The sequence below is a fragment of the Humulus lupulus genome, chromosome 1 (assembly GCF_963169125.1).
Source record: "Humulus lupulus chromosome 1, drHumLupu1.1, whole genome shotgun sequence".
NCBI classification, from domain to species: domain Eukaryota; kingdom Viridiplantae; phylum Streptophyta; class Magnoliopsida; order Rosales; family Cannabaceae; genus Humulus; species Humulus lupulus.
The window spans coordinates 18,342,278-18,414,366 of record NC_084793.1 but is presented as its reverse complement, the minus strand read 5'-3'; the positions used below and the strand labels follow the sequence as shown (position 1 = coordinate 18,414,366).

At 38.6% G+C, this 72,089-nt stretch overlaps 2 protein-coding genes across 2 annotated transcripts; one reads left to right on the top strand and one right to left on the bottom strand.

Moving 5' to 3' along the window:
• Positions 1–30,587: 30,587 nt before the first annotated feature.
• LOC133788253 (probable aquaporin PIP2-8) lies at positions 30,588–32,063 on the top strand. Its single transcript, XM_062225668.1, has 4 exons — positions 30,588–30,976; positions 31,075–31,370; positions 31,483–31,623; positions 31,738–32,063. The coding sequence occupies exons 1-4, from the start codon at positions 30,682–30,684 to the stop codon at positions 31,855–31,857; spliced, it is 852 nt and encodes a 283-aa protein (XP_062081652.1). The 5' UTR covers positions 30,588–30,681; the 3' UTR covers positions 31,858–32,063.
• Positions 32,064–41,098: 9,035 nt separating this feature from the next.
• On the bottom strand, positions 41,099–41,791 carry LOC133790363 (uncharacterized). Its single transcript, XM_062228007.1, has one exon. It carries the CDS (start codon positions 41,789–41,791, stop codon positions 41,099–41,101), a length of 693 nt encoding a protein of 230 aa, XP_062083991.1.
• Between the last annotated feature and the right edge of the window lie 30,298 nt (positions 41,792–72,089).

Below are 72,089 nucleotides of genomic sequence, written 5' to 3'. Positions count from 1 at the left end.
AACTACACAAAATCAAAGAGATTATGTTTAGGCAAAATATGATACTTATGCTCTAAGAATTAGATGTGAACAATTTAATGAAAAACATTTAATCAAAGAATATCATATTTTTGCATAATGAAGAACTAAGTGTAATATGCTTTAACACTCAATAATAGATGAAAAATGCATATCTTTGATAGAAAAATCCATAAACAATGTTACACAAATGGGAAATCAACATACAATAAAAAATACTATCTAGTTACATTTTGCTTCATCATCATCTTAATAACCTTTGAAAAAGATTAGAAGCTCATAACTAGATTGAAATAAAAATTACAAAATAACATACTTGACATGCTCTTCAAAAGATGAAAATGGTAGAGAGAAAATAGTGAAAAGAAGAGAGAGAAATATGTGTAGAAGATGTTGAAAAGATGAAGAAGAGAGCTCCCCAAATGGTCTTACAAGACTCTATTTATAGGCAAAATATGGAGATTAAATTAATCAAATTAAAATAAATAAATTGATTAATTTAATTGTGTTGGGAAGTGGTAGGATAAATAGAGTAAGTGTAAGAGTATTGGAAAGATGAAATGTTTGGTTGGGTAAAAGATTAGTGAAAAGCTAAGGTAAAAAAAATGAATTAGGAATGTTTATTTAGGTAAGAAAAATAGGGAAAAGTGAATTGATATTTGAGTGATAAGAAAAAAAAAACATTGGGAAGGAAAAATATGATTTTTGGCATTTTTGGTGGCTGTTTGGTGCTTGGTTAACTTGGGTCGTTTGGGCTATTGAAGCTGACTTGGGCCAAAGGAGTGGAATAGGCCTGTTGGTGGAGTGATTCGGTTGACTTTGGAGCAGATGGGGAAGCACTTGGCTTCCAGCCTTGGCTGAGGTCTTCAGTTGGAGGCATGATGATATATGCTGAGGAAAGAACCGTAGGCCTGGGACTGCTTTGTTGATGGTCTTGGGACTTCAGGAGGTGATGAAACTGCATGGCCACGGCTGGGGAGAGCTTCAGGTGTACGGAATTGGTGCTTTGGAGCAGCTGGAACTGGATTGGGCCTGACCGTGGGCTTGGTTTGTTGATGAAGAGCCAGGCGGCTGGAGCAATTGGTTCTTGGCGCATGGTCACTTGCTGGAGAGACGTGGAGGAGCTAGCTGGATTGAAGGATTTCAGCATGAAAGAATGTGGACAGGTGGCTGCAGCTGGGAAGAAGTTGCTGGATGTGAGCTGATGCAAGATGTGGAACGAGCCTGATCGTGGGCTTGGTGGTGCAAGTGTTGGGCTTTCTTATGGCTTTTTTAAAAATGTCATTCTTTTCTTCCTTTCTTACCTTAATAATACCACAATTCCTTTATTTTTCTTTCTTTTAAAAAAATATCATAAATTTCCCTACAAAATAAATATAAAATAAATCATAATAAAATATTTTCAACTATAAAATAAATCAATTTAATTCTTTGAAAATATTAATTATAACTTAATTTATATTTTACATTTAAGTTCAATAATACAACATTTTTTTACCACTAACTTAACAATAATAATTCAAATAATTAACTACAACATTTTACAACAAAATACTTATAAAAACACACAAAAGTATATAAAATCATGATAAGACTAATAAATTCAAAATTACTTAAAAACTTAATAAATCAATTAAAAACTCAAGAATTAAGCAACAATTAAGCAACAGAACCTTTCCTCTAGCCAAATTCCAGTTGATTCCCAAATTTCCCAGCTCAATTTCCACCCTAATCAGTAATTGGATAGCATCTCAATAACCAGTTGGTACACAAGATTAAACTTCTGGAAAACACATGGATTAACCCTTACCTTAGTCTTGATTAGCTCATGAGCTAAGCCTCTAGATTAATCCCTCAATCCTCCAAGCTTCAGCTGATTTTCCCTTAGAATTTCAGTGTTTTCCTTCCCTTTGTTTCCCTTGAGAGTGAGAGAGAAATGAGGAAAAGAGTTTTAGTCGGTTTATCTTTTCTTCCAAAAGTTTCCTTAAGTCAATCCCAAGGCTCGGGGTGTCGGAACCGTCCCCGAGGCCAAAACGGTAAAATCCCTCAATATTCTCGCCTAGACATCCTAACCTCAAATATATCTCCATATATTTATTTTCATGACCCGATAGTCCAAATCGCTACCCAAAACCTAAAATACCCCTAACTTATCCAGAGTCATATCTTAAGTCCCGTTGTGACTTTTCCCGCTATCTGACCCTAGGATCGTCTCGAGTTGCACTCCATGAACCTGGCCACATAATAATGTGGTTCTTACATATATCACATAAATATTCATAATATCACATAATATCTTTAATCACATATGCACACATTAAAGTCAATAATATTCACTCTAATCCCAATTATGCCCTCCTGGCACACTAATCAAGGCCCTTAAACCTTATTAGCGAATTTGAGTCGTTACAAGTTGGACCTTCTTGTGGAGGATGTTCTCAAAGCTACGAATTAGAGTATATATATGTCAGGGATTCAAATTCAAACCCAAGTCTTCTAATCAAGTAGCTTATCAGATTGTCAAGCAGGTGCTAAGTAATTGCAATTCGACGTTTTGGGAGGGGATGTTCCCCTAATGGCTCTCTCTGCAGTGTTAGAGGATAAACCTATCCTTTAGTTTTTGTTTTTGTTTCTCTGGTTGCTGTCTTTGTTTGCTATGCTTCTTTCATCTAAGAGAAAAATAGAAGAAAAAAATGTTTCCGAACATAGGCTAACACTACTATACTTTTCTTCACAAAAATGAGCTGCTAAGTTTAAATTCCTATAGGTCTCTTTAGTACTTTCGATATATAGATAAATTGTAACTCTATTTATTTTACTTGATAGCTATATAATATAGTTACAGGATTCAAATAGTTTATTACACGTGCGTATAAATATTGAATGAAGTACGCGTGCAATAAGTTGTTTGAATCTTGAATTTGACGTACTAAATTATTTAAAATTTTCTAAAAATTTGTGGGAGGTCTCCTATAACTACATTATACACCATCATATAAAGATATTTGAGTTGCAACTTATCCATGTACAAAAAATACTGGAAATACCAATAACTGGCGATTAAAAACAATCACTACTATAGTGATACTCATTATAATATATATATATCTTCTATATATAAAGTGTGTAGATAATGTAAATTCTTGGTTTTAATGGTGAAATTCTGTTTTTAGTAATTACCAAATTAATTAAACCATGTGAATTAATTAAAGTGCGGAATGGTAATTAAATGTTGAAACAGATTTCAGTTCTGACAGGACAGAATCCGAACTTGTCACGACAAAAACTAAACACAATAAAAAGACAATGCAAAACAATAAAGAACACAACAAATTTTTACTAGGTTCAGAAACCATTTCGGATAACCTACTCCTTGGGGCTACGCCCAGAGAATAAAACCAAGTACAAAATATTGGCTTAAACAAAATAAGACTCCCTCGTGAGATTTGCCGCAACTTTGTGTAGGAAAAACTCTTTGCAGGATCTTTATTTATTTTGAAGCAATTTACATATTATCAAACAAACATGCAAATTCCTAGAACATGCTCCTATGAAATTGATACAAATACAAAGTAAAGTAAAAACTTACATTACGCAGCGAAACTAGAACAACTCCATCCTTCAATCTCTCTAACCCTTGATTCATTTCTGTAGCAGAGTATTATCAAGAGATTGAACAAGATCAGCAACACAGTCTTCTTCACCAAGCCTTTGATCAACCTAGAACTAGTATGGGCTGGTTCTCAACACATGAGATAGAGATCTTGCACATAAGAAGAAGAGAGAGTGGCCAAGAAAGGTTAGACTGTCTAGGTTTTCACTTACCCAAATCAACTGAGACTGACTTGCTTTCTCATGAAAATCCTAGATATCATATTCCTTATATAGGCAACTTAATGGGATTTATTTAAATTTAAATTAATTAAAAATAATAAACAAAAATAAAAGCATTGGGCTGCCATAAATGGACTTGGGCCCAATCTCTTTGTTTTGAATTCAAATCCCAACTGGGCCTAAATTCTAAACCTTTTATTTTTTATTTTTTTAATTAATTAATTAATTAAATCCTTATTCAAATTAACTAATTATAATTTGAAAGTTGATTTAATATTATTTATTTATATTGATACCAATTTATCAATATTAATAAATTTACCCAAAGATTCTCTTTTATTCTCTAAATCTCATATCTCTGTAAGTTTTCCAAAATTGACCTAGTAAACTTTAAAAATCCTAATTGATAATTAAATCAATTAATTGAGACATTCTAGATGATTTACTCAAAGGTGATGCGGGGACCATGGATCCATGAAATCAAGCTCCAACAAGTTACCGTGAATTTATTTACGAATAATTTCACTACCTTATTAATTCCTCGTGACTCCACTATAGACTCGGAATTGAACTCTTGAATTCATAGAACGTATTTTCAAAACCATAAATACGTTATCCATTGTTATAACCATTACAATAAGTCAATCCTCTATCGATGACTTACTAACGAGCTGGGTGCAAATTACCGTTTTACCCCTCATCAGTATTTTATCCTTAACTCCCACTAAGTTCTTTATAAATGATATTTCCATTAACTTAATCACAGAAAAGAGATCTCAATCATTTAACCTTTTGAACAAAGCAATTATGGAAATTGTTGACGCGGTTCTTCGGCAACAGGTAATTAAGAGAAGAAGAGAAAGAGATTAGTACTTAAAAGTAGAACCGCCGCAGATATGAAATCTTTGTGTAAAGAACTAGGTGACCTTAAACACGTTTTTAAGTGGTTCGAAGGTTAAAAATCCTTCTACTCCACTAGTCAATATTATTGATCTTTTCTGGGTAATTGGTTTACCAAATATATAGTTCTTACAAGACTATTTTTTCCAACCCCTATCAATTCCCAGGGTCTCCATATTTATAGGAGAAGGCACCTGGAAATTGGTAGGGAGGTCATCCTGTGACCTTACCATTTTTCATATCAAGTCTGTGATATTCATGATTACTTCCTAAACCTGACACACAAGTGTGGTCTAATCAGTATGGAAGGAGATAATGGGCCGCACGGCCCAACCCGTCCGTGGGTGTCTGAATACGCACGTTCCTGCGGCGTGTCCGAGAAGTCAGGGGGATATCGGACACGTGATGGCAGGATTATGCACGTTTATCTTGCGTGTTGACTTCCCATAGGGTCAGAGCTTCCTGAGAAGCTCGCTACCGGAGCAATCCATAACCCGAGCTGATCCGTCAGTGGTCGCCGGATGTTGTTCCCAGCTCCTGGAACAACAAGAGGGAGCAGGAAACTCCATCCCCTCGAGCTAGAAAGGGCCCGTCCTGAAGATAAAGCCTCTGGCCTGTGGGAGCCTCGGGCTAAATCATGTTTAGTCCGAGGATCGTCTTGCTAAACAGCCCGTGGGAAATCCAGGGCGTACATCTGCCCCCCAAGCTCCTGCTCGTGGTCCATGACGTCAGACATGGGAGACCACAGTAGGAGCTTTTAGACTTCTCCCACAACCCTTCGCATTCCATGCTTTTCGCATGCGTCTGATACGTGGAACGCTGTGGGTGGCGACGGTACACTCTACGAGAACCACATTAAATGGCCTAGCCTACTGTCCAGCCGTCGTTTCACATTTCGAGTGGAGGGTCTCCCAGGAGCCTTTTACACGTGATCCCCCCTTGTATAAAAAGGGGGTGGTCATCCCATGCACGGACCACCTTACCATTCAGAACCTCTCAAATTTCCTTCTTTTCTCTCTCACCTTCCGAAGAACAAAACCCTCATTTCCATTGCTCTCATCTTCTCCGTTCACGAAGCTTAAGCGTGCGAGTTCCTTCAAGGCCTTGGAGACTACTGTGCCAACGAAGCTCCTACCAGCGCAGCAACCTCGCTCGCCATCCAACCCTATACTGTAAGTCTTCTGTCCCTGTTTATTTTTGAAAGCATGCCACTGTAGCCTAGGTAAAAATTTTTACTGTAGCCACATGCAGAGGTTTTCTGGGTCGCGCGGATATGGAGGATGATGGCCCTTCTTTGATTAGGGCACACTTGCCATGGGACATCGCCTTAGAACATGGGTTCCATGATTCTCTCTTAGGAACAATTTCTGGGTAGGATCCGTAGGAACTTTGGGTGCAAAAACCGGGTAGCTTAGGGAATACGCCTTAAAAGCGGTTTTGCCACGCCTTGCCTGTTGAAACTTTCCCCCCAAGGCAAATTTTTTTTTCTTACTCTGAGCCATCTGACGCACGAATTCCGAGTAATCTGGGATCTGTTGAGGGCATAGGCGCGTGTTCCTTGGAACGCGTGGCACCACTCTCCATGGGCTGGGCTTACCCCAGCTCGTGTACTTAATGCTTGCCTCACTCTCCTGCTTGGGTCGCCTTTTCTAAAGTGTTTTCTTTTGTTCGATAGGCAACCAGATGGCTCCAAAGAGAAATCTGCCACAGAAGAATGTGGGAAGTTCGGCCTCCCAGAAGGATAAAGGAAAGGCGGTGGTGACCAGCTCGCCAATTCCTCACTTTGGACCGGCGGTGGAGAAGCAGGCCGAGGTGGCTCCTGACGCGTTTTTTCGAGGCGGAGAGAATCCTCTCGAAGATAACCAGCCAGGCAAAGATCACCAAAATCTTCCTTAACCACAACATTCCTCTGGGGAAGACCTCCGTGATCGCCCGACCTGCTGCGGATGGGGAGAGGAGTTGCACGCCGCTCGACGAGTCGTTCGCGGCCTGGAGCGGGGAACACTTCAAGGCAGGGGCCTTCCTCCCCCTGGATCAGTATTTTGCTGATTTTCTGAACTATGTGGGGTTGGCCCCATTTCAGCTCCCCCCCAATTCCTACCGTCTGCTGGCGGGACTGAGGTATTTGTTCCAAAAGCATGAGTGGGAGGTCCCCACTCCTGCTGATATCTTATATTTCTTCTGCCTCAAAGCCAGCCCGGACCAGCGGGGGCGAGGCGACGGGTTCTATTACTTAACCCGCTTCCCTAACACAACAGCAGTGATCGAGCTGCCGAGCCATCCAAACGACTTCAAAGACCAGTTTTTTATGTCTACTGGGTTCCGAAACTGCGATCATCATTATTTCAACCGCCCTCGTAAGTAATCCTCCATTTAGCTCGCCTTTTAACGGTTATCTTATTTTAGCTCGTCCCTTATTCCAATTCTGATTTCAACCAACCTTGCAGCCATCTACTCGAGGACCGAAAAGTCCGTGACCCTCGGGGGTCAATACGACACACTGGCGAACCTGCCTCCCAGTGAGAAAGACTACCGCGTGCTCGTGACAGACGAGGCGATGGTATTCTGCAAGCTGATTTTCCCAAATCAGACTTTGAATTTGAAAAGGCCCCGGGGTCCTCCCCCAGCCCGCGACAAAAGGCCGACCGTCGCGGAGGAGGTCGCAGATGACGAAGGCGAGGAAGAAGGTGAGGAAGTTCCTCTGGTGAGGAACAGGAAGAGGAGCTTGGAGGTCGCCCAGGGGATGATCGAGGAGAGGGCCCAATCTGGAGCAGCCGCGGGTCCTTCCGGTCAAGGTAACTTTTACTTATTTAAGAACGTAGATAGGGCCACTGCAGACCCTCGGCTGCTTAGGTTCAACCCTAGGCAGCTCGTCCATCGTCACCCAAGGAATCCGAACCTGGACACGCTTCTGCTCCACTGCGTTGACCAGCTCGTGCTGGAAAACCAAGAGAGTCGGCCCAAGGGTACCGTAGTAGTAGATAATACCCTAGCCTTTAGGTCGGCCATTTTTGAGGAGTACGGGACCAATTTACGCACGTGGCCTGCGCTCCAGAGGGGCGTCTACGCTCCGGGGATTAGGCAGTACGTAGAAGAGTCCAGCCCCGATTCAGAACCGGACCTAGAACCTTCGCCAGTTCGTGAGATAATCGTCCTAGGCTCTTCCAGCTCGGGGGGTAGGGCTCCCTTAGTATTTGCTTTCTTATTGCCTTTATTTCTGTATGATTGCTGATAACCGTGTTTTTTGCTCTTTGGCAGAAGAGATGTCTCAGCCCGGGAATAGTCTGCGGGGCGTTGTGTTTGGTGGGAATCCCCCAGCGGGGCCGAGGTTAAAGAGGCTTCGCGAGTCCAAGAGCTCGACCGGGGTCTCCACCAAATCCCCAGCTACGGAGAAGGAGAGAGACCCGTCATCCCAGGTCGCGGGGGCGAACCTCCCTGTCGCCAGGACAGGACTCATGCATCCGCCACCCCAACGATCTCCACTGGCCGCCCAGGACGGGGTAATAGAGGTCGGGAATCTGGCCGCGGCAGCCCCGGACGTGCGTATCCCGGTCGACCCCCGGGCTCTGGAGAAGATGCCCGAAGCATTCCGGGGTACGGTGTACGAGTCGGCCAGCTACGCCGTCAGCCACTATTACAATATCAGGGAGAAGGAGCTCCGGGCCATCGAAACAACGAGCCCGGTCCGAGTTATAGAGTCTGCTATGGACATGACTTTAACGGTAAAGTGCCCCCTTCTTCTAAGGCTTTGACACTCACACGCCGCCTTTCTCCTTCCAGTTTGCTAATTTATCACTCTTTTCTTGCAGGGCATGGCTGCCGCCTATAGAGGCATCGTTAGGACCAAGGCCCAGCTCGAGGGTTTGGAAGCAGATCGCCAGACTGCCCTCCAGGAGTCTCAGGAGGCGAGAGACGCTTTGGCGGCCTCAAAAGCCGAGTTAGAGAAGGTCCGCTCGGAGAACCAAGAGCTTAAACGCTCCCTGGCCGCATCCGAGCTAGAGAAGCTTCGCTCCGAGAACCTAGAGCTTAAAAACTCCCTGGCCGCATCACGGGCAGACCTTGAGGTGGCGAAGGCCGAAGTCCAGACCTCCCAGGCCGCCCTAAAAGACGAGCGGGTCGTGTCGGAGCAGTCCTTACAGGACCTATTCTATCACTGCTGGTCCCACAATCCGGACGCGGACTTCTCTTTCATGCCGCCGGACCTCTGGGCATTCCTGTTTCCGCGGCTTCAAGCCCGCCTGAATAAGGAGGCTCCTCCATCGGAGACTGGAGAGGCCTCTGCCGCGGCGGAGCAGGGTGAGACCGCGACCTCCAAAGGGCCAGCTGATGGGGCTTAGGATGCTTCTTGTTTTCGTATTTTGAACACTTTTTTTTTTTATTATTGTAATTCTCTTTTTTATGTGAGGCGTTTCCGCCTCGAGACAATTTGCTCAACCAGTTTTACATATATATTTTTATGCATTTGGTCATAATTTATCTCTTTATTTTTATGAACGTAGTTCGAGTTAACTTTATCCGTATCCCGGGTTCTTTAAATAAGATCCGCGTTCAACAAATTTTTAGTTCACTCCTAAGTTTTCTGACCTGGTTACGACCAGGAACTTATTTTGAAAAAACTTAGTTCGCGTCAACTTTTATCCGTATCCCGGGCTCTTTAAAGAAGAACCTCGGTCAACAAATTTTAGCTAACTTCTAAGTTTTATGACCTGGTTAAGACCAGGAGCTTATTTTGAAAAAACTTAGTTCGCGTCAACTTTTATCCATATCCCGGGCTCTTTAAAGAAGAACCTCGGTCAACAAATTTTAGCTAACTTCTAAGTTTTATGACCTGGTTAAGACCAGGAACTTATTTTGAAAAAACTCATATCGCGTCAACTTTTATCCGTATCCCGGGCTCTTTAAAGAAGAACCTCGGTCAACAAATTTTAGCTAACTTCTAAGTTTTATGACCTGGTTAAGACCAGGAGCTTATTTTGAAAAAACTTAGATCGCGTCAACTTTTATCCGTATCCCGGGCTCTTTAGAGAAGAACCTCGGTCAACAAATTTTAGCTAACTTCTAAGTTTTATGACCTGGTTAAGACCAGGAACTTATTTTGAAAAAACTCATATCGCGTCAACTTTTATCCGTATCCCGGGCTCTTTAAAGAAGAACCTCGGTCAACAAATTTTAGCTAACTTCTAAGTTTTATGACCTGGTTAAGACCAGGAGCTTATTTTGAAAAAACTCAGATCGCGTTAACTTTTATCCGTATCCCGGGCTCTTTAAAGAAGAACCTCGGTCAACAAATTTTAGCTAACTTATAAGTTTTATGACCTGGTTAAGACCAGGAGCTTATTTTGAAAAAACTCAGATCGTGTCAACTTTTATCCGTATCCCGGGCTCTTTAAAGAAGAACCTCGGTCAACAAATTTTAGTTAACTTCTAAGTTTTATGACCTGGTTAAGACCAGGATAGGACTTAGTTTGTGATAACTCTTATCCATAGATAAAAATTAACACCTAAGTCGTTAAGGAGACCTGGATATATCCGGGTACCATATGCCCCCCAAGTAACTGGGAAAGGGTCTTTCGTTGTTACTTTAAAATTACCCGAGAAACATTTGATTTTTATTTATACATGGAAGGTGACCTTCTAGGTCTTACAAATGTTTATTGATAATATTTCTTTAGGTGGATTGCATTCCAAGTCCGCGGGACCGCCCCTCCACCAAGTCGAGCTAATTTATACGTCCCTTCTTTGATGACTTCGATGACCTGGTATGGTCCTTCCCAGCTTGGTCCCAAAACCCCATCTTTGGGATCTTTCCCGGCCAGGAAAACTCTCCTCAAGACCAAATCGCCGACGCTAAAGGCACGTCTTTTGACCTTAGTGTTGAAGTAGCGAGTGATTTTCTGTTGATAATGGGCGAGCTGGAGTTGTGAATCCTCTCGCCTCTCATCCATCAAGTGTAAGGAGTGGCATAGGAGCTCGTGGTTCTTGTCTTGTTCGTAGGACCGGACCCTGTGCGACAGGACCTTTACCTCCACAGGGAGGACCGCTTCACTTCCAAAGGTTAGGGAGAAAGGAGTGTGACCCATGGGAGTCCGATGTGAGGTCCTATAGGCCCACAGAACTTGGGGGAGCTGTTCTGGCCAGATCCCCTTTGCCTCACCTAACCTCTTCTTGAGGCTTGCCTTCAGAGTTTTATTGACAGCTTCGACCTGGCCGTTCGCCTGGGGATAGGCCACGGATGAGAAACTTTTCACAATTCCGTTCTTTTCGCAAAATTCGGTGAACAGGTCGCTGTCAAATTGAGTGCCATTGTCGGAAACGATCTTTTTGGGTAGGCCGAATCGACAAACGATGCTTTTAACCACGAAGTCTAGCACCTTTTTCGATGTTATTGTCGCCAACGGCTCTGCTTCGGCCCACTTTGTGAAGTAGTCAATGGCTACCACGGCGTAACGGACCCCGCCCTTTCCGGTGGGCAGGGCGCCTATTAGATCTATGCCCCAAATGGCGAAGGGCCAGGGAGACGATATCATTTTTAGCTCGGCCGGGGGTGCTCGTGCAACCGCGGCGAACCGCTGACATTTGTCGCACTTTTTTACGTATGAGATCGAGTCTTTGGACAGAGTCGGCCAGTAAAAACCCTGCCGAAGGATCTTCAAGGCCAGGCTTTGCCCCCCAGTGTGATCTCCGCAGAATCCGTCATGAACTTCCTGCAGGATGGCCTTCGCCTCACTTGGAAGAACACACCGGAGGAGAGGTAATGAATGCCCACGTCGGTATAACACCCCCTCGACTAGCGTATATCTCGGAGCTTGATAAAGGACTCGCCGTACGTCGTTGCGCCCTTCGGGTAACTTGCCCTCGATGAGGTACTCAACAATGGGAGTCATCCAGGTCGGCCTGATGTCAATCATCTCAATATCCGCTCGATCTCCGTCTATGCTTGGTTTGTCCAAGAACTCAATTGGCACCAACCCCAGGGTTTCTGCCTCCCCCGAGGCGGCGAGCTTGGCGAGAGCATCTGCATTGGCGTTCTGCTCCCGAGGTATCTGCTCGATCGACCCTTGCCCAAACGTAGACAATTCGGATTTTACCTTAGCCAAATAAGAGGCCATCTTGGGACCCCGCGCCTGATACTCGCCTAAGACCTGATTCACCACGAGCTGGGAGTCGCTGAAGCATTGGACAGAGCTTGCCTTTAGCTCGCTAGCTATCCTAAGTCCGGCTAACAAGGCCTCGTACTCTGCCTCGTTGTTGGACGCCTTGAACCCGAACCTCAGCGCCGAATGGAATCTATGTCCTTCTGGGGATATCAGAATGATTCCGGCCCCGGAGCCGTTCTCGTTAGATGAGCCATCAACGAAGATCCTCCACGATGAGCCTGAGGATGTGAGCTGCTGTGAATCTTCCGATGGGATCTCACGGAATCCCGCGCATTCTGCCACGAAGTCGGCCAAGGCTTGACTTTTTATGGTAGTTCGGGGAGTATAGAAAATCTCGAACTGACTGAGTTCGACCGCCCACTTTAGCAAGCGTCCCGAGGCTTCAGGCTTTTGCAAAACCTGCCTTAGAGGCTGATCGGTCATGACGTGTACAGAGTGGGACTGGAAGTATGGCCTGAGTTTTCGCGAGGCCGTGATTAGGCAGAACGCCAGCTTTTCCATCAACGGGTACCTTGACTCAGCTCCGAGGAGTCTCTTGCTGATGTAATAAACCGGTTTCTGAGCCTGGTCCTCTTCTCGCACCAGAACGGCACTAGCTGCGTCCTCAGTCACGGCCATGTAGAGGAAAAGAGGTTCTCCTACCCTGGGCTTTGATAGCACAGGTGGCTCAGCTAGGTGCGTTTTTAGGTCGAGGAATGCGCCCTCGCACTCTACTGTCCATTCGAACTTCTTGTTTCCGCGGAGCAGGTTGTAGAAAGGCAGGCACTTGTCGGTCGATTTGGAAATGAACCGGTTCAGTGCCGCCACCCTTCCTGTGAGGCCTTGGACATCTTTCCGCGACCTGGGGGATGGAAGCTCGAGCAGTGACCTGATCTTGTCGGGATTTGCCTCGATTCCTCGGGTATTGACTATGAAACCCAAGAACTTCCCCGATGCGACACCGAAAGTGCATTTCTGAGGATTGAGCCTCATGCCATATTCTCGCAGTATGTTAAAACATTCTTCCAGGTCGGCAACGTGGTTGGTGGCAGTCTTTGATTTGACAAGCATATCATCGACGTACACTTCCATGTTCTTCCCGATCTGATTCGCGAACATTCTATTTACCAGCCTTTGGTAGGTTGCCCCGGCATTCTTAAGACCGAACGGCATGACCTTATAATAATAGACATTAGTCGGGGTCATAAAGCTGGTATGATCCTGGTCTGCTGGATTCATCGCGATCTGATTGTAGCCCGAGTACGCGTCCATGAAGGACATGAGCTCGTGCCCCGCCGTGGCATCCACCAGTTGATCGATCCTCGGCAACGGAAAGCAATCCTTGGGGCAGGCTTTATTCAGGTCGGAAAAATCAATACAGGTCCGCCACTTGCCATTGGGCTTTGGAACTAACACGGGATTGGCAACCCAAATGGGAAATCTGGCTTCGCGGATAAAGCCAAATTTTTTGAGCCGGGCCACTTCTTCTTCAAGGGCCTCGGCTCGGGTTGTCCCTAAACGCCTCTGCTTTTGAGACTTTGCAGGGACGCTTTTGTCTAGGTGGAGCGTGTGCATGATTACGCTCGGACTGATCCCTATCATGTCCTCGTGCGACCATGCGAATACGTCTAGGTTCTTTTTCAGAAACGCGGTCAGATCCGCCTTTCTTCTATCGCAGAGGTTCTTTCCGAGCTTCACCGTCCGTGAAGGATTTTGTTCATCGATGCCTACCTCCTCGAGATCTTCAATAGCTTGGAGCTCGGACCTGTCCTCGCCTACTCGGGGGTCAATGTCCTCGCTTAAGGTGAGCTTTTCGTCTTCGGAAACCCGAGGTTTTTCAATCTCAGGGGCCGCCTTGGGTCCCTGCGATTCCTCTTCATCCTGAATGGCCATCGCCACCTGCCCGGGTTTAGATTTTCCCTTCATGGAAATGTTGTAGCATTCCCTGGCAGTGAGCTGATCGCCCTTGATAGTGCAGACCCCTGTCGAAGTAGGGAACTTCATGGCGAGGTGCCGGACGGATGTGATAGCTTCGAAAGCAACGAGCGTTGGTCGGCCCAAAATTGCATTGTAGGCAGCGGAGCAGTCAATGACTACGAATTCGAGCAGTTTGGACACTGTTCGGGACTCGTCGCCTAGGGTGATCACCAGCTCGATCGTTCCTATCGCTGCTGACCCTTCGCCTGAAAAACCATATAGCATCATCGAGGTTGCCTTTAGCTCGGAGACGGTCAGACCCATTTTTTCTAAGGTTGAACGGAATAGGAGATTCACCGAGCTCCCATTGTCCACTAACACCCTCCTTACTCTCCGGTTGGCGAGCTGGACTGCTACAACCAAGGGATCGTTATGAGGGAATTGGACATGGCCCGCGTCCTCCTCCGTGAAAGTGACTGGTTGTTTCTCTAATCTTTGTTGTTTTGATTGACGTTGTTCCGGGACGAACTCCCCTCCATTGTGGGCCTTCAACTCATTTATGTACCTCTTCTGGGCGCCTCTGCTCGTGCCAGCCATGTGTGGCCCTCCAGAGATGGTGGAAATCTCTCCCTTGATCACGGGGGGAGGGACGTCCTGATCTACTCGAGGTCCAGGTTGACTGGCTGGGATCTCCGGAGCGGGTCGACCTGTGGGGACCCTGTTCCGCGAGTATTGCGCCAACGGACCTGCTCAGATGAGAGTCTCGATTTCATCTTTGAGGTGCCTGCAGTCGTCGGTATTGTGCCCGACGTCGTTATGAAAACGGCAGAATTTGGAAGCGTCTCTCTTTCCCTTAGGGTGCTTTATTGGCTCCGGTCTTCTCCAGGGGACTCGCGTAGCGTTGGCCAGGAAAATATTCTCTCTGGTTTGGGTGAGCTCGGTATACGCTGTGAACACGGGCTTGAATTTATCCACGGACTTATTCTTCTTTTGACCGTGCTGGACGTTTTCACCATTTCCTTTTCTTTTGCCGCCACCGGGCTGGTTGCTCTGCGTGACGTCGGGAGTCGCTACTACGATCTCTGTTCCCGCCCCAGCGGGCTTCTCGAGGACCTGGCTGGTCCCCGCGGCTGAAGCTTCAGCTTCCTCCAAGTTTATCCATTCTTGGGCTCTGTTAAGGAATTCACTAACTGAGCTGACCCCCCTCCTTTGAATATCCTTCCACAGATCTCCGCCTACTAGGATCCCGGTCCTCATAGCCATGAGTTTGGAGCTGTCGTCGGCGTCTCTGGCTCGAGCAGCGACATTTGCAAATCTGCTCAAGTAGGCTTTTAGCGTTTCTCCAGGTTGCTATCTCACGTTAGCTAGGGAGTCGGCCTGGACCCTGGCGGCCTGAGAGGCGTGGAATGCCCTCTTGAAGTCAGCCGAAAAGGTCTTCCAGGAGCTGATTGACTGCCTTTTACTTTGTTTGAGCCACTGCCTGGCAGGTCCAGTTAGGGTGGAAGGAAAGATCAAGCAACGAAGCTCTGGCCCGATGTTATGAGCCATCATTAGGGTGTTGAACATCCCTAAGTGGTCAGATGGGTCTCCATCCCCGTTGAACTTTGACAAGTGAGGCATACGAAAGCCAGAAGGGTATGCCGTTGCTGCTATGTTGGGGGCGAAGAGCTCCATCTCATCCCCTGAATCATATTCGTCTTTTTCTTTCTCCGACAGGAGCTTCTTCATCAACTCCTCCATTTGAGTTAAGCGCTCTAGGGTTTTGTCCTGAGATCCTGGGTTATTCCGGGGCTGTTCAACAGCTCCAGACCCGTTGTACATATTAGGCGGGTTATTGCCCCTCCTATCTGGAGATAGGTCATTTGGGGCATTCCCGCCATTACGTACTTCGGATCGGACCCCAACTGAGCGGGCCTGGCTACCATCCCTAACTCGATCCCCTCTGTGAGAGTTGAGGCGATCTCGAAGGTCGCCTCCATGGGTATTATGGTGACTTTGTGCTGAACTTAGTCGCTGTCGCAGGTCTCCTCCCGAAAGATCACTCCGTGCACTACCGGTCCAGTGACTCCTGCTGGACAGGCTCGATGTGCGTCTTTGGCGGCTCCGACCTGATCCTTCCCCCGACACCCTGCTGCGCCGGGAAGGCCCGGCCGATGGCGGGTCTCTCCTACTATTTATGTAGGTCGGGATGTCTCGGACGGGCTGAGGAGACGGGTATCTGATGGGAGAAGGAGGATGCCTGACCGGAGAGGCGATCCTAGTGCCGTCTGGACGGACTAAATTTGGTGGGGGCCTCTCGGCCCTGCCAGCTTGATGGTTTCGCGCTGGGCGATCTGGACGAGGAACTGGACGCTCTTCGGGGACGGGCTGACGTCTCCGGATCTCCTCGGCCCTCCTTTGGGAATTTCCCCTATCTCTTCTGGGTGTCCTCGAGGAAGGCTGAGAGCTAGGGGTTGATGTCCTAACCGAACGGCTGTACTGCTGCGGTTCGGCCTGAGGCATTTCCCTGAAGTTCGTCTCTTGATGGCGTGATGAAGGGGTGGAGTTGGCTGCAGGGAGTCTACCCGAACGGCTATACCTGGATCGATTACTCCGGCGAGACTTAGGAGCCTCGCCTTGCCTCTCTCCAACGTTACCGTTGGTTGTGAGAGGGGGTAGTCGACTCAGAATATCCTGGATTTGCTGACCAGCTGTTGCTAGCTGGCTCCTCAGTTGAGCATTCTCCATCTCCACCGCAGTATAATAACCTGGATTCGGATTAGGCGGCCGGGGCGTCGAACTACCAGTGTCGTCTTGGCCGGCCGGCTGCTTTCCTGGCCTTTGCTGGACTTCAGGAACTTGCTCCTCGGGGAGGGCAACATGGCGGGCCTCCTGCCCATCATGCTGTTCTGTCTCGTTGCCATGTTTGGATCGAGTGGTCACCATAGTTGTATGTTTGTGGTAGTACTAATTGGACTTGCTCTCAATGAAAGCACCAAACTGTTGACGCGGTTCTTCGGCAACAGGTAATTAAGAGAAGAAGAGAAAGAGATTAGTACTTAAAAGTAGAACCGCCGCAGATATGAAATCTTTGTGTAAAGAACTAGGTGACCTTAAACACGTTTTTAAGTGGTTCGAAGGTTAAAAATCATTCTACTCCACTAGTCAATATTATTGATCTTTTCTGGGTAATTGGTTTACCAAATATATAGTTCTTACAAGACTATTTTTTCCAACCCCTATCAATTCCCAGGGTCTCCATATTTATAGGAGAAGGCACCTGGAAATTGGTAGGGAGGTCATCCCGTGACCTTACCATTTGTCATATCAAGTCTGTGATATTCATGATTACTTCCTAAACCTGACACACAAGTGTGGTCTAATCAGTATGGAAGGAGATAATGGGCCGCACGGCCCAACCCGTCCGTGGGTGTCTGAATACGCACGTTCCTGCGGCGTGTCCGAGAAGTCAGGGGGATATCGGACACGTGATGGCAGGATTATGCACGTTTATCTTGCGTGTTGACTTCCCATAGGGTCAGAGCTTCCTGAGAAGCTCGCTACCGGAGCAATCCATAACCCGAGCTGATCCGTCAGTGGTCGCCGGATGTTGTTCCCAGCTCCTGGAACAACAAGAGGGAGCAGGAAACTCCATCCCCTCGAGCTAGAAAGGGCCCGTCCTGAAGATAAAGCCTCTGGCCTGTGGGAGCCTCGGGCTAAATCATGTTTAGTCCGAGGATCGTCTTGCTAAACAGCCCGTGGGAAATCCAGGGCGTACAGAAATCATCTTTTCACTTTTCATACAGAAATTATAGATTTCGTATCTATGAATAATACTCCCACTCAATTACACTAATAAATATCCAAGATGTAAGTATGGGCTAGACTGTAGGGTAAGTTGGTAACGAACAAGTCCAAAGATTTAAATAATATAATTAGCAGAATATTATCACTCAGAATTAAGATCGACTTAATATATGGTCAACGTTGTGACATTGATTAGATTTGATAACAACGATACTTATTTATCAATCAATAATCAATATCTGTCCTAGTCCGATGTAACTAAATACATCCGATCTTATCTACTTGATCGAAGCCTTGGACAAGACATCACACCCTGAATGTGTAAGTAGATCATATCGTAGATTGCCTAATCAGTGAAAATCCAATGCACTAATCTAATCTTAGAACTCGTTCTTTTGAACATATAATTACAACTATAATCCACTGTGACCTAGTCACTATAATCGTAACTATCCATATGTTCAGGATTTTATAAATGTTTGTATTATTTCAATAATCATATAATAAAACAAGCAAGCAACACAGTTGTCAAACTAAATGATTTCTACTACTTTTATTGATAATAAGAAATCGTGCTACATGTCCGACATGGTTTTATAAGGGCATAAAACCCAACACAAGGTGCAAGCCCAACTCATCTTCCAGGTCCCGACCTACCCATATCCTCTGGGATGCCAATAGAGGTGGCAAGCTCACTAGTCTGGGGATAGACCTTACTGAAAATGAACCGGGACATTAGTAAATGAACCCGAACCAAATGTCCAGATAGGGAAAGTTTGATCTTCCTTGAAGCTGACAGGTCCCCGAGAACACGGAAGTTGGTCTCCTCAACTATGAACCGGGACATTAGTAAATGAACCCGTACCAGATGTCCGGATAGGGAAAGTTTGGTCTTCCCTGAAGCTGACGAGAAACACGGAAGTTGGTCTCCTCAACTATGAACCGGGTCATTAGTAAATGAACCCGGACCAGATGTCCAGATAGGGAAAGTTTGCTCTTCCCTGAAGTTGACAAGTCCCCGAGAAACATGGAAGTTGGTATCCTCAACTAACCTGTAGAAGAGGTTACGCACGGAATGTACACTGTTACTCTGACGGATCATATCCCTAGGATCCCCTTAGAAGCTCACGTGGACCAGTCTTAGGTTATGTACTATTGACAGCTGTAAGGCTTGGCTATGCCCAAGCCGGGCCAATGGGCCATGAATAATATGATTTATTAAGCAACATTATTTGTATTATGACTCCATTAGCGAGCAAACTATGATTACATCTCTATTGAGCTAGGATTAGTCTGGACTAAGCCCATTACACCAGTTGTGCACTGTAGTTGGGGGGGGGGGGGGGGGGGGGGGATTCTCTCTTGTAAGCAATCACTCTGCTCAAACTTGTAGAAAACACCATTGTCAAAAGCTCTAATACAACTGACTCGTGGACTAAGACTTATTAACGTCCCAACCACGTAAAAATCTTGCTTGCAAATTCTAAATCATTTCTTCTTAAGCTCTCTTATCTTTTATAATTATAGTTTCCGAAAAACTCGGTAAACAATTATAGACAATATTTATAACTTTAAACAAAGGAAACATGCATTGTACGTTACTTTACTTAATATATATATAGGGGAATTCTCTTATAGGGGCTTCACTTTAAGCCCTACCGGTGGGGCTCTCAGTGTTCTCAACCCGTGAACAGTTTTCGGCACAATTTCTTTTATGACTGTGTATATTGTAGCTATTTAGGGCATCCTGCAAATTTTCAAAAAATTCCGAATAGTTTACAGTACCGAAAACTAGGTTCAAACATGTTGTTGCACGCGTGACTAATTTTTTTTATGCGCATGGAAATCAACATGTTTAAACCTAGTTTTCGGTGTTGTAAACTATTCGGAATTTTCTGAAAATTTGCAAGATGCTCTAAATAGCTACAATATACACGGTCATAAAAAAAATCGCGCCGAAAACTATTCACGGGTCAAGAAACACTGAGAGCCCTACCTTAAAGTGAAACCCCTATAAAAAAATTGTCCAATATATATATAAATCACAACAACAACCCTTTTTTTTCCCTTGAGAAACTAGAACATCAATTATTTTGAAGAGAAAATCATAATTAATATATATGCAATATTTTATCTATGCAATATTAATAAGAAATCATACAATTTTAATACATTGTTATTTGTCTTAAAATTATCTTAGTACCATGTTATTTACTTAATATCGTAAATCAGTTCACCATGTATTAGAGAAATATATATTTTTTAATTATGATAAAATAAAAGCAATAACTTTTATGGCAATTTTATTACCATTATGTTTAATGTGGTTGACTATTGTTATTGTTTTTTTTTTTAAGTTAGTATGTTTGTTATTTTTTTTTATATATTTATAAAAAATAAATTATCTATTATGAATTTTAAATAATTTTGTTGTAATAATTTTTGGATTTTATTTAATTTTTTAATATTTAAATAAAAAAAAGAAAAAAGAAGTGAAAAATATATAAATTTATAATCTTTAATTTATTTTTTTAATCTTTTAAAATATTTTTAATTTTATTAATTGAATTATACATGAAGCACTACGTGTCATTGCACATCAGTGTCCAAATTACCAAATCAATATTTGGTTAGCCACGTCATCTGGAAATTAATAGAAGTCTCATAATTCAGTAACGTAGATAGTTCAGTAAAAAAATTTATCCGAATAAATATTTTAGAGGCACGATTTGAATTAATATAACTCTAATAAAATATATTTCATTAATATATAATCTAATTTTTTTTTACAAAAATACAGTGTCTTGAATGAAAAAGAAGATACTTAAAAAATGAAGAAGAGGAAGAAGATGCTAGGATTTAAATCGAGAAAATTGAAGAAGAAGTAAGATTAGGTGAGTTTTATATTTATATTATCACATTAATTTAATTATAATTTTAATTAGTTAGGGTTAGAATCATATAATTTTACTAATAAGTACTCGATGTGGTACTCTGGATATATTCACATAATCTTACCCGCAATTATTTTACTAATGAATATTAAATTTTTTTTAATAATAATAATTTTGTGGTAAAAAACAACTTCTCCACAATTAATTATATTTCTAATCACAAATGATTAACAGACCATGTGTGCTTTTTGTCATGAAGCATTATTATTCTGATAAATAATGACCCAGATTTCATGCTTGCTTCCAGAAATCCATTGCCAGCAATTTGTCTCCTAATTAATCAAATTATATTGAAGCAAACAAAGTAATCCAAATTTTTCTTTTTCTTTTTTATATATCTTTTTTTAAAAGAAAAAAAAACTTGTACCAAATGCAGTGGAATGACTTGTAATTGTAATCTAATCATTCTAACAAGAATATTTGCTTGCAGTACCTGTACTTGTTTAATGCCACAATACTTCCCTTCATTGGAGTTTTTGGCATTTTGTACCTTAGAATTATTAGTAAATTTTCAAATTATTCTTTGAACAAAATCGCAGAATGAATAATGTATTAGTACTATTCTTATTAAATTATTGATACATTTTTCTTTTGAAATTATCTTATATTTATAATTTAGTCCATAAATTTTTATTCTTGGCATTCATTATCACATTTCAAAGTTTAAAATACGTATACAAAATTTAACAATAAAATAATAAGACTTCTTAGCTTTAAATTTTAAGAAAATGTCACGAGTTTTGTTTCATTTTTAAAGAAGATGTCACGAGTGTGAGAAATAATTTGACAAATTGTGGTGACCTTTTATTATTTAATAATTTTTTTGTAGCATGATTTATTTAATCATTATTAGCAAAGAATCATCACATTTATGGTAATATTAAAAGTGAAAGTGGAGGGAAGCTCAATTTCTCCATGTATATAAAGGTCAAATAGCAACTAATTAAACGGTAAAACATTGTTCTTTTTGCCCTAACTAGATATATAAATTGTGAATAATAACAGTACATTTAGATATAATAATGATATCTAATTCAGATCAAGGCACGAAATTTGTTGTGTAAGAAGGCACAACACAATCAGTGATGTAAAACTAAAATAGTAATATGTTATAAAACATCTTATATGATTATGTGATAATTATAATACACTTTTGTCACACATATATGATAATGATATCATTTAAACAATATTTATTAATTTTGTAGCATAGTACATAAATGTTAAGTTCGTAATTTATTCACACAAATCTACATTTTGTTTCTTAAAATGGCATGGTGGACTGGAGACTTAGCTGAGTTTGATTGAATTTTCCAATGATTTAATTTCATTATTTATGAAAATGAAGTTCCAAGTATATATTTTGTGTAGATAGATATATAAATAGTATGGCGATGATTAAAGTTTCAGAGTAATAAAGATTTTATTTGCAATCTATGGCATTTGTCTAAATTACAAAAATAATACTATTACAAGTTCAAGTAGGACCCACTAAACGGTTCTGATCAAATCCTGAATATAATCAGTGATTGGTCTTTGCAAATTCAGTCTAAAAAAAATTATTAAAGAAAAAGAGAACAAATGGTCTCTCTCAGGCTATGTTTTGTCTTTAGCTAGCAGATTTATAAGCCTCAAAACTAGCAAAATGCAGAAGTGTAACCAGTTAGAGGTACTGTACTTATTCAAATAATTGTTCCTATAACACATAAACATACACCATATGCATTTTTATATACAATAAATATAGTACTACTTTATAATGCAACTATGGTTATAATTTTGTGTCACATGTTGTCAAAATCTACACTAAACTTCAAAGACCTCTTTTTTCTTCTTTCATATTTTACTTGGAATTATACTATAGTCCAGTTAATAATCCAAAATGTATATTCCTATACATAACAACATCTTTCGCTCAATAAATACTAGTTAAAAAAACATACATATTCCTTCATTCCACTCAAAGGTGGTTTGGTATATAGATTAATATTGGGGGTTTCTTTAGTGTCCCCGTTAAATGGCTGTAATGGTACACCCCCTTGGTATTTTCCAAAGTGTACAGTTATATCTCTATTTTTTTTATAATAGTGTGTATTGTAGTTATTTATAATATTTGTAAATTTTTAAGAAATTTTGAATAATTTATAATATCGAAAATAAAATTTAAATATTTTATTGCACTTATAGTTGTTTTTTATATGCATGGGAAAAAGATTATTTTAATATTATTTTTTATATTGTAAATTATTCAAAATATTCAAAAAATTTACAGGATGCTCTAAATAATTACAATATACACTATTATAAAACAAAATTATTATTATAATTCTCCACATGCATAATTCACCAAAGAATGCACACAAAAATTTTCCATAAATATTAACATAAGGATTAGTTTATCTAAATAACCATAAATTTTTTATTCAATTTATCTTGATCATTAATTTTTCTATTTTTTTAAAATAAAATATCAAGTTGGGCTCTTAACCTGTTTAACCAAAACAAATTCAAGTAAAACCTACTACTTTATTTAGATGAAACAACGTATTCAATTATATTTTCGAATCTAACTTTTTTCCACTGTTTTTGTATTTGTGATTGTGGGAAAAGATTGCCCAACTTTAAGTTGTTCAAGAATTATTGGCATTGAGTTTCTTGACATCTTATCTAATTTTTTTGTTTTTGACAAATAATATCACCTCATATTTAACTTTCTACAAAAATAATATTAAACACGTCTATTTATATATTTTAAACCCTCTTTTGTTGTAAATTTGTAAAATTCACACAAAATTAGATAAAAATATATATATATATATTTTAAAGTACAGTAGTACACCTAATTAGTATTCTCATAAATTTAACACAAAACTCTCTTACACAATTAAAAATTATTTTATATGATTCAGCCGATCACCATATCTTTAAACCATCGTATTAATAAAAAAAGATATTATGTTATTTTTGAATTTTATATTTTGCCACATTACTTATTTAAATTCTATATTTTAATAAATTATGTTTTGGATTATGTATTTTGTAAAAATAGTTCAAATAAATTTTTAAATTTAATTTTGATAAATAAAAAATTAAATATAAAAATAAAGTTGTTAAACAGAATAATTGAGATTTTATTTTGAGTTGTTAATTTAATAAATTTTTTGTAATTTTAATTAAATAAATTTATCAAAATAAAATTTTTGTATCAAATTAAATTATTTTACAAATTATTAAAGCTAGAATCTAAACAAATAATTTAACAAAATATACTTTTAAAAAAATATAATCGACTTGTGGTTCCAAATAAACCCTCACAAAATTCTAGACAAACAGTAATAAGATTGACTAAATATATTAATAATGTTTTGGTCTCCAACAACAAAAGGATAGAGACAAGATTAATATTTGTATCATTCGTGGAAAAAATAGAGAATAGGCAGTTAAAAATTGTCCCATCTTTAATGAAAAAAAAAAAAAAAAAGTTCATTACATTAAAATAGTGAACCGTTGGAAAGAACTGCTGGTGTGGGGTCCATGATTTTCACAACCACAAAAGAATAAAAATATATAAATAAAAATATAACCGTTACAGGGTATTATTTGATCACAATCTCAAACCTATTTAATTCGTCATCTACTTTAACCAACGGTCGAAATGAGAAGCTGTGATCCTATTACTATACCCAAGAAAAATATGAAAAATTATCAACAGCAATAATGGAAAGCTCTGGAAACGTCGAGCCACTCATGGGGGCAATTAAAATGACACTTTTGGACAGATTAGGAGAACATGAACGAGGGAAACGAGGGAAACAGTTCGCTGTGGGACCAGGGGTAGGAATGGAAAGTTACAGATAACGATGAAGAGACGGGTGGGACAGATCTCCTAGTCTATGCCACCGCATCAACCTTCGTGGTCATCTGCCACGGTGTCATAATAATTTGGTTGGGAAAATTTTGATGCTTTATGTATAATAATACACATTAAATCTAAAATATGTAGTATCTCAAAAATAAGTTTTTATAGTTTTTTACTATAATACCCCTCATTAATTCTTCTTTCTCAACTTATCTCTCTCGCTTTACTATGGCAGCACCACCATCACTATCCCTTCTTTGAAGTTTTTTTTCTCACTTAACAATTGTTTGTCTCTGTCTTTTCTCCTTCTTATCTCTACCCACCATTATCTTTTAGATTGAAGCACCTACTCTTATTCACACCATCATTGAAGCACATATTGAAAGACTTGTCAAAATTGTGTATTCTACATCCAAAATCTAAAGTTTTATACGATTTAAATTTGTAATTCTCGAAAAAATAATACCAGAACTAAAAAAAATTACTTGAAACAGACATTTGAGTGAAAATTTATGCATTTTCAAAATTTGCATCAAAATTCAGTACAGAGCATCGCATTTGCATCGCAAGCGTATTGTTTTTGGCCAAAAATCAAGATTTCATGAATGCATCACATACCTATCGCAAATGCATTGTTAGACGTCGTTAAGCATCATTTTTTTTTTGCCTAAAAACCATGTTTTCAATTAACCATCGCAAATGTATTGCATATGCATCTTCAAGCATCATTTTTTGCCTGAAAACCATGTTTTCAAAACACCATCGCAGCTGCATCGCGTATGCATTGATTTGAGCTAAAAATCATGTTTTCAAGGCACCATCACAACTGCATCACATCTACATCGTTAGACAAAAAAAAAATTATTTCCAAAAATCATGTTTTCAAGGTACTATCGCAATTGCATCGTGTATGCATCGTTAGAAATGTTTTTGGTCTAAAACCCATGTTTTCAAGGCATCATCTCATATGTATTGTTAGGCGTCATTTTTTGCCTAAAAAATAATATTTTTAAGGTACCATAGCAACTGCATTACATATGCATCGATAGGCATCGTTTTTTGGCCTAATAACCATATTTTCAAGGCACAATCACAATTGCATCGTTAAGCATCGCACATACATCGTCAAGCATCGCATAGGCATCGTTAAGTATCGTTTGTTGCCAAAATCTTGTTTTCAAGACATCATCGCAAATACATAGTTAAGCATCGCAAGTGCATTACTAGGCATTGTCTTTCTACAACTTTTAGAGGTTTAGATATGAAAAAAAAATGCAAAGAACACCAAAATATCTTGTACATAAGTGTTAGAAATCCATATATTAGTGTCTTCAAGGCAATCTTTTATTGGATTTAAGTTTTGGATTGAATTTTTCATCATTATAACTTAAATTTATGGAGAAATAGCTTCATTGTGTTACTTCAATGGTGGTAGGTGGTGGCAACGTCAATGGTGAGGATGATGCTAATGGTGGTAGCAGCGTAGGAAAGTGGTGCTTTGTCGTTGTGGGGAGAAGGTGGTGGTGCCATCGATTTTAGTAGAGAAATAGAGAAGTGAGTTGTTTACGAAAAATGACAATATAGTCTAAATTTTATAAAATGTCATACTTTTAGAATGGGCCTTAATTTGGGCATAAATTTTAATTAAAGTATATTAACATGCATAGTACATGAAATTTCCCTTTGGTTGGGGTCCCCCTATTTAAGGTATTTATAATAATGTTTAAAATATGGTGATTATATTTGCACCAAAAATTTGATTAAAAAACTCCATTTTTATTATAAATTAATATATAATATTTATTTTTATCAATTTATTCTCACATTTTTCTAATTTATTTTCCTTGTCACATTCTAAAAAATATATATAAATAATATATATTTTCAATATTTAAATAAAATAAAAATTTTAACAAAAAATATATAAAAAATTGTTCAAAAGTAAGAGATTTTACTTAAAAAATTATGAAAACAAAATAAAATAAAAATATTGAAATTAATAAAAAAAGAATTTGAAGAATGTAAAAAAAAATATTGAGAAAAAGTGTTGAAAATAATTTTAAAAATTATTATTTTTTAATTAATAGGGTGTCTATATATATTTTTGGGGTGCAAATATAATACCCATTAAAATATTTAAAATAACAACTAATCCAAATTGGATGATTAACCATATTATAAGATTCTATTTTTTTTATTATATTATTATATAATATAATGTTTGATTGATTAAATAAATGTTACAAATTATTTGTCACTAGAGAATTGCCATTTAATAAAGTGAGGAAATTTTATATTATTTTACATAGGGTAGGTAACCATTTGGTACCCTGTGTTTTTCCAAAATATCATTTTGGTACCCTCTGTTTTCAATAATGCTCATATGGTACCCTGTATTTTAAAATCGTACATATTTGGTACCCTAAACTCAAATTTAATTAATAAAATTTTACCAATTTAATCAAACGCCTGTCAATTATGTAAGTTACAAATTTAAATTTAATTACATAATTACATATAATTGATGACAGTTTGATCATATTGACAAAATTTTATCTATCAAATCTGAGTTTAGGGTACCAAATATGTACGATTTTAAAATACAGGGTACCATATTAGCATTATTGAAAACAGAGGGTACCAAAATGATACTTTGCAAAAACATAGGGTACCAAATGAGTAAATTTCCTTTTACATATAATATAATATCGTGATCAAATGAATTATGTGATAAATAATAGAGTGTGACAAATATTATTTTGTCAAATGTAACATATATTGTGGAGTTACAATTTGAGAAATGATGATCATAACAAGTTTTGTAACATATAGAATAAGTTACAATTCTTAAGAAATGATGATCATAAGTTTTGTAACTCTCACAAAAATTTACCAATTGATGTATAAAAGGAGTTACACGTCTTGAATTTGATTTTCATTAGCTATAATATTTTATAGTTGTTGTGTGCATGTTTTCTAACTCCCCAAAGAGTTTGATGACATTAGAAAATCAAATGGTGGATGAGAACTCTATAAATAGAAATCATATTACTCACTTTGATGTAATGTGTGAATGTGAAAAACACACTACATAGTTTAGACTTTAGAACACTTGTGATGACGTGCTTATTTTTAGAACACTATGATGAATATGAGAGAATAACTGATAAATCATTAGAAGTATTTCTAGAGAGTATTTCCCAAAATGTTCTTATAAGGAAGGAAATAGCTTTTAAGACAAAAGTTTTGAACCTTATTTAAACCTTGTGTTATTCTTGAGATTTTCATCATCTATCTTCTACTTTTATGATAATTGTCTTATATAATCTTTTCTCATCTTTTTCTTTTACTTATATAATATTATTAATTAATATTATATATATTTTGTGTTCACTGTGATAGTAATAATCTCTTTTGTTATACATTTCTAACATTTTTTAAGTTAAAAAATATAATAGACCACGTTTTGATCATCGTTTGTTACCATAATTTTATAATTAAATACACTTATCTTTGATTGGAGAATATTTCATATTATATATATTAAAAGTTTGTTGTAAGTTAGTAGGCTGCAAATATAATTATTAATTTTTTTTTTCTTATTCTTAGAACACAAATCAGTGGATTTAATAGTATTATTATTTATTTATTAAAAAAAAACTATGTATTATGAGAAATCATATTAAACTTGATTTCTTAAATGGATGAAATAGATATGAACAGTCACTATATGCATATGATGGTTGGCCATAGAAATAACTAATACTTTATTTTGGTCAACTTTTTTATTTTTTATTTTAAATGTTTTGTTTATTTTTCATAGTGATGAATTTTTATGGTGTCGATTCACAAATTTTAATCGATTGCACTAGTTAAAAAATTATACAAATATAAATATTTAATTACAATTCCTCAAGAACATATATTTATTTTTGTAATGCCAAAAAAAAAAAACTCGTCGATAGTTTTTATTATTAATTTCAAGTGACTAAAATGAATTGCATTAATGCATCTATATACTTCTTTATATGGTATCAATTAAATGTATTGGCAAAGAAAATTCCAAGACCACCAATCAATATGGATGCTTATTGTGCAGTGCAGTAAATCATTGTATGATTGGTTGGAAAATAGAGACCTTAGTGATAATATTTTTATAGCAAAAAGAAAGAAAAAGACAATAGTGGTGTTGATGGATAAGGACAAAGACAATGAAATCAATTAAAGGTCCAAAAAGACATCTTCTTTAACTATGATTCCATGAAAATTAAATAACTTCTTACTTTCTCATAACACCCAATATAAATATAGAAAAAGAAAATGAATGTTCGGGGACATTTTGGTCAATATGCTACTCCACTGTCTCAAATTATATTTGATTCACAAGAGCAAAGGGAATTTGCCATTATTGCTTTGTTTAAATTTTGTTAAATTTGAGTGAGATGTATTTTTAAATTTAAACCACTAAAATAGGGGCCACTTTCTTTTTCCTCATAATGTGTCATTATAATTCAGTACAACTCAATGTTATAATAAGCTAAAGTACAATTTGTATGCTTTTCACAAAATATTAATAAGTTTTCTATACAATTTGACATGTATGTTTATGAGCATCTTTAATGTAGTGCTAAAATAGTAATATATTACTAAAATATAACTCATTTTGGACAAATTTGACATATATTAAAAGTTAAGCTAAATTTGACATACAAAATAATATGATACATATTTTGTATCACCATAAATAATATATTTTTTTATTTACTTTTATGTTATTTTTATTATTTTAGTATTATTTTTATCTATTTGCATTAAATACTATATTTTTTACCTTATTATTTTATACTATCAATAATAAAATATAAAGAAAAATAATTATTTTTTTATATATTTTCAATAAATATCAAATTAACATTAATGAAATATTAAATTTTACAATAATTTTTACAATTATGCATCAAAGCATAATGCTAAAAATTATAATAAATATATAATATATTGATTTAATATAGTACAATGATGATCTAGCATAAAATTATGAAAGTAGTAATATAACTTATCATGCCCATATAAAAAATATACTTGTAACATGATGATGCTACGATGATTTTAAATAATGAAGTTTAATCTCCAAGTCTTCTACTAAAAAAAGTAATAAATATTTTAAAAAAATACATGAAATGATAGATGAAATGAGTTTGCATTGTTGTTAGAAGAAATACCAATTTATAATCTTATCTAAAAGGCATATAGTAAAGAGTTCTTTAATTTGGTTTGCTTAAATTAGTTATAGAATCTCGATTATGACAGATGATCATATCATTAGAACAACTCAACTTTTAATGTTATAAAATAACATAAAAGAAAAAAGTCATACTTTTATAAATGTGAATTTCATTAGTGAAAGAAAATAGAATGTCAAATATGTAATAATATGTAATTCAGCCAATTATTATTATTATTATTATTATTATTATTATTATCTTTTTTGTTCTTTTTCTTTTTCACAGCTGAAATTTTACTACTTTTCCCCTAGTTAACTTTTCTCACATCACATTTCTTTCATAGCCAACCAAAAAAAAAATCTATTTGAAATTTAAGTCAACACCAAAATTTATTCCAAGTATCATTAATCATAATTATATCTTTGTTATAATCCCTTTATCTATAAGCATCCTATATAAATTATTATATACAAAAAAATTTCCTGAACTTTGTACATATCTTCTCTCTGAAAAAGAAAAAAGAAGGATAATGCTATCCGAAAACATAACCTTTTTCTTTTTAATTATTAATTAATTACAAAGCTTTTCTATAAAATAAACCTTCATTAGAACAACTTTTCTCTACTAAATATAAATTTTGATAAAAAAGACATATAGGGCATTTTTGGAAATTCGGAAAGTTAAAGTTGAAGAGGGAGGAGATGGAAAGTGAGGGCAGGTAACCGTTGTACAAGGCGTGGATATGAAATGATGAGTTGGATGCCAGGCTGGCAGCCAACCCTACAAAAACACATCTGTAACCCACCACAGAGGATTGCTACCCCTCCCTCACATGGTCTCGCTGTTCCTTGTGGTACCCACCACAACACTCTCACTTAACAGACATTTGCTTATAATTTTTATTACGAAAATACCCTTGTTCTATCCATTAAATGCACCATTTCTCTATCTTCTTCCTCGTTCTTAATATCACACTCGCTCAAACCCTAAAGTTCTCTCCGAGTTTCAGAACTTAAAGCGTTTTTGAAAGTACTAAGGAAGGGAAAAGAAAAATGTCGAAAGAAGTAAGCGAAGAGCGTCAGGCCCACCACCATGGCAAAGACTACGTTGACCCACCACCAGCTCCACTCTTTGATCTTGGTGAGGTCAAGCTCTGGTCCTTCTACAGAGCTCTAATCGCCGAGTTCATCGCCACCCTTCTCTTCCTCTACATCACCGTCGCGACCGTCATCGGTTACAAGCAGCAAAGTGAGAAAGACGTATGTGGTGGTGTTGGCATTTTGGGTATCGCATGGGCCTTCGGTGGCATGATCTTCGTCCTCGTTTACTGCACTGCCGGAATCTCTGGTATAGAAGATAAAATTCTGTGAACTTTCAACTAACGGTGTCGTTTTGTAATCATTTTTACTAAAATGGGCTTTTGTTTCTGTGCTGTTTCACTACAGGTGGTCACATCAACCCTGCCGTAACTTTCGGTTTGTTCTTGGCCAGGAAGGTTTCATTGATCCGAGCTGTGACTTACATGATCGCTCAGTGCTTGGGAGCCGTCTGTGGTGTTGGGCTTGTAAAAGCCTTCATGAAGCATGACTACAACAAATTCCAGGGTGGAACCAACACCGTCGCCCCCGGTTATAACACCGGTACCGCCCTTGGTGCTGAGATCATCGGTACCTTCGTTCTTGTGTACACCGTTTTCTCTGCCACTGACCCCAAGAGAAGCGCACGTGACTCCCACATCCCCGTATGTTCATCTTCTCCCTCCATTTCCTTTTTTTTTTTCTATGTCGATTGCGTGGTGAAATCATGTCTCGTTTACAAGTAAACTAACTGATTATACTAATAATAAAAATCAGGTCTTGGCTCCTCTCCCTATTGGGTTCGCCGTTTTCATGGTTCACTTGGCCACCATCCCCATCACCGGTACTGGTATCAACCCAGCTCGGAGCTTCGGTGCCGCAGTTATCTTCAACGGTGAAAAGGCATGGGATGACCACGTAAGAATAATTTCTCACATATAATCCATATTTGTGCTTCAAGATCTAAATATACGAGTGTGCACATGATATATTACAGTGTTTTGATTTATGGGTTTGATTCTGTTTGAGCAGTGGATCTTCTGGGTCGGACCATTCATCGGAGCCTTGGCCGCAGCGGCGTACCACCAGTACATACTGAGGGCAGCTGCCATTAAAGCTTTGGGATCTTTCCGTAGCAACGCTACCAACTAGAAAATAAAAAATTCATAATTTATTTTGTTTGGTTGTGTGTATGAGAGGGGTTGATCTTTGTTGAATTTTTATTATTTTTTCGACTCCTTTTTTTTTTTGGTATCATCTTTTATATTTAAAAATCTTTTAATCTTTCTTCGTTAGCTTGTGAACCTGTGTATTATTTGTTCATGAGTAGTGGTAATCAGAAGTGTTCTTTTTATTCTCTTCTTGTTCTTATTATTATATATTATCCATTTAATTATTATTAGTATCCCTAATGATCTTCTCTAATACCCAGAAAGCAAACAATTTAATTTGTTGTGTATCAGATTAGAGTGTTCTTTTTGTCGTTTTTCACAAAATATTAATGTAACCCAGCTGTTAAATTTCAATGCATCTATCTGGAAAGGTCTTTCCTTGAAAAACTGGCAAAACTAGTTGACGAGTGTGCTCTTTTTTCTTTTTTTGGTTCGATTTCAAGACAAGAGTCCAAAGTTGTAACGATAAAGTAAAAAAGAAAGAAAGCTGAGAATGGGTAGATGACTGATGGGATAGGAATCCTGTGCTGTGCAATTATCGAGTACTCGACACGTGTCGCACAGCCCGTTTGCTTGTCATGGCCTCACATGGGTGGGTGAAGCCTGATAGGTCCAGTTCATTGCTTTTATCCACTGAATCATACAACTTTTTATTTTTATTTTTTTAAGAAAAGAAAATTAACTATTAGTTAATTGTTTATTTAATTGAGTGTGTGGAATGTGGAGAGACAAGGTCGAGGCGAGAATGATCTGAGCACTGAGTAGTCTCAGTCTTTTCAAAATTGAAAAAGAGAATGTGGTTGTGGGTGTGGTCCTAACATCGTCGTAAAAGCATGTGGGCAAGGCATACTCAAAACCTGTGATTTTTGCTAATTATAATTGATTTTGAAAAAGAGATGATTCAAAACTGTTTGCTAATCTAATTAAAGTAGGGTTAGGGTTAGGGTTAGGGTTAGGGCTAGGGCTATGGTGATAAGTTTTGTTCTTCACCAACACTCTAAATATAAATATAAAACTACCTTACAATATTAAATTCGTTCTGCACTTATTAATTATGATGCTCAATACTCAAAAACGTTCATATTTTTTTTTTACCAAATTTGGAGTGAAGTTTGCTATATATTCCTACAACAACACATTGATAATTGATATGGGAGCCACATTATTAAATATAGGATTTGAGAGTATCCACTAATTTGATGAGTTAGTTGAATTTAAATTTAAATCATATTTGTTATAATTTCAATTATTAAAATAATTACATTTACAAGATATCATTTAATGTGGTATTGAGTTCCTTTAAGTGACTTTAAGAAAAACTTGTTCAATTTAGCATTTTCAAAATGGCATTGATAACTAATTCAGGTTATGAAATTGCACTGCTATTTTTAGACATGGAGCGAGTGTTATCAATTTTAAAGAGGTTTACATGTAGTTTTTCTTAATAAATATAACAAAATAATTAGTAAAAGAAAATTGACCGGGGCCTAGCATTTTTTTGCAGAAATATAGTTCCATGGTTGACTACGGTGTCCCACACTGTATCATAAAATATTGCAAAAGATGGGTTTGTATGGTATGGTATATATATATATATATTTATATATATGGATATGGTGACGATGCTATTTATAATACTCTTGTATAATAGCAATTAAAGTCGTTTGGTAATGGTAGTCTTACTAACCTGAAAAAGGGTTTGTATTTTGCAGCATAGCAGGTGGTACATTTTGATTCTTATCCAGCCCAACCTACTAGTACTACCATTCACATATGTTTTTTTTTTTTGAGCTTTGCCTCAACTAAAAATAAAGGGTCTATGCGGCCTAATAGTAATTTTCACTTTTCTTATAACTAAAAAGCAGAAAATAATTGGCGTCTTTTTTGCTTTTTTTTGTTTGAAATATTATAATATGAAGATTTTTTTCATGAATTTTTTTTTAAGTGTTGTTGGTAACACTTAAAAAAATAATTTTTTATTTAATTAATTAAAAATTTAAAAATAAAACATAAAATGTGTTTGATAATTTTATTTTTATTTATTATTTTTTTAAATTTTAATTAAAATTTATTAAATTTTGAAAATAAAATTTTTTCACTTTCAAAATTTCTTTAAACAGTTTTTAATTTTTCTTTCTTCTCTTCTTCAAACCATATTGTTAAACAAAAAATAAAAATAAAAGTTATCAAAAATATTTATTATTTTTTGTTTTTAAAAACAAAAAACAAAAATAGTTACCAAACATATTTTTATTTTTTCAAAATAAAAAAACAAAAATGAAATTATATTTCTATTTTTGTGTTTAAAAAATTCAAAAACAAAATTTTTAGCAAACGGGCCATTAGTGTTTGAATAATTAATTAAAAATTGTAAAAAAAAATTAATTTAATAAATAATTTCTTCAAAAATATATATTTAAAATAATTCTCTAAAAAGATAATTTATGTTAAAAAAGAATTTTATTATTATTTTTCCTCTAAGCACTTTCAAATGATTTTTTTTTTCGAAAAAAATCTAAAAACTTAAAAATGATATAGGCGAGATAAATAACAAAGTTCACGTTTCTGTTGCATTTAAATACTTAATTTTTTTTTGACGACATAAATACCTAATGTTTATTTTTTGTTACAACCGTTATTTTTTTCTGTTAAAAGACAAATACCAAAATTTTTAATTAGGAATATTTGCGGCATAAATACAAAAGTTTATATAATTGTTGCACTTAAATACATAACTTTTAATATTTGTAACATAAATAACAAAATAAAATAAATCTAAATTTTAATAGTCAATATTTAAATCTGAAATTCGATAAATACAAAACAAACACCTAAACACATGAAATAAAAAATAAAAAAGTAATTTTAAAATTTTAAAATTCAAAATTAATTAAGAACATTATTTATAATTTCTAAGATTTTCAAAAATTCTTATTTAAAAATAATTTTGAAATATTTTTCATATTTCTAGTTCTAAATAATTTTATATATAGATTTTTCAAATTTAATTAAAAATAACTATATCTAATTTCTACGATTTTTCAACAAATCTTATTTATTTATTTTTATATATATTTAGATCTTTTGAAAAATGTAGATATTAGAAATAATTTTTTTAATTAAATTTGAATTTTTTTTAAATATCTAAATATAAAAATTAGTTTTTAATTTTTAATTTAATATTTTGGGTGTTAATTGTGTACTAATTAAATTTAGGATTCAAATGTTTTCTTTTTTTAGACTAAACTTTTTTTAATTATTTATGCTACAAAAATTAAAAGTTACGTATTTAAGTGAAACAGTTACATAAACTTAGATATTTATGTCGTCAATATTCATATTTAAAAAAAATTTGGTATTTGTCATTTAACTGGAAAAAGTACAGTTACAAACAAAAATAAACATTAGGTATTTATGCAGTCAAAAAATAAATTAAGTATTTAAGTATAATATATCCATAAACTTAAGTATTTATGCCGCTAATATCATAACTAAAATACAACCCAAATCTTAGCCAAACAAGGCCATAATAGCCATCACATTTTGGAGATATAAGAGTATATGTGACGTGGTATTAGAGATGGTGGCAAGATTCAAAAGTAAAGAAATAATTATGAATAATTGAATATTGTTACGAGTTAAACACCACATGAACACGTATTATGCGTACTTGAATTTAATATCTAATTTTATTTATTATAATTTAAAATGGTGAATGGTGAATGGTGATGGACAACATATGATGACATAGCGTCTTATAACAATGCTCGATAATAATTGTTCAATGAATACAAGATGTTTCAAGTCAAACGTGTGGTGTTATTCACTTGGCTGTAGTAACCCTAATTTTGGCCAGCACCAAAAATGTACGATTTCACCTAATGACTACTCAATGGTATCTTCTTGTCTCCTTGGGGTTCCCTACCACCATGTCCCCAGCTTGATCGGACAAAATTATTTTTTTCAAAAAAATAATTTTCTTTCTTAATGAGAACATAAAGAGTGTGAAAAGGACGATGCTAAGCTAACCTAAGCTAGTCCAATATTTATTTGAACAATATATATAGAAATCCGGATAGGCCGTTTGGCCTTCCAAACTTGGGATATTTCGAGGAAATTAGGCTGAGTGGCATATATTCCTTTGTGGTCTTATTTCTACTTTTTTTATTCTCCTTTCAAAATTGTGGGTTTAATTAGTTTTAATTTGTCCAAAGTAATTTTAAAATAAAATTATTAGGATAAATTCAACTACTATTTGCAAATAATTGATTAAATTGCTAAATGCTACATAATATTATTTAGTTATAATTCAAATAAAGTTATTTTCGGATTTGTATAAAATTTTTGACTAAAATTACTTCAAAAGTTGTTACTAGTTTATTTTAGCTATCAGAGGGCTGGTTGTAAAATGGTATAAACTTTAAACCCTTCTGTATAAGGTTTAGTTGAGTTTTGTAAAAAAATGCCATGATGCCATCAAAAAGATTACCTATTGCTTGTAATCTCCTTGAAGATTTCTTTTTTCTAAAAGAGACAAAATGTGGGGTGAATCTGCTGCATATGTTGGGCTTTCTTCCATAAATGGGCCTTGATTAGACGTATTAAAGTTGGGCCATCAGCAAAAGAGCCCAATTTTGAGCTTACGTTCAATAGTGTGTTATGTCGTGAGAAAATTACACACATCACCAGAAAGCATGGCGTGATGAACCATTCATCCCTCATCACTTAGTGTTCAAAGCTAGATATCTTCAACGGTCCACTAAATTGGATGCAAAAGGACACTATCCATCTTTGACGTGGCGTAGCAATCTCTGGGAAAGAGATTTGCTACAAAATGGTTTACGACGTCGTATTGGTAATGGAGTTGACACTAGACTATACCTAGACCACCATCATTCATTTCTTGCTCTATGAGTACGAATGACACTCTTAAAGTGTCTGACCTAATTGAATCTCCCAGTAAATGAAACTTGACTCTGGTTCATCAAATTTTTAATGCAGCAGATTCACCCCACATTTTGTCACTTTCACTAAGTTTTTTTGATCCTGTAACTTGTGGTTATGGCACTACACCAATCATAAAAGTTACCCAGTCGAAGGTGGGTATAACTTGGAGGCAAAAAGTATTAAATATAAGATATAAAATATAAAAGGAAATGAAAAGTTTATAATATAACATTTCTTTGTATTACTTCTTCAACCAATACAATGATACAATGTCTATATATATCTCTTCTGAGTAATAACTGTGTAGAAAACGAAATTTTTTTGTTTTAATAGTTTTTTATTTTTTTAATGTTAACTTTAACGAAATATTATCATATTTAACAGAATATTCTTATATTTAACGGTAGTTTATAAACACTTAAACTTAAATAAAATAAAATAAATAATTAGAAAAATTAAAATAAGATATTTTTGAGATATTTTACAATAATAATTATTTAAAAATAATAAAATCATACGTTTTATAACTTAAATAAAATTTAATTAAACTTAAACTCACTTAATAGAATAATATCATATTAAAGATATAATATAATCTGCTGTCAATTAGCAACAAATTACTTTTTAAAAAAACTAGCAAAAAATTTAAATTTAAAATCCACGTATAATATTTAATATTATATTAAACATATAATATATAATCTCTTGTTGTCACTCCCAAATTCAAAAACTAGAACAAATATGAACTTAAACAAAAGTAAATAAATTATTTATTTAAAATTTATATGACATTAATATAAATTTAATAAAAATAATTAATAAATTCTATAAATAAAACTAAGTAAACTTGCCTTGCAAGTTAATTGTATCTAGTACAAATAGAGATGTACGAATGTAACGACACAATTACTTTATAGCTGTAGACTATTACACGTACAGTCCTATTACCACAATAGCTGGAACTTGTCTATTCTAGAATTATCTTCCACAAGAATATTCATGATGCTTGACTTGGTAAAGAAATAACAACAAGCTTGCCTTTTAGGTACTCGAATTGATCAATGGAAAGGGCCTTTGTAAATACATCAGTTGTTTGCTCATCAGTAGGAATAAGTCTTACTTCAACCACATTTTTCTGTATTAAATCTCTAATGTAATGAATATCCACTTCAATATGCTTGGTGCGGCTGTGACAAATCGGATTAGAGGACAACTGCTTAGCACTAGCATTATCACACCAAATGACAACAGACATTTCACATTTGAGACCAATTTCAGTGAACAATGATTTTAACCATGTTACTTCAGTAGCTGTTTGGGACAATGCTCAATACTCTGCTTCCGTCGATGAGCGTGCCACGACCTTTTGTTTCTTTGAGCACCATGTAATCAAGTTCCCTCCAAGATAGACACAATAGCCAGTGGTTGATTTCATATCATCAATAGAGCCTGCCCAATCTGCATCATTAAAGCACTCAACATTCAACACACTTGCAGGCTTGAATATGATACCCTGTCCAATAGTGCCCTTTAGATATTGCATCAACCTTTTGCATACTTGCCAATGATGTTGAGTAGGACTATGCATAAATTGGCTCAACTTATTTATAGTAAATGCTATATCTGGATGACTTAGTGTGAGGTATTGTAACACCCCCATCACACTTCGAAATAAAGTCGATTGCTCAAAGGGTTTGCCATCATCAACACTTAGTTTTTCTCCTTGGCATATGGGTGTTGGACCTGGTTTACAGTTCAACATATTCATTTTTGACAATAGGTCAATGGTGTATTGACTTTGAGACAAATGGATTCCATGATCTCCTCGGACAATCTCAAAGCCAAGAAAGTAGTTCATAGAACCAAGAGTCTTCAAGGAAAAAGGTTGTTGCAATCTTCGAATGATATTCTTCACTTTGCTATGGTGGTTGTCTGTTAGCAAGATATCATCAACATATACTAATAAATATAACTCAGCTTCTTGATCCTTGTAGTATAAAATAAGGAGGTGTCTGAGACAGAGTTCTTAAACCCAAAAGAAATAGAACTTGCTTAAGTTTATCAAACCATGCTCGTGGTGCTTGACGTAGGCCATAGAGAGCTTTGTGAAATTTACACACATGTTGAGGAAAATTTTGATCAACATACCCGGGTGGTTGAAGCATGTAGACATCTTCGGTAAGACAACCATTTAGAAAAGCGTTGTCAATATCCACTTGTTGTATGTCCCATCCATTTGAGGCTGCTAAAGTGAGAATGACACGAATGGTAGAGCTTTTGACCATGGGACTAAAGGTTTCAAAGAAATCAACTCTTGGAGTTTGTTGAAATCCTTTTGCTACAAGGCGCGCTTTATATCGCTGAACAGTGCCATCTTGATTGTGTTTCACTCTATAAACCCTCTTGCTGTCCACAATATTCATGTTGTCTTGTTGAGGTACCAAATTCCAAGTCCATTTTTTATGAGAGCTGCAAATTCAGAATCCATAGCCTTTTTCCACTGAGGGGAAGCTAATGCTTGGGAAAAATTCTCAGGTTCAAGCTCAGTTATTAAAGCAAAAGGTGATTTAGAGGGTGAATGGTAGGCTTTTGGTTTGTATATTCCAGCTTTGGCTCTTGTTATCATTGGGTGAGAACAGTGGGGTGGTTGGGCTGGAATTTTTGGTGGAGATGGTGGCTGTTGAGTGGTTGTGGTTGATAAATGTTGCATGGGAAGGTCAATATGTAGAGGGACAGTAGGTGGTGATGACATTTGGGACTGATCTTTATCAAAATAAGTGGGCGGAGGTGAGGTACTAGGTGAGGTTGCTGTTGATCATCAATCAAGATTCCATTGGCCTATTCAGATGTCACAGTAGGTAAATAAGGTAGCCACCGAGGGTATTGACTTGGGTTAATGACAATATCAGTGTGTTTGTTATTATAGTTGAAACCATTAGCAAAAGGAAAATCATTTTCATCAAAGGTAACGCTACTAGCAACATATACACTACCTGACTGATGTAAGCAAAGATACCCTTTATGGCTTGGACTATAACCAATGAAAACACATTTTGCAGACCTAAATTGGAGCTTACTTGTGTTATATGGCCTAAGATAAGGATAACAACCACAACCAAATGCTTTGAGAAACTTATAGTTGGGTGTGAGGCCAAAAAGTTTTTGTATTGGACTCTTGTAGTTTAGGATTGGTGTAGAGAGATGATTGATGAGAAATGTGGCTGTTTGAAATGCTTCCCACCAAAACCTTTGAGGCATGCTTGAGTGTGCAAGAAGGGTAAGCCCGGTTTCAATTATTTGCCTATGTTTTTGCTCGGCTTACCATTTTGTTGGTGTGTGTGAGGACAAGGATGTCTAAATTTTATTCTCAATGCTTGTAATAGAGGTGTAAAGTTTCGCCCCCCCCCCCCCCCCCCAAATCTGTTTGAATTGTTTTAATTTTAGTGTTAAGTTGTCTTTCAACTTGAATTTGAAAAGTTTTGAACACACTAAATGCTTTAGATTTGGTTTTGAGTGGAAAAATCCATGCATATCTATTGTAATCATCTAAAAAATGAATATAATATCTATAGCCATGTCTAGATAAGGTTGGTGATGGTCCCCGTATACAGAATGGATGAGTTCAAGAGCATGTTTTGATTCTTTTAGCGAGGCAGTATATTTTTATGATGAGCTTTTCCTAATTGACAGCTGGAACAAAAATTTAGTTTGGAAGGTAAAAACTTTCTTTCATTAAGCAAAACATATTTCATTACATTGATGGAGGGATGGCCTAACCTAAGATGCCATAATGTAGACTCATCAAAAGAAACTTGAAAACAAGATTTGTTGGACTCTAAGTTGGGACTGACTCAATGACTGTCATTGGATGACTTATGGGCAGTAAAACAAGATGAATTGTGACTATCTGAGAAATCCAAGGGAACCTTGAGTTGATATAATCCATTTCTAGTCTTCCCTTATAGAATAACCTTCTTCGTAGCCATATCCTTCAAAACACACAAGTTAGGATAGAATTCAACATAGGAATTATTGTCTTTGGTAATTTGAGAGACACTGATCAAATTTTTTGTTAGTTTGGGAACACAGAGAACATGGTTCAAGTTTACTGGTTTGGTGTCACCTTTTTGTTTAATAACTGAGCTACCAACATGAGATATTAACAAAGATTGGCCATTACCTACAATGAGATGATCCTTACCATTATACTCAGATTGAGTTTGCAGAGCTGCAACATCTGAAGTTATATGATGGGTGGCGCCGCTATCCACATACTAGTTGGTGTCTTCAGTAGTATGGGATGGCCTAGAAGTAGCAAAATACGCTTGTTGCCCTCCATTGTTGTGGTTGGTATTAGAGTGACCTTGAGAAGCATAGTTGTCGTTGCTCATATGAGAAAATGAGACATCAAAACGATGGTAACATTTTGCAGCAGGGTGGCTTGGTTTGTTGTAGAGTTGACACACAACTCGATTTTGAGAGCCACGACCATGCCCCCTCCCTCGGCCGTGGGAAGAAGGGAACCTTCTAGAACCATTATTGGGAAAGAAACGTCGATTTTTGGCAACAAAACTGGTGGGGGGATTAGAAATATCTGTGGTGGGGTTTGAGGCGAGCTGCTCAATGCGCATTTCTTGACTTTGAAGAAGAAATTGGACCTTAGGGAGTGTGACATGATCAACACGAGAGGTGAGATTGATGACCACAGAGTCATACTCGGGACCGATGCCCCCAAGAATATAAAGAATAAGGTCATCATCAGTGAACACTTGACCTGCGGCAGATAAACTAGCTCCAAGAGATTTCATCTTCAAAACATAGTCATGTATAGTTAGAGAGCCCTTTTTAAGGAACTGAAGCTGGAATCGTAGTTGAAGAATCCGAGCACGAGATTGAGTAGTAAATAGACTCTCTAAAAGAAACCAAAGTTCTTGTGAAAAATTGCAGCGAAGAACATGACCCAACATAGCTTCAGAGATAGAGTTAAGTAACCAACTAAGAATAACTTGATCAGTTCAAATCCATATAGTAAAGTTGGGATTTACCTATCTAGGTTCACCAGAAATTACACCATTGACAGGAGCATCAAGAAATTGGTTAGGACAAGGACGAGTACCAAATAGAAATCCATCCAAATCATTTGCTCGGACTGCCGGTAAAACTTGCGAGCCCTAGTATGGGTAGATTTCATGATCAAGCCGGATAGACAGGGGAGCTAATTGGTGAAGAAGAGGCATAACAGTGGCTTGAAGAATTGGAAGAGGAGGAGCCAAAGGAGCAGGAGGTGCTACTGGAGGCACTGGGACAGAAGATGCATCGTTGACAGAGGGGGCATTTTGGCCTGGAGTGTTTGGCAAAGAAGACATGTCCTAGTCGTCTGATACCAAGGCAAAAAGTATTAAATATAAGATATAAAATATAAAAGGAAATTAAAATTTTATAATATAATATTCCTTTGTATTACTTCTTCAATAAATACAATGATACAGTGACTATATATATACAAATAGAGAAGTACGAATGTAACAACACAATTACTTTACAGTTGTAGAATATTACACGTACAGTCCTATTACCACAATAGGTGGAACTTGCCTATTCTAGAATTATCTTCCACAAGAATATTCTTTTAGGTATATTCTATATGATTTCAATTCTCCATTTTGACACTTGGCCATAACCATAGATACCTCTCTACCCTCTACGGAGAGTGAGAAGCGACTGATGCCAGAACAACTTCATACATGGAAGATCGAAGCCAGGACAAGAGAAGTTGATATTTGCGGTTCCATTGACTGTATAATGGATTCACAGCACCAGAAATCAAGAACTGAGGAGGCTTGTCATCAGAGAACAGTAGGTCATCGAGGTCATGACCAATGACAGTAGGAACAACTTGGGATTTCCAAGCCAAGAAATTGATATGATTGAGCTTAACCGTGAGAGAGGAAGACAAAGAATTAGAAAAAAGGTTCCAAGGTTGTGCTGGAAAAGTTGTTGGAGCAGGGGTAGCCATAGCAGTTGTATCAGTGACTAGAGGTGTTTCATTATCGGAATTGTGTGCAGAGGTTGAAGTCACCATGGACGTGAGTCAAAAACTCTGATACCATAAAGAGCTTTAATGAAGCTAAAAATTCTATATGGAAACTTTAGAAAAGAATCACAAGAATTGCTTGAAAACCTTAGTTATGAAACTGAGGTGTTAGTTTTATTTATAGGCAGTAAAATACAAGCTGAAACAAGAAGAAGTTTGTTTCAAATAACAAACTCTAATTATATAAAAGGACATCTAAACAATTTCCTAATAAGAAAGTAAAAAAACTAACTGTTTTCAACTAACACCTAAACCAATATCTCTATTATTATACTTCAAGTGCAATTTTTTCTGTGTGGTGGAAGTCATTATGGGGAATGAAAATGTCACAAAAAATCCAACATTTCAAATGGAGAGGTTTTCATGAAATCCTACCAGCACTAGGTAGGTTAAAACATCACTGTGTTTCCCTCAATAGTACATTCCCTTTGTGCAGATTTGAGTACGATATGAATGCACACGCTGTGTTTTGGTGCCATTTTTCACCTGATGTATGGAGTCAATTGAATTATCCTTTCCTTTCAATTTGGAAGGATGACATCTCTTTCAAGGATGTTTTACTATATACATCGGAAGTGGTAGAAAATGACGATTTTCAGAAGTTACTAGTAGTAGCTTGGACTTTATGGTTTGAAAGAAACAAGACAACACATGGGCAACAAGCTAGGAAACTGCATCAAATAATTCAATGGATATCTTATTATTGGGAGTCCATACAAAGTGCACATGAACTAAATAAACAGTCTCTCTACTTAGGGACATCATTAAAAAGTAGTGTAGGAAGAACAAATGCTTTTAGTATCGAGCTCTGCTAATGAGATTGGGGAATCATATTCCTGGCAGAATAATGCGTAATGGCAGTGTTGTCAAAACCTTTACAAATTATATCCTAATATTTGTAGTTGATTGGCACAAAGCATGATTACACTACGTTTATAATCAGTAAGTAAATTCTAACCAAAGGGATCACCTTTTGGTTAGACTCTATTTTCAAAGTTATAGTTGCTTTATTTTATTACACAATTTTGGTTCTTATCATTTATCTTTTACTTTCAAGAGGTGTATCGGTCATTCAAGCTGAAGCGCTTGCTTTATTAGTGGGATTGACTTTGGCTCACATAGTTGGACTTCCTATTCTAGCTTTCTTTTCAAACTCTCTTTAGTGATGGCTATCAATAGTAGTGCTGAGTATTTTAATGAATTGGGTGTACTCTTGTTTGACGTTAGAACTTTATTGTCTAAATTTTCGGGGTCATCCCTATCTCATGTGCACGATAATTTCAATTGTGTTGCACATGGATTGGCTCGGCATGCCCTTAGGCTAGACAATGAGCGTAGTTGAATGAATTTTATTCCTTAACCTATTTGTACTATTGTTCCTCTATGAAAAAAAAAAATTGAAACATATGGTAGCTTCTTTTATAAATTATTTAATTTGAAATATAGGGAAATTTAAACAAAAAAATTACACCATAACTTTTGATATTTTTTAGCTTGTATTTTTTTCTCTTCTCATTTGGAAACCCTGACTCTCTCTCTCTCCATCGTTCTTTATTAGTCCCTCTCTTCTCCATTCTCTCACAAAGAATCTCTCCCCCTCACTCTAAAAGGTTGTTATCTTCGGTTGTACTCACCGTATTTGTTCTGCCATCATCACTTTTGAACAAAGTCACTGTCATTGTCGTCGTCCTCTTCATCACTTCGAGCATCTTAGAGCAACCTCTCGTGCTGTGGAATCTAGTTCCAGTGATGGGAATTTCTTTTATGCTTTTTGCAAGATGTATTCACCATATTCGTCGTCCTCACTGTATTAAGAGTATTATAGTGGTTAATTTTGTTTTGTAAGGTCTAACTAATTTCAGTTAGTTGGTTAAGTTGTTCCAACCATTTTACCTTGCCTATATATAGCTCTTTCAACACTTGTAACAAACACTTAGTCACTATTCTTTTTATGAAAATACAAATAGAGTTTTGCTCCTAATATTGTATTAGACGCAATAAAGCTTCAACTGTGATTTTTTCTTCAAGCTTCCATGGCAAGAACTAGAGCTACTGGACACAAACCCTCAGGCGCATCTAATCTTTCGACCACCACAAATGCTTCGTCTCCAGATGTTCCACCTCCTTTGAAGACCATGAATCCTGACGCACCACTGATTTCAAATCAACCCAACCAACCCTCCACCTCCAACTATTTTTATTGCCCTAGCTACCCCGGATCTACCTGCTCATGAAGATGGGAGTAGTCCTTATTTCTTGGGCACATGAGACCATCCAGACCTTGTTCTTGCTTCCTCTTCTCTAACTGACAAGAACTTTCAACAATGGCGTAGGGATTTCAATTGGAGCCAAGAACAAGTTTGCCTTCCTCAATGGCTCTCTACCATAACCAGCTACATATGACCCTCTTCTAAATCCATGGCTGAGATGCAATCAGATGGTAATGTTATGGATAATCCATTCTGTTTCTTCCAAAATTAAAAGCAGTATTATGTTTCTTGAAGCTGCAGTTGCAATGTGATCTGAGCTTAACAACAGATTTGTTCAAGGGAATAAGCCACACATATTTGAGCTTCGTGATTCTTTAATCAGTCTTCATCAAGGTTATAACTTTGTAAGTGCTAACTTTACCCAAGTGAAATCAATGTGGGATGAGATTAGTGCCTCTACTGATCACCTTAACTTTCTAAACAAAAAAAAAGTGTTACAATTTTTGACTGGTCTTAATGAATTATTTCATGCTGTAAGAGCTCTAATTCTCCACATTGATCCATTTCCCTCCCTCTCCAAAGTTTTTTCAATGGTAATCCAAAAATAATGCCAAAGAAAACTTAATTATTCTCATCACCCAAACATAATTGTTGATGCCCCTTCTATACAACCTACCCATAATCACCAATCTTCTCATAATCCCTCCCAAGTTCCATCACAATACCCTTCTCAAAATCCCACTCACCATCCTTGCCAATACTCATCACAACATACTTCTAATTATCCCTCACATATTCCTTCTCATAACTCAACTCCTAATCCCATTCAAACCCCTTCTCATCCTAATTTTTCAAGAACCAAAAAGATGCGCTCCACATGTACTCACTGTCACAAACTAGGGCATCTAAAAGAGAAATGTTATTTTCTACATGGTTTCTCTCTAGGATATGGGGATCGAAGGAAAACATAGGCTCCATGTAATGCCCCAAATCCCTAATAAGGTTTAGGACCTTGATTAGGAGGCCGGGAGGGCCATAATTGATTTATTATGTTATAAAATGATAATATGCATGTTTAGGTGTATTAATTATGTATGTGAACCCATTACTGATTAATTGGGTGATTTTCATATTTTGGCCATTTCAGGCATATATGTGATATGTGTGTGGTCATTTATTATTATATGGTTATGCTAGGGTTACTCAGCACGAGACGATCCTAGGGGGTAAGCTAGTGGGAAAGTCACAATGGGATTTATTCTTGACTTGCAGTGAGTTAAGGGGTATTTAGAGCATTATCGGGTTATTGGGTAATGGGAATAAGTATTTGATGATAAATTGGGAGTTAGTATGATCAGGGGGAAATTATGAAGGTTTTGACTATTTTGTCTCCGGGGACGTTTTCGGGACCCCGAGCATTAGGATTTGTTTGAGGCTACTTAAGCTTGAAGTAACCTTTTAAGAAATAAAGAGAACGTTTAGAACGTTCTCTCTCCCTCTAAGTTCCATTTTCGTCTCCCGATCGCATTTTTGAAGGAAACTTAAGTTCTAGTACTCATATTTAAGCGAGGATCGAGGCATAACGATTCTAGGGAAGATGAGAAGCTTATTAGTCGGAGGATTTAGTTGGGAACAACTCAATCGAAGGTAATTCAAGTTTTAAGTTCTAAGTTTTAAATTTTTTTAAGCTTGAATTGGACATTGTGTTTTGATGAGTTTTTGATTGATTTGATACTTGGGTGGTTTTGTTGGTTTGGAATCATGGGGTTGTTTGGGAACTTTGATTGTGGGATTTGGAGATGTTTGGATAGGTTTTTGGAAGGTTTTAAAAGAGGAAAATCGGGGAAAAATGGCTGGTTCGCGGTTGGGTTGCGACCATGTTCTTGGGCACCGTGGCCCAGGCTCGATGAGCAGGTGGAGGATTTTGATAGGTCTGGGGGCCGCGGCGCTTGGGAGACAGGGCCGCGGCACTTGGTGCAGGCGCCTAGTGCTGGCACCTCTGTTTTGGTTGGGGGTCGCGGCTCAGTCAGTTGGGGTCGCGGCGCTTGAGGGCATTTGTGGCTGAAGTAATGTTTTGATCATGGGAACTCAAACCTTAGGCCTCGAGATCATTCCTACTACCCGGTTTAGTGGGAATCGATGTCCTGGAGGCTAGGTCTTGGTTCCGGAATTTGGTTTTAGAACTTGAACTCATTGGATCACTATTTATGGTGTGACTAGGTTAACACTAGGGGCTTGGAATCAGGATCGTGCTTGTGGCTCATTTATTGGGAACCTGTGCTTGGACCAAAGGTAAGAAAACTGCACCCTATATATATGACATGCATGGTTATTATTGAGGCATGTCGAGTGTTTAAATGTGATGCATGTGATGCACGAGAAACATGTGGTTAGGGCATGCCATAAATGTTAAATGTGAGATTGATCAGAGATTAAGTCTTTGTGTTTGTGCATGATTCTAATTATGCTTGCAATTGTTAAGTAAGCATGCTGAATGCCCTATATTAAGATAATTGGCATATGATATATGCCTGGTAGTATTGCTTACTTGTGTGTGGCATTGGCTAACTAGTCAGAATCGGCAATGGTGTCAGATCTGTGAAGCTGTGACTTACTAGTCAAGTTCACAACGGTTTGAACACTGGTCACGTGTTACTGACCTAAGAGTTAGAAAGGGCATAAGCATCATAAATGCAGAGCCGATAAAAGATTAGATCTAATTGACATCTGCATTAAATGACTCATATAGAGCATTGATGCCGGACCGACCCTAAGTTCGATGAAAATTATAAACGCTTGACTAGTCCATGACAAGTTACTCAGAGCCAGGGCCAAAGGCCTAGGTGACTGTTTTGTCACATGGCTAAGGGAGCGGTACCCACAGTAGTGACTCTATGGTCACTCGGTAGGTTTATGTTGGTGACTATTTCATCAAATACTTACCTTGTTTAAGCTAGTGAAATGACCACTTATTTGTAAAGCCTAGGTGACCTTATCGTCACATGGCTAAGGGAGCGGTACCCACAGTAGTGACTCTATGGTCACTTGATTGGTTTGCATTGGTGACATGCTTATCAATCACTTATTATGATTAAGCTAGTGACGTGATCACTTATTTGTAAAGGGAACGGAACCTACCTTAGTGACTTTTACAACTGCACTCTTCTATTTAGGACTATACGTCCAACATGGTTACCGGAACCACCAGTGTTAAATCACTTATCTGATTAGGACTGACTTGATAGTTGTCCACTCAGGAGGGCAGGATTCCTTATCCTGGATACCCATCACTACGTGAACTTATTTGCATGCGTGATTAAGGTTGTTATTGCTAGACATGCACTTTATGATTTGTTGACATTATATTATTGATCATGAGCATATTGAGTTTTCTTGCTGAGCTTCGACTCACGGGTGCTATGTGGTGCATGTAAAGGAAAAAGAAAGCTGGACCATCCTTGAGTTGGAGAGCTTAGGTGACGATGTGTACATATGCGGCTGCTCGTCCGCTACGACCGAGGGTTGAAAGAGGAACTAGGGTGAAACCCTGTTTTGCCCTTTAGATCGGTGAGTTGTAAATATTTTCTTGTAATAGACCTTTAAATTATATATTTTTGGATCCCAATGTATACAGTAAACGTTCTAGTGAAACGTTATATCTTAACCAAAAATTTTAATCCCTAAACTACTAATCATACTTAGTTACACGATTATGGCCAAATGACTCGATTAGCGAGTTTAGCATTGTTTATAATGCGCACCGTAATGGTCCTTGGAGTTTATGGCGTTACAACTTAGTATCAGAGCCTGCTAAGGTTTATGGTTCCTGAAGACAAGCTGGGCATGTACACTCGTCACTGAAGATAGCTTCACTCATGGAATGGTAACTATTTATGTAGTTATGTGCTTAATTGCTTAAATAGAATGTAAATGCTTTACCTGCACATTGTATTAGGGAACATGAGATTCTGATAGAGCCTGGCTCCTGACTATATGATTATATGCTCCGAGAATATATATATATATATGAATGTGATCATATGATTACCTGCTCCATGAATATATATAATTGTGATATTCGCATGCTAGAGTTGGAGGCATGGTATGAATGTTGGAAGAGTAGGGATTATGATTGATGTATGAATGTCATGGGCATGTTTATAGCATTTCAAGTGGTTTGTGAATGTGGTGTGATAAGATTTCTCCCGTGGGGAAAGCTCTTGATATGCTCATCATGATTAATGGGTCAAGTTATTGACTGCAGATTCAATCAGCAGGTTTATATCCAAGGCAGATAATGAGGCCTGGTGGTGGTTATTCTGAGGCTGGGAATTTCAGCCAGGGGTTGATTTCGTCATCTGCTTCTATGAATTTTTAGCAGATGTTTACATATTTGCAATCAAGATTGTAGAGGCATGAGGAAGAGATCAGGTGTTTGAAGCAACAACAGAATCTGTTGGGGAACACTTCTTCCTTTATTTTGCCAGGAGTGGCACCTGTTGCTCAGCCTAGGGTTGAGAGCAGGTGGGAATTTCTCTTTGGAAGATTCTAGGAGTATTACCCTCCAGTCTTCAAGGGGGGCCTAGATCCATTGAGAGCTAAGCAATGGATGGGCATGATCAGTTCCATTCTTTACAGTATGGGGCTAGTAGGTCACGATAGGGTGATTTGTGCTGCATATGTATTGCAGGAAGATGCCCGGACGTGGTGGGAAGTAATATCCCAGAGACGAGACACAGCTGTGATGGACTGGAAAGAATTTAGGCAGCTGTTTAATGAGAAGTATTATTGTGATGCAGCCAAAACTGCTAAGATGAATGAGTTTCTGAATCTCGTTCAGGGAAAGGCATCAGTAACCGAGTATGTTAGCAGATTTGATGGGTTGGCCAATTTTTCTTTTGATATGGTGTCCACAGATGTAGTTCGGAGGAAAGGTTTATTCAAGGATTGAATTTTGGGATAGCTCAGGGCATTAGAATTGCCCCAGTGCATGAAATCTCCACCTATGCTTAGGTGGTAGGGAAGACTCTTGCTGTTGAGAGAATAAGAAACAAGAAGAAGAGTGCTAGGGAGCACAGAGCTCAGGTAGTTGTACCTCCACTTATTGGAGCGAGCAAGAATGAAAGCTGGAAGACTCACCCAGAATGTGCTCGGTGCAAGAGGCATCATTTGGGAGAATGCCGAGCAAGGGCATGTTTCTTATGTAGAATGGTTGGGCATTTCAAGAAGGATTACCCAAGACTAAGAAAGAATGAGCAAAAGGGGATGGACAGCTCGACTCCAGCTCGAGTGTTTGTTCCAAGGCAGTCAGAGACTGAGACTAGTTCCTCAGGAGTGGCAGGTTAGCTTTCTACTTCTGATTTTTGGTATTATGCTGACTGGGTTTTGGTGTCATGTTGTTTCTTTATTTGTTGCATATAGAGATGCTATGCAGATCACATGGTTATGTTGTGATGGGAATGAGATACTATATTGGTGATTTAAGAGATGAGTTAGATTATGATGAAAATGACTCATCAATGATTTTGATTAAGTTGGTTATGACTGACTTCGATATGATCCGGGATATGGATTGGTTAAGTAATTATGGGGCAATGCTAAATGGCAAGGAAATGATAGTAACTCTTGGGTTTGAGAGTGGAAAGCCTTGTGACATTTGGCACTGTGCATGGATTTGGTATGTTTATGACATTTGTATTGAGAGCTAGAGTTTTATTGCAGGGAGATACATAGAACTCTTAGCATGTTTGGTGGATTCCACTTAGATTGTGTCGGTGGGATCAGGACAGACTGGATTAGTCTGAGTTTCTGGATGTACTTCCAGGGGACTTGCCAGGGTTTCTTTTATGTGAAGAGATAGAATGGTGGGTGGATTAGTGCCAGGGATGGAATCAGATTTAGGACACTGTATTGAATGGTTCAGCAGAGTTGTAAGAATTAAAGGTTCAGTTATTGAGTAATATGACATTCTCTAAGGTGGATCTTAGATCTGTTTAGTACCAATTAGAGATCAGGGAGAAGGTTAAACAAAAGATTGTTTGTATCAGATAAGGGCACTGGGAATGCTGAGTTATGACTTGAGAGTTTAACTAATGTTGAGTTGTCTTGATGAATTAGATGGATAGAGCATTCAAAGGTTTATTTGAATAGGATTTGTGATCATCTTGGATGATGGTATTGTGATATAGTTCTTGTGAAGATTTGCCAAGGTCAAGGAATGCCATAGGGGCAAGAGTTTTCTTGGTTGGGCAGGATATTACATGTACTTGGTTGATGAGTTCTGAGTTTCTTTTTTTTTATAGATCAGAATCAGTTAGTAGGTGGTTATGACACCTCAGTGACAGGGAAAAAGGATTGCTTATTGTTGACTGTGTTTTTAGCCAACGACGTGAGAACGTCAATAACGACAAGCCTTCAAGAGAATGTAAATAACAACAGACAGTTTAATCAAGAAAAGTAAATAACACAAGAGATTTTATAGTGGTTCAGCCCCGATTGTCGGTAATAGCCTAATCCACTTAGAGTTGTGATTTATAGATCTGTACTCAAGATCAGATGGACTGAGCCAACTGAGTTTCTTCAGTACAGATTGCAAAAATACAAGAATCTTTTCAAATACCAGCACTTTCTCTCTCTAGAATACTCAGACCCAAATTTTCTCTCTCTAGAAAGAAGAAGCAGAAGAAGCCCTCTCTAATCCCATAAGCCCTCTATTTATAGGCTTAGGGTCACACATATGATATCCCCTAGAATCGGGATATTTTATTATATTTATTACATTTAAATTACAAAAAATATTCAAAATGTAACCAAACCCCCCATTTGTGGGAAGAATGAGAGATTCCCGCGTATCTTGTTGAAGCTGTTTCTGGGAATCTTGACTTAGTCCTCCTCTAGCTAGTTGATCCACCTCTCCTACTGACCACTCATGCAAGTGCTGGTCGGACATGTGCATGGTGGTAGGACATACACTTGTTGGTCGGACGTGCATGGTGGTAGGACATGCACTTCTCTCCTCATCCTTGGGGTCTCCTAGGTCCACTCTCTTGAGTTCTCCTCGGACCAAGGTCTCTTTGGCTCTCCTCCTCGGACCTCATCCTTAGGGTCTCCTAGGATCACTCTCTTGGGGTCTCCTAGGACCACATCCTTGGGGTCTCCTAGGACCACTCTCTTGAGTTCTCCTCGGATGCACTCTCCTTAGCTCTCCTAGGATGCACTCTCCTTAGCTCTCCTAGAATGCATTCTCCTTAGCCTCCTAGGATGCACTCTCCTTAGCTCTCCTAGGATGCATTCTCCTTAGCCTCCTAGGATGCATTCTCCTTAGCTCTCCTAGGATGCATTCTCCTTAGCCTCCTAGGATGCACTCTCCTTAGCTTTCCTCGGACCAGGGTGCACTTGGCTTGGTTATGACATCTTTCAACCAGTCCAAATTCTTCGTCAGTCTACCGGGTCACTTTTTCACAACTCTGAGGAGTCAATGTATTTATTGACTATTTAATGTGTCTTTTACGGACCATGTACTGCCATTTGTCACCTCTATTGCCACGTCATCAATCTCCATTTTTGGGGATAACACTTATGCAACATGTTTGTTAAAGGATTTTACCAGAACTAGTGTAGAGTTTCTGGTGGGCCGGGTGGCCAGTTTTATGCTTGAGATTACTCTTTCAGAGAGGATTAAAAAGGAAAGACAGTTAAGTGAAGCACAGTTAGGAAGATTGAGGAGTAAGTCTTAGCTGGATTAGCTAAGAATTGTACAGTGTCAGGTATGAATTTATTAAGGTATAAGGATCGGATTTGGAATCCGATGAGATTAATTGGGAGATTCTGGATGAATTTTATGCTACACTCTCTTATTCTCTTCATTCAGGCATCATGGCAGTGTACCAGAGTTTGAAAGTTTTATAGTGGTGGCCTGGGATGGAGAGGGACTTAATGGAATGCGTGGTAAAGTTCTTAACTTGTTAGCAGGTCAAGCCAGAGTATCAGAAACCAGTAAGGCCATTGTAGCCTTTGAGTATTCTATAATGGAAATAAGAAAGCATCGCGATGGGTTTCGCGGTGGGATTGCCCAGGTTAGTGAGCCAGTATAAGTTGGCATTGGGTCATTATGGACCAATATTCCAAGTGAGTTCATTCTATCAATAAGAGCACATAACACAACTGATTAGTATTTAGATCTCTATGTAAAAGAGATAGTGCGCCTTCATGAAATTCAAGGTCTATCTTATCAGATGAAGACTATTATTATCTCCAGGTCTTGGAGGGGTTAAGGAAGGCGATGAGTATATAGATGGAATTCAGTACATTTTATTATTCTTAGATTGATGGTAAATTAGAGAGAGAAAGAGAGAGTTATCCAGTATTGGAAAGGTACCTTATGAGATGAGGTATGTTTGAGAATGTTTATCATCCGTTCATTGGAATGAGATGGGTGAGGTGTTAATTTTGGATCCTGAGGTAGTTCAGAGGATCATTGAGATTATTAGAGGTTAGAGCTTGAGTGATCACTTCTCAAAGTAAATGGAAAAGTGTCACTGAATTGAAAAGCATGAACATGGAGTTCAAAGTAGAAGATTGTATCTTCCTTAAAGTATCACCATGGAAAAAAGGGTGATGAGTTAAGGGTAAGTTGAGCCCTAGAATAGTATAACAGTTTGAATCCTGGATTATTTTGACTGTTTGAGTCCTGGATAGGACTGGTCAGGTTGACTTTGAATCGACCTTATCTTTGGCACTGTCAGTTGTATACAATGTATTATGTATTTCCATGCTGAGGACATGGGTTAAAAAGAAACTCATGAGTTGAGTTATGAGAATCTGGGGATTTGAGGCTAAGTTATCATGTAAGGAATAGCCTGTAACGACCCAAATCTACTAATAGGGCTTAAGGGCCTTGATTAGTGTGCCGGGAGAGCATAACTGGATTATATGTGATTTAATGATTAAAAACATGTTTATATGACTATTTGAATATTTGTGATGCATGACTATGTGTATTAGTATGCATGTAGGCCCTGATTAGGTTATAAGGGCATATTCGTAATTTTGGCCCGTTGAGGGCATAAATGTAAATATCTGTGATAAATTGTTGAGACCACATTATTATGTGGATATATTTGTAGCTTGTGACTCGAGGTGATCCTAGTGAGCGGTTTAGCAAAAAAGTCACGGCGGGGATTTATACCCGGCTCGGGGCGAGCCTGGGGTATTTCTGGGAATTTAGGAAATATATTGGAGTCTATTTCGATATTGAGGAATATAATTGGTAATTAGCTAGGTGTCGGGAAGTAAGCGGTAAATATTAGAGACATTCGAGGAATTAGCGGGAATTGGGTGTAATGACTAAAATGCCCTTAGGAGGTTTTAAAAGCTTAGTTTTAAATGGGAGGGCAAATTGGCCATTTAAGTTAAAAGCATGGATAAGTATTATAATGATTTATGCCTTAGTGGGATGTGTAGAAAGTGGCAGAAGTCTAAAGAAAAGAAAAGAAAAAGGAAAAGTAAAGAAGGAGAAAAGAAAGAAGGGGAAAGCAGGGCATTATCTCCTTATGCGGTTTGGGATTTCTTCTTCAATCCTTGGGGTCTTTTGGAGCTAAAATTCAGAGGAGCTCTTGGCTAAGGTTTTGCACTTTAGACCTTGATCAAGTTTGAGAGTTCAGCAGGGGTTAGGCATCCAATTAAGGTAAGATTTTGAGGTTGTTATTCAGTTCTTGGTTTTGGTGTTGAATTGGTTTTCTAAGCTGAGTTTCTATGGGAATTCTAGGGAATTAAGCCTAAGGGTTTGAGGAGGTGAAGGCTAAGGAAGTGTGGAAGAAAACCTAGGTTGAATTCATCTATCAAAGGTAAGAGATTCTAGCTTTAAGTTCTGTGACTTCTGTTATTCTATTGAGTTTTTGAGCTTCAAACTCAGCCATGGTGATTTCTGTATTTTTGGGTGCATGTGATTGAATTTCTTATGATTGGGTCATTTGAGGTGAGTTGCAGATGTTGGTAGGCTTGATTTGGGGTATGGTTGAGGTTTGGAAGAGTTTTGGAAAGGTTTGGCTCGGGGAAAATTGAAGGAAGAAAATATGTGTTGGGTTGGGCTGTGACTAGCGCTGTAGCGCTAGTCATTGGGCGCTACAGCGCTAGGCCCTAAAGTTTCAGAGCTTTTTGGCTCTGCTTGTAGCGCTCTCCTTATGGCGCTGTAGCGCTATCCTGTTCCCAAAAGGGGATTTTTGGGTTATTTCTTAGGGGTTTTTGCCAGGGGCTCGGGGTTTGATTCCACCACCCCTTTTGGTGGAATTAGGGCTTCCTGAGGGCTCGGGATTGGTCCCAAGGCTAGGTTTTGGAATTGAAGATTGGAGTTGGTTCTAGCTTGTGACCGTGACTAGGTGTACGCTAGGGCTCAGGCAGGATCATGCTTGAGGATTGAATTGAACAAAGCTATCGGAATCTAAAGGTAAGAAAACTGCACCTGGTTATGTGATAGTGTTGGGACTAAGAGCTCCCTATATCTGTATGATGTCATAGATGGTATTACATCATGGGACATGTGATAAACGGCCTAAGAGTGCCGTAAATAATATTTGCGCACAGGGCGCGGCTCGGCCACTGGTAGCTGAGGATAGCGTAATAATCACTGAGCTCGGTTTAAGCGGGCCGGAGTCAGTGGAATACATAGAGGGTGCGGCCTAAGGGCGTTGACCCTGGTTATCATATGTGAATCGGTTATTAGTATGAAATGATGAACTTGGTATGCTGAGTACTTGATTATTGTGAATATTTGGAATGTTGAGTATATGATTATACTGTATGAGTTATCTGGTTGTTTTGCTAGATGATTATTCTTTGCTATCTGGTTATGATTATACACCATGTTCATCAGATCCATGAAAGTTGCTAGGGCATTGGTCAGACCAAAAGACATGACGAAGAATTCATAATGTCCATACCGCGTCTCGAAGGCCGTCTTCGGTATATCCTCATCCTTAATCCTCAGCTGGTGATAACCAGATCGAAGATCAATCTTTGAGAACACCATCTTTCCCTGCAACTGATCGAACAAGTCGTCAATCCTTGATAAAGGGTACTTATTCTTAATAGTCAACTTATTCAGTTCTCTGTAATCTATGCACATCCTCAGAGTCCCATCTTTCTTCTTAACAAACAACACTGGAGCGCCCCATGGAGAATAACTAGGTCTGATGAATCCCAAATCCAGAAGTTCTTGCAACTGTATCTTTAACTCTTTCAGTTCCACTGGTGCCATTCTGTACGGTGTTCTAGATACTGGTTCTGTTCCCGGTGCCAACTCAATCTCAAACTGAATCTCCCTGTGCGGCGGAAACCCTGGTAATAAGGCTTAAGGGCCCTGATTAGTGTGCCTGGAGGGCATAATGGGAATTACGTGTGATTTTAATGAGTAAGATGCATGATTATGATTTAAAGCATGTTTTATGACTACTTGAATATTTGAGATGCATGACTATGTGTATTAGTATGCATGTAGGCCTTGATTAGGTTAGAAGGGCATAATCGTATTTTTGGCCATTACGGGCATAACTGCTTTGATATATGTGATAATTGTCGAGACCACATTATTATGTGGATATATCTGTGATCTGTGACTCGAGACGATCCTAGTGAGCAAAGTAGCGAGAAAGTCCTGGCAGGGATTTATACCTGGCTCGGGGGGAGCCTAGAGGTATAAATGGGAATTTAGTGAGTATATTGGGGCCTATTTTGACATCAAGGAATATAATTGGTGATTAGTTGGGTATCGAGAATTAAGCGGTAAATATTGACGACACTCGAGGAATTAGCGAAAATTGGGTAGAATGACTAAAATGCCCTTAAGTGGATTAAAGGGTTAGAAATAAAGGGGAGGGCATTAAGGTCATTTGGCTTTATAAAGATGGGAATTACTGAGGCTTTATGTTAGTGGAAATTGTAGAAAATTGTAGAAGCCTGAGAGAGAGAAAAGAAGGAAAAGGAAGAAAAAGAAAGGGAGAAAATAGAGAGAGTTTTCTAGGGTCGGTTTATGCTTCCTTCATCAGTTTCTTGAGGATTTTTGAGCAAAGTTCAGAGGAGAGCTGGGTTAGGCTGAGCATCAAGGATCCTAAGCTAGATTTGAGGAATTGGCAGAGGTTTAGCAAGAACTCACCAACACTTGAGGTAAAATTCTGTAAGTTCCTTCAGTTCTGGTTTTTGTGTTTAGCAAAGATATCTAAGCTGTGTTGATGGGGAATTCTAGGGAAGTTGGAGCCAAGGGTTGAGGAAAAGCAAGCCAAGGAGGTCTAGAGTCAGCTTGAGGTCGAAGCTCCATCAAAGGTATAAATTCTAAGCCTCTAACTCTGATGTTTTGACTGGTTTTGCTGAGTTTCTGAACTTAGGGGCAGCTATGGTGAATTCTGGGATTAGAGATGCATGTGATTGGGTTTTGAGTTTTTGGGGTGCTTGGGATGAGTGGAGTATGTTTATAAGGTTTTTTTTGAGGTTGTCAAAGGTTTGGAGAAGTTTTGGTTGAGTTTGGTTCGAGGAAATCGCAGGAAGAGAAATTTGGTGTTGGCCTGTCTGTGACTAGCGCTACAGCGCTAGCCTTTGGGCGCTGTAGCGCTAGGCCATGCATGCTGAGGGGATTTTGCTTCTGTTTGTAGTGCTGTAGTGCCCTCCTAAGAGCGCTGTAGCGCTGCCCTGTTTTCAGAAAGGGATTTTAGGGTTGTTTGCTAGGGCTTTTGACCAAGGGTTTGGGGTTTGATTCCACCACCTTGTTTGGTGGAACTAGGACTTCCCGGGGGCTCGGGATTGGTCCCGAGGCTAGGTTTTGGACTTAGGGTTTGATGATGACTTTGGCCTATGGTTGTGTTTAGGTGAGCGCTAGAGCTCTAGGGGGATCGTGCTCAAGGAGTCGAGTGATCAAAGCTAGCAAATTGAAAGGTAAGAAAATTGCAGCCGGTTATATGTTTGTGATGGGACTAAGTGCTCCCGATATTTATATCGTGTCAATGATGGTATTATGCCATGGGACATGTGAAGGCGGCCTAAGAGTGTCGATCATAATATTTGCGCGCAGGGCGCGGCTTGGCCACTGGTAGCCGAGGACAGCTTAATATTCACTGAGCTCGGTTTAAGCGGGCCAGAGTCAGTGGGATAACGGAGGGAGTAGCCTGAGAGCGGTAGCCCTAGTTATCATTTGCGATTTGATATATGATATGAGTTGATATGTTTAGTATGTTGAATACTTGATTATACTGTATGATTGCATGGGTTAGAATATGTGATGCAATATGAGATATTGATTTGTCTGTTGATTGCTTACGCTCTGCTGTTGTGTTTTCTTGCTGGACCTTGGCTCACGGGTGCTACGTGGTGCAGGTAAAGGCAAGAGCAAACTGGACCAACCCTGAGATGGAGAGCTGCGGGGTTGAATGTACATAGCCAGCAGTTCGATCATCATGGTCAAGGAGTGGATCAGGACATGGATTGCCTAACTGTTTGTTTTGCCTTAATATGGCTTGTTATTGTATCTAAACCTTATGACTTTTGTAAACGGTCTTTAAACTTATTAATTTTGGGATCCCGTGTAAACAGATAATGTTTCTTAATGAAAATGCGACTTTTGAGACCAAAACATTTTAACCCTAGTTCCTCTATAGTTTCAGTAACACGCTTTTGATTAAATGACTTGATTAGCAAGTCTAGCACTTTATAAACACACAGCGTAGCGGTCTTGGCTATCCAGGGCGTTACACCACCTTTCCTGCTTCACCTTTCTTCACCGTTGGGTAGTCTTTCCTGAGATGCCCTACTGCCCCACACACAAAGCATGCCTTGGCCTGGCACTCGCCCAGATGGCGTCTTCTACACCTCGGGCACTCTAGATAAGTCCGCCATGCCTCACCGCCACCCTGACGTCCACCCTGGCCACCTTGACCCCTCCTATCGGGACCAGCAGCGGTCAAAGTGTCAGGAACCTTTCTCTTGAAGTCACTGGGGCCTCCGCCCCTACCTGTCCCTGAATAAGGAGGCACCGCTCTGCGGCCCTCACGCCTCACTACACTCTCCCTCCATATCTTGTTCTCTGTTTCCTCAGCGGTAAAAGCCTTCTCAACGGCTTGGGAATAAGTTGTTCCTCCAAGCACCGTTGCAATCCTGACATCCCGGGCTATCATAGCATTAAGTCCCCTGATAAAACGATCTTGCCTAGCAGCATCAGTAGGCACAAGATCTGGTGCAAACTTCGCAAGCCTATCAAACTTTAGAGCATATTCAGTAACAGTCATATTGCCCTGCACAAGACTCACGAACTCATTAACTTTCGCTGCTCTGACAGCAACATTGTAGTACTTCTAGCTAAACAAATCTCTGAAACCTTCCCAACTCAAAGTAGTAACATCCCTGGTCTGCGACGCCACTTCCCACTAGATGCGGGCATCCTCCCTCAACATATAAGTGGCACAGGCCACTCTATCATGCCCCTCTATTCTCATGAAATCCAGAATTGTAGTTATCATAGTTAGCCATTGCTCGGCTTTCAGTGGATCCGGTCCACCCTAAAAAATTGGGGGTTGCTGCTTCCTGAACCGCTCATATAACGGTTCCCATCTGTTACCAACCTCCCCTGACTGCATAACTGGTACCACAGCAGGTGGTACAGTAGGGGCAACACTCCCTGATGGAGCCTGCTGTCGCAGAATACGGATCTGCTTGTCCTGACTCTGTAATCGAGCATGCATATCTGCCATTAACTACTGCCAGTTCTCAGGGACTGGCGGAGGATTCTAGCCCTGATCATCACTCCCGCTCCCGCTCTCGGACCTAGTGTCGGCTAGTCGTGTAGATTTTCTTGGACGCATAGCTATTCAAGTTAATCTGCAAATAACGACTCGGCAGTCAGACCATGATGACAGGGTAAAAACTTCTCCAAGATTCATCAATAGAGCATAACCAACCACACACAACATATAAGCATCCATTCTCATGCACTGGCTGCTAATAAGCACGCCCCCAGTCCCATTACACAATAGTTATAAAACAGGCATTCACCCAAGCACATTATACAATTAATCATCCATATATATTCATTTACATGCACGGCAGTGCTAATAAACATGACGCAATATTTTCACACAACAGTCAAGGGCCAGGCTCTATCAGTATCTCATGCTTCCTAATAATCCAATAATAATCAACATTCATAACTCATTCCAGACACATAAGCACATAAACACATATACACATTACCGAACCCTGATTTGAGCTTGTCTCAACCAGCGAATGTACATGTCCAGCCTGTTTTCAGGAACCCTTAAACCTAGGACGCTCTAATACCAAGTTGTAACGCCCTGGATAGCCAAGACCGCTACACTGTGTACTTATAAAGGTGCAAGACTCGCTAATCAAGTCATTAGTTTGAAAACGTGTCACTAAACATGTGTGAGCTAGGGTTAAAAAGGCTTTGGTCTCAAAGGTTTCATTTTATATAGTTAAACTGTTATATACACGGGATCCCAAAAGGAACAAAGTTAAAGGTAGGTTTACAGACTTCCAAAAGTACATAAATAATCATTAGCCATACTAAGGCAAAATAAACAGTCTTTGGGTCTCGCGTCCCCGCCTAAACCTCAACCGTGGCGGCTGAGCAGCTGGCCATGTACATTCCACTTGCTGAGCTCTCCAATCAATGCTGATCCAACTTTCCCTTGCCTTTACCTGCACCACGTAGCACCCGTGAGCCAAGGCCCAGCAAGAAAACATGAAATGCAACACAATCGATAATATCAGACAGTAAAATTCACTAAGCATGAACTCTCATCGAATATTCCACACCAATAACACTCAGCATATCATCAGGGTTAAAGATACAATCAAACACTTATAATATTCATATCACATAACAATCAGGGCCGACAACTTAGGCCGCACCCTCTGTTTATCCCACTGACCCCGGCCCGCTTAAACAGAGCTTAGTGCACATTAAGCTGTCCTTGGCTACCAGTGGTCAAGCCGCGCCCTGTGCGCTAGTGTAACCCTTGGCACCCTTAGGCCGTTGGTTCACTAAATAGCTTGCATGGCATAATACCATCTTTTCAAGCATTCACAATAGGGAACCCTTAGTCCCGTCACATATATTCAACCAAGTGCAGTTTTCTTACCTTTAGTCTCTACGGTTTTGGGATTACGAGCAACGCCCCTCAAGCACGATCCGTTCCCGAGCCTAAGCCTTTATCACCTAGTCACAACCAAAGTATGGGGCCTCATTAATACTCAAGTTAGGGTTTCTGGTTACAAAACTAACTTCCAGAAAAATAAATCCCACCAAGCACGGTGGTGGAATGGTTCCCGAGCTTTCTAGGCTTGATCTAAGCCCTTAAAAACCTTAAAAGATCAAGTGCACAACTAAGGGTTGCGGCCCTTGAAGCTTAGCTGCAGCTCTAGCCTCAAAACAGAACCAAGGACCACCCTGGCAAAGACACGCGCCGCGGCCCTTGCAATGGGCGCCGCGGTGCTCACCCCTGGCCGAGCCTCCTTGGCTCATCTTCATCCTAGGGCCGCAGCGCTCTAGAACAGAGTCGCGACCCTTCCCTTCGAGCCCAGAAAACCCACCATTTCAAAGCTCAAAACCTTAGCCAAATCCACCCCTAAGCTCCCTACTTCAACACCCAACATTACCAAAACTCATAGACCAACTCAAGCCACACAATTCAACAGAAACTCAACCCAAAACTCATAGAAATCCCACTCTCAATCACTGAAACTTTAAGAACAAAACCACTCATTTTAACCAGTCAAAAACTCACACCCAAATCATTAATTCATGGAGTAAAGCTTACCTTATTAACAGAACCCTTCCTCTATCCAAAATGCAGTTGATTCCCATGTTTCCCAGCTCAATTCCACCCTAACCATCAATTGAATAATAACCTCAATAATCCAGCTGAAGCTTAAGATTAAATTTCAGAAGAACGCATGGATTAAACCCTTACCTTAGCCTTGATTTAGTTATTGAGTAGGTCTTGAACTAAGCCTCAAGAATTCAGCTTAATCTCCCAATGATTTCCCAGATTTTCTCTGTTTTCTTGTGTGGTTTTTCCCCAAGTTCCTTTCCTTTATTTTCCTTGAGAGAGAATAGAGAAGAGTTGAAGGAGAGAGTTTAAGTCCGTTTATTTTCTTCTAAGGGTTTCCTAAATTTTTTCTTACTCGTTAAATTAATCCCAAGGCTCGGGGTGCTGGAACCGTTCCTGAGGCCAAAACGGTAAAATCCCCCAATATTCCCGCCTAGACATCCTAACCTCAAATATATCTCCATATATTTATTTTCATGACCCGATAGTCTAAATCACTACCCGATGCTTAAAATACCCCTGACTTGTCCAAAGTCAATTATTAAATCCCGTTGTGACTTTTCCCACTATCTAGCTCTAGGATCGCCTTGAGTCGTGCTCTGCAGACCTACCCACATTATAATGTGGTTCTCACATATATCACATTTTTATTTCATATTATGACATAATATCGTCAATTATCATATACACACTACTGAACACATAATTACACATTTAAACCAATAATATTCATTCTAATCCCATTTATGCCCTCCCAGCACACTAATCAAGGCCCTTAAGCCTTATTAGCGATTTTGGGTCGTTACAGTAATATTAGCCAATTGGCCCACCAGCAACTCTATACCAGCTCTGGTCATATCATCTGCTAACTCTCTGGCTATCAGCCTTATTCCATGAATCTATCTCGGACCCTTCCGGCTTAAAGCATCAGCTACCACGTTGGCCTTTCCTGGATGATACAAAATCTCACAGTCATAATCTTTTACTAACTCCAGCCAACGCCTGTGCCTCATATTCAAGTCTTTCTGGGTGGAGAAGTATTTCAAGCTCTTGTGGTCTATATAGATCTCACATTTTTCTCCATAAAGATAATGCCTCCATATCTTTAAAGCAAAAACTACAGCCGCCAACTCTAAATCATGAGTGGGATATCTCTTTTCATACTCCTTCAACTGACGGGAAGCATAAGCAATTACCTTCTCTGACTGCATCAGAACACAACCCAAACCCTGATGAGAAGCATCACAGTAAATCACAAACTTCTCCTGATCTGTTGGAAGACTCAGAATCGAAGTTGTAATCAATCTCTGCTTCAGTTCCTGGAAGCTGTTCTCACACTTACCTAACAACACAAATTTCTGACTCTTGCGTGTAAGTTCAATCAATGCACTAACTATCTTTGAGAACCCTTCCACGAAACGCCTATAATAACCTGCCAATCCAAGGAAACTTTTAACCTCAGAAGCATTCTTTGGCCTTGGCCAATCTCTGACCGCTTCAATCTTTGCTGGATCTACCTTAATCCCCTCGTTACTGACAATATGCCCAAGAAAGGATACCTGAGACAACCAGAACTCACACTTCTTGAATTTAGCAAACAACTTGTATTCCCCCAGTCTCTGTAGAACCAACCTCAGAAGTTGCTCATGCTCTGACTCATACTGAGAATATACCAGAATATCATCGATGAAGACGATCACAAACTGGTCTAGATAATCCTTGAACACTCTGTTCATCAGATCCATAAAAGCAGCAGGGGCATTGGTCAATCCAAAAGACATGACTAAGAACTCATAATGTCCATACCTGGTATGAAAAGCAGTCTTCGGTATGTCTCCCTCCTTGACCCTCAACTGATGATAACCAGAACGAAGGTCGATCTTTGATAATACCTTCTTACCTTGCAACTGATCGAACAAATCATCTATCCTTGGCAAATGATACTTGTTCTTAATTGTCAACTTATTCAGTTCTCTATAATCAATACACATTCTCAGAGAACCATCCTTCTTCTTTACAAATAGAACTGGCGCACCCCAAGGTGAGAAACTAGGTCTGATAAAACCCAAATCCAACAGTTCTTGCAACTGTACCTTTAACTCTTTCAACTCAGCTGGGGCCATTCTGTAAGGTGCTCTAGACACTGGCTCCGTCCCTGGTGCCAGTTCTCTCACGAACTCAATTTTTCTGTGCGGTGGCAACCCTGGCAAATCTTCTGGAAACACCTCCAGAAATTCACAAACAAGTCTAGTATCCTCTGGTCTCACTGGCACGACCTGGGTAGTATCAACCACACTGGCCAAGAACCAAATGCAACCCCCTTGCAATAGATCCCTAGCCCTCAACATAGAAATCATAGGTATACGAGGTCCATGCATAGCACCCAACACAAAAGGATCCTCACCTTCAGACTCAAAGGTGACCATCTTCCTTCTGCAATCAATAGTTTCCCCATACTTCGCTAACCAGTCCATAACCAACTCTATCAAGTCCACTGATAACTCTCTGCCCTCCATTGTCACTGGCAAAGATCTGACCCATCTCCTGGATACCACTAACTCTCCAGTGGGTAACAAAGTTCCAAACCCCACAGCATAAAAATCACAGGGTCTACACAGTCTATCAATAATACTACTAGCAACAAAAGAATGTGTAGCTCCAGAATCAATCAAGACATTATAAGGGGTTCCAGCACTAAGAAGCTGACCTGTAACAACTGAGGGAGAAGCCTCAGCTTATGCTTGAGTCAATGCAAACACTCGAGCTGGGGTCGAGCTGTCCGCTTTTCTGGGTTCTTCTTTTCTTGCCTTAGGGCAATCCTTTTTAAGATGACCCACTGCTCCACATGAGAAGCAGGCCCTTTCCCTACACTATCCCAAGTGATGCCTCTTGCATCTAGGGCAGTCAGGAAAAGACTTCCAGGCTTCACTACCACCTGGACGACCCATAGAAATACCACGGGGCCGCCTATTAGGACCTGGAACTGGGAAGGTGTCAGGAACCTTCCTCTTCTGATCACTGGGGCCTATACCCCTACCAGAACCCACAAATGGAGAACCTGGTCTCCTGAACTCCTTTCTGGCTGCACTGTCATGCCAGATCCTGTTCTCTGCTCTCTCAGCTGTGAGTGCCTTCTCAACCACCTGTGCATAGGTAGTAACCCCAGCCACAGTGGTGATACGTACATCATAGGCTAATCTGGGTTGTAACCCTTGAAGGGATCTCTCTCTCCTGGTCCCATCAGTGGGCACCAGCTCCATGGAAAACTTTGTCAAACGATCAAACTTCAAGGCATACTTAGTGACTGACAAATTTCCCTGAAGTAGCCTAATGAACTCCTCAGCTTTAGCTGCCCTGATGGCATCGTTGTAATATTTCTCATTAAACAGAGTTTGAAACTCTTCCCAACTCAGGGCATTAACATTCTTGGTCTGGGTAATAACCTCCCACCAAATCCGGGCATCCTCCCGAAACATATAAGTGGCACAGGCCACCCTCTCATTACCAGTTACCCTCATGAAATCAAGGATAATGGTAATCATACTCATCCATTGTTCTGCCTTGGCAGGATCTGCACTGCCCTCAAATACAGGAGGTTGCTGCTTCCTGAACCTTTCATAGAGAGGTTCCCACTTAGTTCCAACCTCAGGCAGCTGCTCTGCTGCTGGCACCGACACAGGGGTGCCTCTGATACACTAGCCACTGCAGGCACTTGCTTCTGTTTCAGGAGACGAAGCTCCTCTCCCTGTCTCAATACGGTCGTCTGCAGATCACTAATTATCTGTTGCCAGTTTACAGGGGCTGGTTGTGGAATCTGTGACTGGTCATTCTCCTAACCCTGGTTGTTATTATTATTCTGGCCCTGATCACTCTGGCCAGCTGATGTATCTGTTTGCCCTGGATTCATTCTTATCTGACACCTTGCTGAAATAATGATCAATACGGCCAGTCAGGTAGTAATAACTAAACCTCTTGCCGCCTTACGGTCCAAGAACAAGCAGACAATTATCACATTCCACAGTCATACAATTATACAGGCAGATACATGTTTATAGCATTTAGCACTTAGCATGTATCACATAATATTTCATGATCAACCATACTAATAAGTATGTTCCAGCAATCTCAGTACTAATTAGCACACATTTGCTGAGGATATAATATTTCAGGGCATAGGTTTAACATGGTGTCTCATGCACACAGGTAAAGCATATATACTATATTTAAGCAGTTATACATATAACTACATAAATAGTTACCTAACCATGAGTCGAGCTTGACTTCAGTGACGTGTGTACATGCCCAGCCAGTCTACAGGAACCCTAACCTTGGCACGCTCTGATACCAAGTTGTAATGCCATGGCTACCCCAGAACAGTTACGGTGAACCGGAAATTTGACTCGATACCCGAGTCCTTTGGTTAAAAACGTGCTTCTAGGTGTTATTAACAGACTAAGGAGGAAAACCAATAAAAAGGAAAGGATATATTTTATTAAGTATATAAACTGTTCATGAGGTCATCAAAACATTTACAAGTTATTTATAACACAAAATGGTCACTAATGTTTCAAATTTACAACCCCGCCGACCTAAGCGGAAAAAATAGGGTAAACCCCCTAGTTCCTCTGAGAACTCCTTGGCCGTGGTGGTCAAGCAGCCGCATACGTACACATCACCACCTAAGCTGTCCTCTCAAGGCTGGGTGAGCTTTTCTTTCCCTTTACCTTCACCACATAGCACCCATAAGCCAAGGCCCAGCAAGAAAACACAATATAGAATGATATAATATCAACAATGATCATAATAATCATTCAGGACTATCAGTCCAAAACAGATAAGTGACAGACGCAAAAGTCACTAAATTGGGTATAGCTCCCTTTAGCCTTGTGACAATAGGGTCACCGGGCTTAGTAGATAAGTGAACCTTTCACTAGCTTAATCAGGATAGGTGCATGGTGACTGGTCACCAACATAACCTTCCTCATGACCATAGAGTCATAACCCTGGAACATCATCCCCTAGCCATGTGACAAACGATCACCTAGGCCTTTGGCCCTGGCTCTCAGTAACTAGTCTTAGACTAGCCAAAAACTTATAAGCTTCATCGACCTTAGGGTCTGTCCAGCGTTAATGCCTTAGAGTCATTCAACGCTGCTATCGATTAGATCTAATCTTCATTCGGCCTTGCGTTCAGGACGCTTATGCCGTTTCTGACTCTTAGGTCAGTGTCCATGACTAGTCAGTGCCATATACAAGTAAACAATATTCACTAGCATTTAATATGTAATTCATGTCCACATTTATCAACCAACATGCCTCAATAACAATCATGCATGTCACATACACAGGGTGCAGTTTTCTTACCTCCTGTTCGAGCGAGAAATATAATAGAAACGACTCCAGAGAACGATTAACCTTTTGGTTCCTTAGCGGTTACCTAATCACAACCAATTATAACCTCCATTAATGAAAATCAACATTGAAAGGGTCTTAACCTAAGCACCACTCTCGGGACCTCGAAACATGCCCACACGATGAGTAGATTCGATCCCGGGCCTTAAGGATTGAAACCCCAAGTCAAAAACCCTTAAAAATAATCAAAACGGGACTTTGAAGGAACAGAGTAGCGCTACAGCGCTGCTCCCTAGCGCCCCAGTGCTAAACTCAGAACCCCCAACACGCCCAAATGCCCCCTGTGTAGCGCTATAGCGCCCTAGGGTGGGCGCTGTAGCGCTACCTCCAGACCAGATGCCCCCTGAAACCTCCTTCAACTCATTCGATTCTAACTTGATTCCAATGTTTCCAAATCCCATTTTTGGTGCCAAATGAACCCAAAAACCATCCTAATACACCCCAAACATCACAACCATAAGAACCCTAGCCAAAACTCCCAACAAAACCAAGTATTCAACCTAGAAATCACAGCTGTAAACCAGAACTAAAGCAGGGCAAACCAGGGAATTCAATTGTTAGAAACTTACCCAAAGCTCAGCTTATGATGCTCATCAATGGAGGAACACTCTCCCAAACTCCCAAGGCTAACTTCCCAAGCTTGAATCCTCAAGAATGGTTCAAAAATCACAAAGAAAATGAAGGAAATGATGGTACGGGAAGGCTCTTGAATATACTCTGTTTTTCCTCTTCTTTCACAGCTCAAAAATGGTTTATATCTATCCTAGGGGTGAAAAGTCCATTATACCCCTAGGTCAATTAAAGGTTTCTAAAGGCTCCCAAGGGAAAAATTGGTATTTTCCACCTATCTCGTTAATCATAATTAACGCCCTCCAATTCCCGCTATTCTCGATAATCCCAAACACCAACAATTTATATCTTGTTACCCTTTAATTCCCGGTAACGCTCTAATCATTAAAATCACCCCGAGACTCATCCCGAGCCCCGAACTTAAACCTGTTATGACTAGACCGCTAATCAATAATCCAAGATCGTCTCATGCCGAATAGCTCGAAAAAACCCACATTATAATGTGGTCTCAACATAAATCATCAACATGCATACAAATATATAATTATACCCTCAACGGGCCAAATTACCATCACACCCTTGTAATTAAAATGTGGACCCATATGCATGCATTTAACATCATATTATAATATAATTCACATATACATGCATATTATCAGTTAGTGGCATAATTAAACAATTATGGCCCTCCCGGCCTACTAATCCTGCCATTAAACCACATCAGAGAATTCGGGGCATTACAGTTATTCTTTGGAGGAAATCCAAAAGCATAATCGAATCGAAGAGGAATTGATATGTAGAGATAAACTTGTGGAGGGGTCTAATAGAGAGACTTCCAAAGAAAATGCAGTGTCACAACCAAAACATCCCAAAAACAAAGGGAAAAAGGGTAACGAGAAACCTTTGGGTCCAAAAACCAACCCAAACAAGTTTAAGGACAGGAAAGGTCCTTGCTTTGTGTGTGGGAAAAAGGGTCACTATGCTAGAGAGTGTAGGCATAGAAAAGACCAACAAGGACCTAAGGTGAACGCAACTCAAGAGGAAAACATAGTTGCTACCCTTAGTAAGGTGAATGTGGTCCAAGGCAAGGTGAAAGGGTGGTGGTATGATACATGTGCCACTGTCCATGTCACCTATGACAAATCATTGTTCAAGACCTTTAAAGAGTCAAAGGGCAACCATGAGATTCAAATGGGCAATGAGGGAAAATCCAAGGTACTTGACAAAGGTACCATTGAAGTCTTTTTCACCTCCGGCAAGAAAGTTACATTAGTGAATGTACTTTATGTTCCCAAAATGAGTAGAAACTTGGTAAGTGGTGAATTGCTTGGCAAGCCCGGCATTAAAGCCATTTTTGAGTCTGGTAAACTTATACTTACCAAATCAAATGTATTTTTGGGAAAGGGGTACTCTTGTGAGGGTATGGTTAAATTGTGCACCAATGATGTAACTTTCAATGTTGTCAATAAAAATGCTAATTCCGCCTATATTGTTGAGTATGATTTTTTATTTTTGTGGCATCTTAGACTATCGCATACAGGTTTTTCAACCATGAAAAGAGTAGTTAAATGTGGTATGATTGCATGCAATATTAAAAACTATGGTAAATATGAAACATGTGTTAAGGCAAAAATGATTAAGAAACTATTTCCTAGTGTAGAAAGATCATCTAATTTACTAGATTTAATCCATAGTGATCTTTGTGGATTAAATGGTGTTTTAACTAAAGGTGGTAAAATGTATTTTCTTACTTTTATAGATGATTTTAGTAGATATACCTATGTGTTTCTTTTAAAGCATAAAGATGAAACTTTTGATGCTTTTAAATTGTATAAATTAGAAGTTGAAAATCAACTAAATAAAAAGATTAAGGTGCTAAGAAGTGATAGAGGAGGAGAGTACTTCTCTAATGAATTCAATACATTTTGTGAAGAAAATGGTATAATTCATGAGTGCACTGCACCTTATACACCACAACACAATGGTGTTGCCGAAAGGAAAAATAGGACTTATCTAGAGATGATAAATTCTATCTTGGTGTTTTCTAAGTTGAACTTCAACTTATGGGGTGAATCGCTTTTAACCGCTTGTCACATTCTTAATCGAATACCAATGAAGAAAAATGAGATATCTCCATATGAGTTATAGAAAGAAAGAAAACCCAACATAGGGTACTTCAAAGTGTGGGGGTGTCTTGCATATTGCAAGAAAAATGAACCTAATAGAACAAAGTTAGGTTCAAGAGCCATAAAGTGTGTTTTTGTTGGTTATGCCAACAATAGTAAAGCTTATAGGCTATTAGACTTAGAGTCTAATGTTGTGATTGAATCTAGAGAAGTTGAATTTTTTGAGAATATGTTATGTGACAACAATTCTCAAGCTTCAACATCTCTAAAGGAGCATTTGTTATATGAGAACAATTCTCAAGCTTCTACATCCAAAGTTGATTCTCAAGAGGAAAATTCTCAAAAGATGTAAAGCAACCTTTTGAACCTAGAAGAAGTCAACGGCTTGAAAATCATAAAAGTCTAGTAGTGGATGAGAAAGATTCTCAACGAATTTCATTCTACATGGTAGAAGGAAATAGAGAGGAAGTCATTAGGAAAATTCCTATTGTATTTCTCGTTGAGGATGATCCTAAGACTTATAGAGAAGCTATGCAATCGAGAGATAGTGCATTTTGGAAATAAGCCATCAATGATGAGATGGATTCCATTATTTCCAACAACACTTGGGAATTGATAGACCTCCCACCAGGGTCTAAGCCAATTGGGTGTAAGTGGGTATTTAGGAGAAAATACCACACTGACGACACTATCCAAACCTTTAAAGCTAGATTAGTAGCTAAAGGGTTTAGGGAAAAAAAGGGTATCGATTATTTCGATACCTATGCGCCCGTTGCAAGAACAACTTCTATAAGAATTTTGTTCGCTTTAGCTTCTATACACAACTTGTATGTTCATCAAATGGATGTCAAAACGACATCCCTTAATGGTGACCTCAATGAGGAGGTCTATATGGAACAACCCGAAGGGTTTGTCCTACCAAAATATGAACATAAAGTTTGTAAACTTGTAAAATCCTTATATGGATTGAAACAAGCTCCTAAGCAATGGCATGGGAAATTTGATCAAGCCATCATGTCTAATGGGTTTAGACATAACAATGGAGACAAGTGTTTGTATTCCAAAACTTGTAAGGGATATGTGATCATTGTTTGCTTATATGTGGATGACATGCTTATTCTAAGTAATAGCATGAAAGGGATAAAAGAAACGAAGAGGTTTCTATCATCAACCTTCAAGATGAAAGATCTTAGAGAAGTTGATACCATACTCGGTATCAAAGTAAAGAAACATAATGGGGGTTTTGCGTTCGGGCTAGCCCACTATGTTGAGAAAGTATTGAACAAATTTAACCATCTCAAGGTTAATGATGCCAATACTCCATTCGACAAATTTTGTGATAATTACACTATAGTAAAGTTCAAGTTGAAAAACACTTTGCTTTATTCACTAATGCAATGACTCCTATAAGAAAGAGTTCTTATTTAATCAAGTGGGTGATATGTTATATTTTAAAATATAATGATTGATTAAATAAGTGTTACAATAGATAACTATTTAATCTAGTGGGGGAATGTTATATTATTTTATAATATAATGTAATATTATATTATATTATAATATAATGTTTTAGATTAAATAAATGTGACAAAGAGTGTCACATATTGTAACATATAATAGAAAGTTACAATATTTAGATATATGAGATATATCCAAATAATGTAACATATTTGGTGTTACAAATTTGTAACTTCCAAATATTACTCTTTATTGTGTAAATTTGGTGTTACACAATATTGAGATGAATTTCATAAAGCCATATGTGAAATAGTTGTTAGAGATATGATTTTAACCCCAATAATGTGTTTTGGGAGTTACAAAATCATTTGGGAGGGTTTGGAACTGTTTGGAAAAACAACACATTTTTAAGTGCCGAAAATGGTCAATGGCCGCGGCCAGTGGGACAGAGAGTAGTGGTCGCGGCCATTGATGTCTCTGGCCACGGCCATAGGCCAAAACTGACCATTTTTTTTTCAGTTTTTCAATCTTTGTTGAACGGCTCAAAAAACCCAAATTACTCCCAA

What these genes read in the sequence shown, in the direction of transcription:
- LOC133790363 (XM_062228007.1), bottom strand. Translation starts at nt 41,791, where the DNA reads ATGTTGGGTCATGTTCTTCGCTGCAATTTTTCACAAGAACTTTGGTTT.
- LOC133788253 (XM_062225668.1), top strand. Translation starts at nt 30,682, where the DNA reads ATGTCGAAAGAAGTAAGCGAAGAGCGTCAGGCCCACCACCATGGCAAA. An exon ending in CTGCACTGCCGGAATCTCTG is followed by an intron (nt 30,977 to 31,074) that starts GTATAGAAGATA and finishes GTTTCACTACAG; the next exon opens with GTGGTCACATCAACCCTGCC. An exon ending in CACGTGACTCCCACATCCCC is followed by an intron (nt 31,371 to 31,482) that starts GTATGTTCATCT and finishes AATAAAAATCAG; the next exon opens with GTCTTGGCTCCTCTCCCTAT.